Consider the following 71,186-nt stretch of genomic DNA (forward strand, 5'->3'; position numbering starts at 1 on the left):
GGGGCTCCGAGGGTGGGGGGTGGGGAGCAAGAAAGAAAGAAGAGGAAAGAGAGGGAAATAAAACAAATCAATACCCTTCCCTCCAAATGTGGTTTCACCCTAAATTTCCAAAATACATAAAGAAAAACTAATATTGAGAAAGAGTCAACAAAACAAATCCATCATCAACACATTAAAAGACTTCAGCTGCAAGTGGTTTTCAGAACCATCTGTCAAACATCTAAAATAGCTGTATTCAGGATGCTCAAAGAGGCTGGTGAAGGCAAAACTTTTATTTAAAAGGATGAAAACCAACAAGGTATCTTATGAAAAAGTTGCAATTGGAAATATTAGAAAAATTAGAAATTCAAAGTATTAGGAACGGGAGTCAGACGTTCCTAATACTGAATGAAGTATTAGGCAGAGTCAGTATTCAACCTCAGGAGTCAGACGGCAGAGGAGGGCGGGAGTCCCGCTTTGCTCTGACACGGCGTCTGCGCAGAATGGAGCCTGAAGGGTGAAGGAAAACAGAGTTAAGACTCACGAAGGGCAAGTTTGCAGAGCCCAGTGTTCTGATGAGACGTTCAGGAGAAGATGAAGGATAGCAATGGGGAAGCAGACTTTGCAGAGGGAATGGCTGAGCACTTCATGAAATTGAAGATGGGCGTGGCTCTTCAGATGGCGTGTTCCCCGAGTAAGCGTGAGGACAAATAAAGCAGGTGCCCGACCCCCGGGAAGGTGACTCTACAGAGCAGGAGGGAGGCGGACAACCTTAAACGCTGCTGGAGTGGAAAAGGCAGGTGCAGCCTGAGGGGACGGGAGGAGACTGATGGAGCCCCTTTCCACAAGTCACAGAAGACGGGCTGGGGGGCAACGTCTTCTAAGAGTTGGAGGAAGTAACCGTTGCCCTAAGATTTAGACCCACCCAGGTTGTAATTTTTATTTGAGGCAAAACTAGGTCAGTGCTGCTCCTTCAGGACTAAAGAATTTACTGCCTTATAGCTTTATTAAAAGAGCTATCAAAAGATGTTCTTTAAAAGAAACATCACAAAAGTGAATGCAGAAGGAACAGTGTAAATTTTTTTAAAAATCAAGGAAATATAAGGAATAGTGATCAGAAAATACAGAATAAACTCATCAGTATTCACCATGAATATAATCAAACTCTACTGTAAATAGACAGAAGTTACATGATTGAATGTCTTCAAAAGCTTATACAAAGCATGAGCAAAGCAAAACTGCAAACAGCTGAAAAACAAAGAGATTGAAAAAATGTGCCAGGTAAATATTAAAGTAGTAATATTAATATTAGACAAGCCCAAATTTAAGATATATACTAGAGTTAAGAAGGTACATTAGGTAATGAAAAAATGAAGTAAAACATAAGAAGATATAAGAATTGTAAACTCATGTTCACTTAATAAAAGCTTCAAAATATATACAAAACCTAAAAGAATTATAAGAAGAAACAGGTATACCCAGTAAGATAAAAGATGAGTGTAACACACATTAATTTTTTAGGATAAATAAAAATTAATTGTGCCTCTAAAGATTTACCTGACAAAATCAACACATTTGACAAAATATATACTTATCTATATCTATTTTGTGCATATATGTGTGTTTATATATAGGATTATGCCTGCAGAAATAAATAATACACACTGTATATACACATGTATAATTAATGCATAAAATGTATATGAAACATATAAAATTAGCACTGTAATAAATATTAGTGAAGTCTGAATATTTTAATTGACAAAATTTTTCTCTGTTTACTATAAAGAAATAAAACTGAATTCTCAGTTCAGTTCAGTCCCTCAGTCGTGTCCGATTCTTTGCGACCCCATGAATTGCAGCACGCCAGGCCTCCCTGTCCATCCCCAACTCCCGGAGTTCACTCAGACTCACGTCCATCGAGTCAGTGATGCCATCCAGCCATCTCATCCTCTGTCGTCCCCTTCTCCTCCTGCCCCCAATCCCTCCCAGCATCAGGTTCTTGGATGAGTCAACTGTACACATGAGGTGGCCAAAGTACTGGAGTTTCAGCTTTAGCATCATTCCTTCCAAAGAACACCCAGGACTGATCTCCTTTAGGATGGACTGGTTGGATCTCCTCGCAGCAGGAAAGCATAATTTTTGAAACTTAAAAAGGTGCTCCTAAATGCTACAGATGTGATGGGAAGGCACCGCCACTGAGAGACCTGGTGTGATCACCACATCAACACATGTTCCAGCTGAACAAGGCCTCAGGGGGAGTCACGGTCTTACCCGGATTTATTAATGAAAACAAACAAATGTTCAACTCTAGGATAGAGTAAAATGAATATAAATCTAAAGGAAGTGAAAAGAAAGAATAAACACAAGAGAATGAATCAGTATAACACCTTATAAAGAAAAAAATCATGAGGTTCTACAAACGCATTTTTTTAATCCAAGAAAACAAACCTTCTTAATACAACTGATAAGAAGAAACACACTAATAAGAAAAAGTGAATATGACTTAAAAAAAAAACTAGAGATATTTGAAACTCAAAAAGAGTACTGCGATAGACTTTGCTAAGTCACTTCAGTCGTGTCTGACTCTGTGCGACCCCATAGACAGCAGCCCACCAGGCTCCCCCGTCCCTGGGATTCTCCAGGCAAGAACACTGGAGTGGGTTTCCATTTCCTTCTCCAATGCACGAAAGTGAAAAGTGAAAGTGAAGTCGCTCAGTCGAGTCCGACTCTTAGTGACCCCGTGGACTGCAGCCTTCCAGGCTCCTCCATCCATGGGATTTTCCAGGCAAGAGTGCTGGAGTGGGGTGCCATTGCCTTCTCCGGCGATAGACTTTAGGTTGTGAAATAAATATGTTTGTCTCAGAATCAGAAAATAAACTAAGATCAGAAGAGAAAAGTCATTAGCTTCTCAGTACACGCAGGTTAGAAGCGTGTGACAAAAGTCAACACTCACAAGTGGTAACGAAGCTGGGAACAATCAGGCACGTAAGACGTCCCACTTAAAGAAGGGGCTACAGAAGCGTCTCCATTTATGTTAAGAACAACATAAGGCTGCTCGCGATGAGTTCTTGAATTTCACGTGGCAGGGGAGGGCAGGGAGGTCCTGCTGCTGCTGCTGCTGCTAAGTCGCTTCAGTCGTGTCTGCTGTGCGACCCCATAGACGGCAGCCCACCAGGCTCTCCCATCCCTGGGATTCTCCAGGCAAGAACACTGGAGTGGGTCGCCATTTCCTTCTCCAATGCATGAAAGTGAAAACTGAAAGTGAAGTCACTCAGTCGTGTCCGACTCTTCGTGACCCCATGGACTGCAGCCCACCAGGCTCCTCCGTCCATGGGATTCTCCAGGCAGGAGTACTGGAGTGGGAGGCCATTGCATTCTCCGTGGGAGGTCCTAGCTGCAGTAATAAGACAAGAAACACTTTGACTTGAAAAGAAAGCTCTGAATCACCATGTTTGCAGGTAATGAACAATAGAAAATCAGAATCAATAGAGGACCCAGGCCCAGGAACAAACCTACCCCCAAAATGTGTGCAATTTCTATGGAAATAAAAGGAAAATTTATGACAGAAAAGAAGGTCTGAAAACATGGAGACAGAAGCCGTTGGCAGATTAGAAATCTCGATATTTCAAATCTGTAAAATCAAAACACAGTCCCCACAGTGTCTTTCCTGGACTTGAGGATCGTACTCTGAGGTCTAAGAGTGAAAGGCAGGAGTGGACAGAGTCGTGCAGAAGGCGGGGCAGAGGGCTTCTGGACCAGCTGCGTCCAGGGCAGGGTGCAGGCCGCGGTCTGTCTGGGGGCTGAGGGAGGGGGCGCGGGCTGCGGCAAGCAGGGGCCCGGCCCGCGGCGTTTTCTTTCTTCCGAGAGAGGTGCCTGGAGCAAAAGTGGCAGAGCGTTCACGCGGATTAATCTCACTGTGAGTCAGGAATGTCCTCTCGATCTCTGCAACGTGTCCTTCTCTCAATGATACTTTCAGAGACAGACTCTGCTCACCCAGGGCTGTGGACTTCTGCGTCCTTACCTGTCAGCCTCCAGACTCTGGACGCCCCCAGCCCGTATCTGCCCCTCCCCACCCCACATGCTCTGGTCTGCTTCACCTCCTTCCCCCAGCCTTTCGGCTGTGGGAGCTGCCGTGCTTCCCCAGGGCCCCAGAGCGCTTGGGGCCATCCGCACGCCCTGGGCACGCAGCCCTCTGCTGTGCCTTAGAGGCACTGCACCCCCAGCCTCCCGGGGCAGCCTTGAATTCTTCTCCACGGCAGGGCTTTGCGGAGGAGGTCAGTTCAGGAGAAAACTGGTTGCCAGACAGCAAGCGGGCACATTGCTTCACTCACGGAGCAGTCAGCATGGAACACTTGCTGCCCCTGGTTGAAGGCTTCTAAAATCTCCATGGCGACATGAATGGTGCGGTCTCCTTCCAGAAGCTCGCCGCCACCGCCAGGAAGATGCTCTCCTTTACCCTCCCCTGGAGTCTGCAGACAGGAGGGGGTTTTGCATGGTCACAGCACAGCACAAACAACATGGGCGACTTCTGGGACCCCGTGACCATTACTTAAGGTCCAGGGTCACATGGCGAGGACACCCAGCACCCCTCCAGACCCGAGTAAGCCAGGCTTTGGGGCCAGGTCCTGCCTCGTGAGTCACCTGGGCAGATGCCACCAAGAGTGGAGACAAGACGTCCCAGCTGGACCTCAGAACCCTGAGCAAGATGAACGTCACCCCCTGTCCAGGTGTTAAGAGGCAGAGCTTTATCTTAGCCGTACAGATTCAGCTCCTGCGTTTTGGAAAGTCTGCTCCTGCAGAGTACAGGTGCGACACCTGGAGGGGTCGGGGGTCACCCCCGGGTCAGAGGGGCCACACCTGAGAGACCGCCAGGGTGATAACAGCAGAAAGGGCCGAGGCGCTTGTCACTGGCGCCTCTCAGCCCCGGGAGGCTGTCGGTGAGGTCCATGGCCATCCTTCAGCACAGCCGGACCAGCGGCTCACGGCGCCTGCGAGGGGGCGGGCTGCCCGTGGCGGGCAGGCTCAGAGGAGGTTAGTCTCTCGTGGCTGACTCAGCGGGCATGCGGACCCTGCTCTGACGGAGCGCTCGGGTCTTCTTCACGTGCAAGGTGCCCCTTTCTGCTCCCCCGGGTGTGTCGGTAGGAACCCGAGCTTCGTCTAAACAACGCGGCCCCCGGACACCCTTTCATCCCCACGTCAGGGCTGTAGCCCTCGCCCCTCTCTTCCTATAAGGTGACCACATTTATATTTACAGCTTCTCCTTCTGAGCCAACTAATTAGTATACCAAGCCAGTCTCAGGAATAAAATCATCAGGAGAAGATTACATTTGGAAATTTCCCTGAAGACTTAGGGTTCCCTGACACGTGCGTCTGGCACCTCCCTGAGCTCTCCAGGGGCAGGAACTCTAACCCTGCGCTGGGAAAACCTACGCAAATTAGCCGAATAAAGCCCACACCCGGAGCCGAATCCAAACTCCCGGCGAGAAGTGGACGGCCGTCCGAGTGGAGGTGGCGTTTGAACCAGGGTCCGGACTTGGAGCAGGTGAAGTGTCTGGCGATGCCTGACTTCTCGCCACGTGGCAGCCTTGTTGGGGGGCACTCTAGCCTCAAGTCCAGCTGATTTCGGGTGGAAACCAGCTGCTGTGATGTTGGCAGATGAGGCCGCCGAGCATCCCAGCCCCCCACCTTCATGGGGTGAGGACCCCTGTTCTGATCGTCTCCCTGAAACATGAGAGGGAGGCGGGCAGGGACTGGACCCCGGGGAGATGAGGTTGACAGCCGATTATCACACACACTCACAGCCTGCGAGGAGGACTCTGCCCACAGCACGGGGTCACTCGGAGTGAGACGAGGCGGGCTCACCGGATAATTCCAAGGCCAGATGGGGAGCGGGAGCCCTCTGCCCAGGGACAGCACCCCTGGGTCAGGGTGGCCTGGGTGGAGACCTGGTCCCAGGAGCAGAGAGGGGGGCCCTGCGGGTGCGTCGTCCTTTTTGCTGTGAAATCTCCTCACTCTCTGCTCTTCCTGTCCCTGGGAAGCGGGAGCAGGTTCTGGAACAGCCTCGTCTGAGGGCCTTTTGTGCTCACAGGGGAATTCCCACCCCTGCCCCCCCCCACCCCGTCACGGGGACCGCTGGGTGTGTGTGGGTCTGGGGATCCCCTCTGAGGTCTGCGGGTCTGTGCCCAGACAGGACCTGAGCAGAGGCGGGCCGCATCCCAGAAGGGGAGGGATGGGAGTGTCTACCTGGGAATTCGCACGGCACCCCTGCCTGGCGCCTCTGTGTGGGGCCCTGGCAGAGTTTTCCTCTTATAAATGAAGCCAAGTTCCGCGGACACTTCCAGACGGGGCTGTGAGGGGGCAGGCTCTCTGCTGCTCCTGGCTGGGGATGCTGGTCCTGGGGGAGGGGGCGCCCCCAGCTTCAGTGACCACCCTGCCTCCCTTCCCTCTTGCTGTGGGCAGGCGGTCTGGTCAGCCCACGGTCTTGCCAACACCTGGAACTGTCCTTTTTTTAAAATTTTGCTGTTGAACTTGGTGCCCGACGGTCCTTCCCTGGGGTTTGATCTGCAAACCTCTGGGGTCGCATAGAGTCGGACATGACTGAAGCGACTTAGCAGCAGCAGCAACAGTGACTGAAGGTGTGAGCGTCTTTTCACAGGCTTACCGGCAGGTTGTGTATCTTCTTCTGACGAGTTCCTGTGCATTTTGGAACCTTTATATTTCATGGGATTAAAAGGCAGCTTTGTTCGTTTCCCGCGTCTGCCAAGCACAGCCCACAGGCCGGCAGCTTACAGAGCAGACCTTCCCAGACCTTCCCTCTGGAGGCTGGAAGCCCAGACCCAGGTGGACAGGGTGGGCTCCTGCTGCAGGCGCAGCCGCTCCAGGCCGTCCGCACACCGGCCCCCTGTGTTCTGTGTCCCCACCTCCTCTTCTTAGGTCGGACCAGGCCCACCCGTGTGACCTCCCTTGACCACCGTCGCCTCTCCCCAGGCCCTCCCCACCCGGGTCACACTCAGACTCTGGCTACGAGGACTCAGCATGTGAATCTGGGGGCACAGTTCAGCCCACAAACAAGGGGACCCCAAGTCCCAGGCAGGGGAGTCCAGGGTCGCAGACAGTCTCAGGCGTGCTGGCTCTCCTGAAGCTCAGCTCCCAGGGCTCAGGGTACAGGCAAGGGCGTCCCTCTCCCTGCCTGCCCGTGTAGACGGCACCCTTCCCATCACTCGTACCTTCAGGGGCAACAAGGAGCCTCCTGTGAAGGTGAACCGCTCAGGACCACAGTGAAAGCGCCATCTGGGAAACCCGATTTGGGGAGGAATTGAGGGTTTTGGCTGCTGTAAACAGCTCATTTCTGCCCAGGCGATCGGATCAGCTCTCAGGATAATCTAATCGGGGAGGACATTTGTCAGCTGGCTGCTCTGATTCCTGCAGGCCTGGGGGTCCCCAAGGCCTGAGTGCAGGTCCCCTGCTTGGAGCGTTTGGGCAGCAGTGGGGTGGGGGACAGGCACCCTGACCCCTGAGAGGTGATGGTGCCCCCCCAGGTGGTGGGGCAGCACAGATCCACCCCCCGAGGCCTGCAGACCCCACCGCTGACCTGTGGTGAAGATTCGGCTTTGATTTCAAATAATCCAATTAAAAATTCCACCTCTGAAACATGGTAATTGTAATCTGTCTCATCTCTAAGTGTAATTATATTAAACTCCAATTTTCCCTCAAATATGCATTCTAATTCAATTTTCCTTTTTTCCCCCTTCTTAACTAAATCTATTATCATTCCCTCAGTTAAATTATGCTTATTTAATCTTTGATGAGACCTTTTGCCGGCAATCAGCTGTTTTAAATTAATGCCCCCAATCCTGAGGACAGTGGCACTCAGTTCAGGCAGACTCTGGGGAGGTGCAGGGGGGGTGACTCCTGGGTCCCCGCTGAGGGGCTCTGCTGTGCCTCAGCTCCCCCAAACCCACGGAGAGGGCAGCGCCCATGCCCCCACTGTCCCGCTACCCCCGCAGGTGGCAGCCCCTGCGGACTTCAGCAGCGCCCTCACCTCCAGGGAACACGGTTGACCTCGGCCTGATGGGATCTCACAGGCAGATCTTCCTCAGAGGAGCAAATAATTACTGCCAAACGCCAGTGCTGACCTCACTGATGCTCACTGTATGAATTAAGCACAAATCCCACAGGTTTACAGCTTTGATGCAACCATTAAACCAAATTAACATACGAATTAAGTGCAAAAAGTAATCAACAAAACACAGCAGTCCATTGCCATCCCTCGGTTTGGAGACAGGCAATGGTTCAATGACGGGGTCCTGCCGGCTCAGGGCTGCTTCAGGTCCACCTGCCTGGGTAGATGCCCACCTCCCTGGGTTCCCCCACACCTCCCTGATTCCCCCCACCTTCCTGGTTCCCCCCTCCTCCCTGGATTCCTCCCCACCTCCCTGGTTCCTCTGTGTGAGCCTTCCTGCTCCCAGCAGGCTGGACTGGGGGCCCCTGGCCCCATCTCCTGCAGTCACGTGTGGGAGCCAGAGCCGGTGAAGTCACCTGTTGGTCCCCAGGTAACCGAAGCACAGATGAGAGAAGCGTTCATACCCTGGGCCTTCAGGGAGGGAGAATAATTTCACACTGGAGCGGGGAGGGCCTTTGAGCGCCTCAGGCCCTGCTCCTCCGCGGGACAGGCCGATGGGAGGCAGGTCTCAGGTGAGCTTGTGCCCCTTGCCCACGGCCCCCACAGGACTGGGCGCCCTGCTCGTCGCCTGGCATGCACACGGTGGGCACACGGCAAAGCCAGCGGCCCCTCGACCCTGGGCTTGCGCCCCCCGCCGTTGCCCGGCTGTGGTTTCCTTGGTCAGAAGCAGTGCTGTTGGGAGATCGTGTGGGGGGTGAGGCCTCCCTGAGTCCAGGAATGGGGGCTCCCAATAAACCCCCAGCTTCAGCTCCCTGCTCATCTGCACAGAGCGCGGGGCCCAGGGCTCCTCCTGCCCGATACCCCGGCCTCGCGTGACCTGGGCCTCGGTCGTGGAGGCGCAGCAAGTCAGGGGTGGCTGCCCCAACACAGAGGGTGTTAGGCCTGAACACGCTCGGGGAGACCTCCTGCTTGGGGAGCAGCAGGGCCAGGCCCCCACTGGGAAGGAAAGGAGTCAGCCTTGCTGAGAACGGACTCCATCCACAGTCAGTGAAGACGCAGCGGACGTGTCTGAGCCCGAGCAGCGCTCTTTTGCTGCCTCGGTGCTGTGTGTCTGGAACTCGAGGCGTGGAAAGTGCAAACCTTGTAATCGAGTTTTAACGTCCGCATCATGGCAAAGCGCACATGTGGGTATTATTTTTAATTGCACAAACGTACTCACAGGCATGTAATTTTTTCAAATAATTAAAAACGCTTTGTAAACTGTGACATTTCACTGCCTCACTGAGAAAGCTAACTATTTAACTCTTGAGTCTCGTTGTCCTGTGCTTTACAGCCAAGAGATGGCCAGACGTTTTTCAAATGAGTGAAGATGTTCCATAAAGTCACTCATCACGTAAGACTGCGCGTCAGGAAGCTTCTGTCAGAATAGCATCACTCAGATGGAAGAAGCTGGGATAAGACCCCCACGGCCTGATACCACCCGCCTCAGACGTGCACACACTGGCTTTCCTCCGGGGTGGGTGGGCTCCCTTCCCAGGAGCAGAGGACCCCTGGGTCTGCCGGCAGGAAGGCCCTGGACACTTCCCGCTTACCCTTCTGCAGCAGCAGGAGAGACCGAGTAGTTGGTGGGGCCCTGGGAGAGCGGAACATGCAGGGCTCTTGTCCAAAAGCGAGGAAGCATCTGGGGTGCGCCAGTACGCAGCCCACGAGAGCGCGGGCCCCCAAGCTGGGCTGTGAGCCTGTGCGCCGCGGCTCAGTCCTCCTCGACGCCGGCCTGCGGGAGCCTGACCATGTCGCCGTCACCCAGTCTCGCAGCCGCGAGGCTTCACCCCCGTGAGCGCCTAAGTGGACAGTGCGGTTTGTTGCACAGAATTCCTGTGAAGTCCGTCCTTTTGTTTGTCTGCATGCGTGTGTACATATGTCTGTACGTGTGCACACACGTGGGTGCATGTGTGTGCCTGTGTGTGCACAAGTGTGCAGGCACACACATCTGAGTGTGGGCTCACATGAGTGTGTGTTGAGTGTGGGCACGCCCTGAGTGTGCCGACACATGCAGGCTCACGTGAGTATGAATTGAGTGTGGGTACACTCTGAGTGTGCCCACACATCTGGGCTCACATGAGCGTGTGCGTTGAGTGTGTGCATGCTCTGAGTGTGACCACACATGCAGGCTCAACTGAGTGTGAGCTGAGTGTGTGCACGCCTGTTGAAGGAGCCATGTCACCCACACCCCAAGGTCACCTCGCACTGAGGATGTTTCCTTCCAGACAGTGTCCCAGGACCCTGCTGGTCCCACCGGGACCCCAACCCCCCTGATGCAGCCAGCTTTCAGGGGAGCCCCCTCTCTCACTGGGCTTCTTGGCCCCCACTGATTCTTGGGGGCCCCTGGTCCCAGGACTTTACTCTTCGCATGGCTTGTTTCTCAAGAAGGTCGGTGCCTCATTTGAAAAGCAGACCTTCGTGACTACTCCTCACCTGTCTACCTCCTGCGGACCCTGCCAGGACGGAGTTCCCTCTCCAATTTCAGGGTCCGGGGAGGGGGCGGTGGATTCCACAGCCATCCCTGCCTGCTGGGAGGGGAGGGGGCACCTCACCTGGATGAGGGGGGTCCTGTGCATCCCCGCTGGCCACACCCTGACAGATGCTGCTGGAGCCCCACGTGGCGTCAGGAAGGTCAGGGCCGGGAGGGGAAGCAGGGACCGGGCCTGATGCTGACGCAGCCTGGGGACAAGGGCCCGCCTTGGCACGGCTGAGCCTCAGTTTCCAGCCTGGGTGAGGGGCAGGGCTCGCGGTCACCACGCATGGAGGCCCTCTGCCAAGGCTGTGGGTGCGTGGGTTTCATTCTCACTACCCCAAGCCATGAGGGGGTGCAGGGGGGCTCCCTGCCTCCTGTCAGCATCCCAGGACTCCAGACGGTCACCAGGCGCCTCTGTCTGCCTCCAACAATCCCTTTCAAAACAATTACCGTCACGTGAAAGGGAGTGAAATATGCCATCTAATTTATTAAACTTCCACCCAAACTTAGACATCAAATGTTTTATTAATATTTTCTATCATCCTTACAAGTTAAACCAGCCATGAAAATTACCTTCAACAGAAAAAAAAATGTTGAAAATGTATTCATTTATAGGAGACGCCGAGCTGCCCTTCTTGGGTAATTTAATCAGAAATAGCTGAGGTCTGCTCCAATACTCTCTCTGATACAAATATTGAAATATCTAATTAATGTCAATCAGGCCTGGAGGAGTGCTTCATACGCGTTGCAGCAAGAAAGCAAGACACCAAGACAGAGTGAGGCCAACGCCTCGCCCAAGTCCCAGCGGGGAGCCCGCCACGAGGGCCTCCCAGTGCCATGCAAGCCGAGGAGAGGGCTCGGGGTCCCCTCAGTGCAGGGGGGCACTGAGGATGCAACCTGAACCCCTGCCTGCGAGCCCCACCAATCCCTGCTTCCCCTTGCTCTCTCCCCGCCCACTCTCTCTCCCCCCTCACTCTTTGCCCCTCCCCCCACTCTCTGCCCCTCCCCCTCTCCCCCTCCCCCTCACTCTCCCCCTCCCTCTGCCCCTCCCTCTCCCCCTGCCCCTCACTCTCCCCCTCCCCCTCACTGTCTGAGCATTGGCAGGGCAGCCCCTCCAGGCCTCTGCTCTTCATCCCCATAATGGAGCTATGCCTGCATCTCCATCAGGGTCTATAAAGCTCCAAGGACTCCACTGGGCAGCGGCTGTCCCCCACAGCCCCGTGCTGAGCTCAGGGTGCGGGAGCCTTGGGGGTCTCTGTGCTCCTGAGCTGCACCCCTAGGACGAGGCTCACCATGAGGGGCTCCAGGCTCGTTAGACCTATCGGGATCGTCATGGTGGGCCTGGCGGGCAAGGGCTTGTGGGTGACTGGGGGGTAACTGTTACACCCAAGATCTCAGGGCCTAGGAGGCCAGAGCCGCCCCACCTCCAGACCCTGGGAACTTCTCCAAGGGATGTGGACCAGCAGGTGGGAGGCGACCACGGCCTTTGGGCAGAACTGTAAGGGAACGGATCCTGCTCCCGTGTCCCGTGTAGGTCGCACTCCTGTGAGGGCACGGGCGCCCTTGTCAGGGTGGACGTCCAGCCAGGGGAGTGCCATCCTGGACGGGGCTCTGGAGGGCCTGGAGGCCTCGGCCAGGTGGGGGGCGATGCCCAGAGGCTGCGGTGGGCTGTGCCCAGGCCCGCCCTGCAGGCCGGGGTCCAAATGGGCGTCCAGGCCCCCTGCTCCCGGGGCGGGCAAGACGAGTGTGACGAGGATGACACCGAGGCCACCAGGCGGAGGGACTCGGCTGGAGCCAGAGGCCGGTGGCCGCGGCCCCCTGCACACGCTCTTGCACCTCCTTTCCAGGGTCCTAGGGCTCGTCTCACCTTCCTGCCCTCCCCACCCACCCCCGCCTCTGAACGAATTCCTGCCTCTTGCAAGACAACAGAAGTCACACCGTGACGATGTTGCTTCATCCATAAACACGGTGATTTCAGGTCAGCGTACAGCCTTGTGACCATCAAAGCTGAAGCCGGCTCACACCCCAGACCTGGGGCCGCAGTTATGGCAGGAAGGCCCACTGGCCCCGGGCAGGTGCCTCTCCAGGGCCCTGCCACCTGCCGGGCACAGATGCGCCGGGGCTGAGTCTCCCTGTCTGCCCTGCAGCCACTGGCCTCCTGCCTCGGACCATGGAGCCCCGTGTGGCCCTCCTGACTGGTGTGTAACTTGCGAATGTGCATCGGGGGCTGGAGCCCGCCGACAGCCGTCCAGCTCCCCCACGAGCCCGTCCAGACTGGAGCCCCTGGCAGCTGCCATCCATCACGCTTGGCCCGGGCCCCGCTCTCTGGTGACGGCCGTCCGGGCGCGGGGACCAGCAAGGCTGGAGCCCCAGCGAGGGCAGTGATGGATGAGAGCGCCCAGCCGGACTGCGCACTGTAATGGTGATGAATACGGCTTGGACCTTTCTGGCAATAATGGTTGTTTATCCATTTTCAGACCCAGGAACAGCAATCAAGTTCCTTCAGCTGGCTATTAATTACCGCACCGGCCCTGCGGTGGGCGGGTGCGGGCTTTCTTTCCAGGGGTCCCATCTGTCACGGGAAGGCAGTGGGGCAGGCCCGCTCTGCGTCTCTCCTGTGAAGAGAGCTCTTCCAACAAAAGCTCTCCTGCAGCAGATGGGCTGGCGCGTGGGCTCCGAGCTGGACCGCACAGGCCTCTCTGGAGGAAACCAGCTGCGTCCTCCTGATGCTTCCTGCGTCAGGGGCCTCAGCCCCTGGTTTTGAGAGGCAATGGCAAAGAGCCTTGAAACCATAGCACCCCTTTCCCCTTTGGTAACTATGAGTTCGTTTTCTGTGTCTGCGGGTCTGTTTCTGTTTCATATATATAAGTTCATTTGTATCTTTTTTTTTTTTTTAAGTAAATTAGGAGTTTGGGGTTAACATACACATACTACCATATATTAAATGGGCTTCCCTGGTGGTTCAGGCGGTAAAGAATCTCCCTGTAATACAGGAGATGCGGGCTTGATCCCTGGGTCGAGAAGATCCCCTGGAAAAAAGCACGACTACCCGCTCCAGCGTTCTTGCCTGGAGGATCCCATGGACAGAGGAGCCTGGCGGGCTGCAGTCCACGGGGCCACAGAGAGTCAGACACGATGGCGTGACTTTCACACACACACACACACACACACACACATAAAACAGGTCCTACTGAATAACACAGGGAGCTCTGCTCCATATTTTGTGATAATCTATAAGGGAAATGAATCTGAAAAGAGTATCTATCTTTCTGTCTATAAAACTGAATCATTTTGCTGTATGCCTGAAACTAACACAACTTTCCAAATCAACTGTATTTTGATTTAAAAACCACAGTGCATCAAGACTGGATGGGATCTTGGTGGTCTGGAATGTGGGGTGTGGGATCTGAGGTCCTGTGTGGGGCTGTTGAGGGACCTGCCCCGTCTCCCCAGACCTGAGCCTCCCGTCCACTGTCCAGGCTCCATGAGGGATTCTGCTTAGGGCCGCGTTTACCAAAAGCCTGTTTTCAGCTCCTGCAGCTTCTGGAGAGACAAGCAGAGCCTAGTGAAGAGGGTGTCCATGCAAGGGGTCTGTACTAACCCCCCTGAATTACTAGTCTCCTTAAAACCTCTGTTTACAGGTGGGGCTAAGTTCCATGGGCTCCATCGCCCCCTCCCTGTCCGGACACCGCTCCTGACGGGACCCCTGTTTGCCACCTGGGCAGCACGGATGTGGTTGCAGCTTGTGGCCAGCACGGGGTGGTTTGGGGAACGTTTAGGGCTTCCCTGGCTCCCTGTCACTAAGTGACGGGCCTGAGGTCTCCAAGCTCTGTGTGGCCGGACTCAGGGGTCCCACGGGAGGACAGATTTAAAAGGTAAAGCAGGCGGAGACGATCAGCGTGCCGGGGAGTGCTGGTCCCTGCAGTGTTCCTGATACAGTCCTTGTTTGTGGGTCGTGTCCAGGTCATATCAGGAGGGGCACTAGAAGCCCTTGTGGTTGTAAATGGTTCTCCTTCTTCAAAAGATGTATTTCCTTCTTAGAGTATCACCTTTGAGGAGGAGAGGAGGAATAAGGACCATCTACTTATCTCCAAGCCACAGTCCAGGAGCACGTGATGTATGGAAACCTGGGTTTACAAAGGAGATGCATTTAGGGACATTATTTATCTGCAAAGGAGCAGGAAAATCTATAAAATCTATGCTTGAAAGAGGACACGCAGAGGCTTTCTTCAAGTGGCAGCTGTCACGTGCATGCAAGTACTTGCTGACAGTTCATAGATGCCTGGGAGAAGCCGCGAGGGAGGGGCAGATGGGTTTGTGTGGATCCATCGGGGAAGCGTCGATCCATCAGCAGGAGAGTGGAAACTGCATAGAAATTCTCAACCACGCGTGGGGCACATACAGGAAGTCAAACCTGACGGGACCTCGCGGGGCTCAGAGAGCTGCGTGGGGGCCGGGGTGGTTCCTCAGGGAGGGGCCTGGGGTGCGGGAGGCCCCGCGGTCACCCGGGGTCCCGGAGGGCGGAATCAGACACATGGACCTGCCGCCCACCTGCCGTGGCCTGTGGTTTCCAGGGAGCGTGCCGCCCTGCACACTGGGGCCCGGGGGCTCTATGCCCCCTCGTGGACCAGGTGTCGCTGCCCTCTCTGAGCAGCCTTGGACTGTGGAACGAAGGCTTGAGGCCCAGGAGGACCGGCGGGGCTGCTCTGCGACATCTCCAGCCGGTGAGGGAGGGGGCCTGGGGCCGGCAGCACAGGCCGGCGGTTACCCACACTGGGCCGGTGTGTCCATGAGGCGCCTTCAGTCCGTGTTTATCAAGCAAACCGCCAGGTAAGGCGGCTCGTGCCGAGCACTGGGGCAGAGCAGGGGCAGAGTGAGGGGGTCTGTCCATCAGGCGTCCATCCTGGCCCGGGGGGGGCAGAGGACCCAGACACCCACTCAGTGACCCCTGGTGACACCTGTGGGGCCCCAGGCTCGCCCAGGAGGAGTTCTGTCTGCGTGGGGTCAGGGCGGCCTCACTCCGGTAGCAGAGCAGACCATGGGGGTGTGGCGACCCCACAGGGGAGGCCCGGCACAGGACAGCCGTGGGGGGCTGCGCTGGGGGGCTCCCGGCAGGAGGGGTGCCTGTGGTCTGAGGCCTTTAGGGGTCTCCGAGGCTGCTGTGGTGAGGACTGGCCCCAGCAGGTGGGGTCGGGGGGTGCCAGAGGAAGGCTCCCTTCACAGATAGACTGGAGGAGCCTGTGGGCGGAGCTGGAAGAATCCAGGGCAGCCAGGGCTGGAGGGCTTGGAGATGGGCCTTGAGGTGGGAGGTGGGTGTGATGGGCCTTGGATCCAGGGGAAGGAACAGCTCTGTCCTGCCTTCCTGGAAACGTGGGGCAGAGAGAAAGACCAAGAGGTCCAGTCTGGACAGCCCCTGGTCCGCCAAGTGGCAGGCAGATGGGGCCAGGATGTTGCCAGCCACAGACATTCGGTTCCTTGCTCTAGAGGACCTTGCACTGCGGAGGGAAGCGTCTCCAGATTATGGAAGCCCAAGCCATGGGAACAGTTCATGGAGAAATGAGTGGGGGAGACACCCAGCCTGCAGGCTCCCCACGCAGACGTCCCAGAGCCTCTGCTTGGATTGGAAGATCCTTGTCCCTGGAGAGAATGTCCCCCCATCCCCAGCCCCCAGAGCCATCTATGTGTCCCTCTAGAGGAAGCAACTCAGTCGAGCCCTGCAGGGAAGCCCGTGGCTCCTGAACAGGGTGCCAGGGACGTGGGCAGGTCCTGGAGTAACTCCACTGAGCAAGGATGCTTGTGGGGGGCGGTGGGCAGGAGGGGACCGAGGACCTGGACGTGAGGACCCATCGGGGGTGCCTGGCGAGGCGGGGCTGGGGCTGTGCTCCCTGACCCCCACATTACAGAGACCCTGCTTTTCAGAGAACCGTAGTTATTGTTATTTGTTGCATATTTTATTTTTATCAAAATAATGCATATAATTATCTTGAACCTTTCAATAGGCCAGTGCATCCCAGACCCACCCCTCAGAGTAACCTCCTCCGCACTCAGCCAAAGGACCCCATTCATTCTGCCGACATCCTGCGATCACTTCCATCTGTTTAGGGAACAGGTCTGGGCTGATTTCTCATTTACCTGCGCTGACATGGAATATTGACTTTCTGCTACAAAGTAACTCTGCTCACTTACTCCCCTCTCTGTAAGATTAGGTTGCAAGTCTAAACCCCACAGCCATCTGCTTTGTGGACGAATCAGCCTTACGTCCTGATTCGTGGACGCAGATGGACAACCTAACAGCCACCCTCCACCCCTCGACGCCGCTGCCTGGGCCCCGGCCGGCTGGCAGCCCCGCGCCCTCCGTTCTGTGTTGTTAAGCTTTCATCCTCCACCCCTCGATGCCGCTGTGGGGGCCCCGGCCGGCTGGCAGCCCCGCGCCCTCCGTTCTGTGTTGTTAAGCTTGCAGGGGGCGGAGTCAGAACTCAGTGCTTTGCCAGCATCATGGACAAGCCAGCAGATTTCCAGACCTGGAGCCAAGGCCCAAGTTAGACTCACATTGCCTTCCTCACAAGGCTATATTGGGTTTTCTCAGCTGGTCTTCCTCTTTTCCCGCTGTTCTTTCCTTTTATAACACCGGTAAGTGCCTTGGACATCTTAAGCGCTCCTTGCTTCCTCTTGCCCAACAGACCCTGTTCATCCTGCAGATGCCGGTGTCCTGGGACCCTCCTCCACTAGGACCCTCGTGATCCCTCAGGGGACCCCTGCACGTACGTGGACTTAGGACTCTCCCTCGAGGATGGTCAGCGTGCGTCCGCCCCCGCCCCACGCACTCAGCACGCAGAAGTTCAGGGGGCAGGGCGTGCATCTCAGGTTTGGCTCTGGGTGTAGGGATGTGGGGAGGGCCAAGGAGCGGACAGGAAAAGGAGATGAGGGAGGAAGCCCCAAACAGACGGGTGGGAACCTCACGGGTGGGGGCTTCTGAGCCTGGACTCACCCCTGTGGCCCCTGAGGGACTCTGAGGGCAGGAGGCCAGGCCTTTGCTCCCGCCGCCTGGGACTCAGCCGAGCAGGTGGAGCCAGGATGAGCCCGAGGGGGCCTTGCCTGTCCCTGCCCCTGCTGGTGCCTCCGGCACCTCAGCCCTCTCCACACAACCTCCTCTGGAGCCTCCAGGGTCACCCTGGGGACCCCCGGTCCTCGAGCACTGCTCTTTGGGCCTTTCCCTGCCCCACCTCTGCTGGGCGTCTGGTGCCCACAGCCCTGGGCTTACCGCAGAGGCCCTTCTTGTCACTGCGGTCACTCGCCTTGCCCGCAGTCTGGGCAATTGGACAAAGAAATTCATAAAACTTTTAAGCAAATTCTGAGCAGCCCCCCCTCCTTCATTGCCCTGACCCCTCAGGAGTCCACGTCCCCATGGCGGTCTGCCCAAGGATACTCGGCCCCCTCAGCAGGATTCTCTGTGTGTGTACACAAAGGCGTGTATACACGCACACCACGCACACAGCACAGACACGTGTGCACACACGCACGCACCCACGGGGTTCCCACCAGGCCTCCTCTGGTCATCTGATGCTCAGCTGTGCGATGGGCTTTCTCTCCTGGGAGGTGTCTACGGGGCCTTTCAGGACAAACGTTTTTTTCTCTCTGTGTCTTATTTAAACAAGAGCCCAGCAACCCCTGGAAGCGACGTATCCAAGTTTAAGCTCGTTGGGCCGCGTCTTCGCGGAGGGCCGCTGTCGGTTCCCATCAGCTCCCGCGTGCGGCCCGCAGATGTCCCGCCGAGTCCGCAGCTGCACCTCCCACCTCCTAATTCGGTTCTGAGAGGAATTAGGCCTCATGTTGTCGCTTGCTACATCAACACTCACGGTTTCCAAGATGACTTTGCCAATTGCTGCTCACGCCAAATGCTGCTCGCTGCTCGGTTCCCCTGGAAGCTCCCCCGACTTAATGGAGTCGGAAAGCCCCGTGGACATGCGGGCACTCACAACACACTGCTTCACTCAGGGCGGTCGTGGAGCCCCGTGTCTGCGGCCGTGGAGCCCCGTGTCTGCGGCCGTGGAGCCCCGTCTTCTCCACAGACACCTCTGCACGTGGCTGGTCTTCCTCTCGTTGATTTCCAGGAGGCTTTCAAAAAAATTTGTCCTGAATATTAACCTGGCTTCTGTTTTATATCTCAGATGTTTTCCCCCGCAGGTAGCTGTCTTTTCCACTTCATTTATGGACACTCTGTTACGTAGCCGGCATCCTTCTTGTGAATTCCGGGTTTCAGGTTTGTTTTGGTTCAGAAATCTTAGCTTGTTCCACGATTACAGCGTCTCTCAGCATCTCCCGACCTTCATGTGCAATGATTTGTTCCCCTCTGCGGGAACATCGCCGGCCTGAATCGGTGTTGGGGTGTCATCTCCTGACAGCCTCACGTAGGGAGAGGGCAGGTCCCCTCTTCTCTGGATGTGGGGGCTGCAACTCAGAGAATGTTTTCCCTTTTTCCCACCAATGGCTTCGATTGAACAACCAAAAACAGCCGATATGGACTCGTGATGGCGGAGGACTCCGCGCCCAAGCTCTGTAGACTCGTAATAGTGGAGGACTCCGCGCCCGAGCTCTGTAGCCTGAGACGGGGTGGAGGGGTCACGTTGCCCCCATGGCCCCTTCTGCACAGACGTGTCTCTGGGCCCCAGCTCAGGGGGAGAGAGGCCGGCCCACCACCTGGCCCACCCAGAAGCCCCCCCCTCTGTGTGGCTGGGAGGGTGTCACCTGTGGGCCGCGGGGGAATCATCTGCTGTGTTTGCAGCTTCTCAGCCCAGCGTGCCCAGTTCTCCTGACTCTTCACGTCCACCTGAGCGCTGGCCTGGTGGTCAGCCGTGGCCTTGGACCCCCACGTCATCTCAGAGGCCCTTTATGCCTCGTGGCCTCACGGGCCCCGGAGCCAGGACAGGTGTCTGATGTGGGGTCGGGCAGGGAGGTCTGGCTGGTGTCTCGGGGGAGAGAGACCCTCCCTGCAGTGCCCCTACTCTGGACGCGTTCGCTGCCTGCCCATGTCAACCCGCAGCGACGGCTCCTCAACCACATCCGTCGCGACGTGGCACCACACCCGTAGCGACATGGCACCCCATCCGCAGTGTCCTGCCCGGTGATGGTGGGGTTTGTTTTCCCTGCTTACAGCACATCTCTTCCGTCTTCCATGTCAGATGCACAAATGGGCTGTTCTCTGGACTGTCGAGGGGTCCTTAGTACAAACGCTGAGTGATGCAACGTGAGGGGCGTGTGGTCCTTCTCAGAGAGGGGCTGGCGTCCCAGCCAGCAGGCCCCCTGCCCCGAGCAGCCCTGTGGACGCACACAGGTGACAGAGGAGGACGGGCCCGCCCGCCTTTGCCCTGCAGGGATGGGCGTGCTGAGCCCTGTCCCAGGCCGAGCGAGGACGCAGGATAGGTGGAGCCGTGCCCTGCACTTGCGGTCACGAGGCATCTCTGATCACTGCTGCCCACCCCGCTGCTCTGAGGTGCACGTAAACATTTCCTTTTCCCACTGACAGCTCAGGGTCCCCTCTGATACCCAGGGGAGGCTCACACTTCCCGCCTGCTGGGGCCTCCCCGACCCGACCTCCCGCCCCAGCACTGCACGGAGAGTCCTCTGCACACGGTGTACATTCGGGTCTGCAAGACCCACGGCTCGGGAGACAGCGGCCACCGAGAAGATGGCTCAGTGCCCATGGCTCCAGGGAAGGGGCTGCCTTGCCCTGGGGCCACGGAGACGCACAAGTCACCCCAGGCCAAGAGGGAGGCAGCTGCGGGGACGTGTCCATCAAAGCGGCTGGTGGAGGCAGGGAGGGGTGGGCTGTGGGCTCATGGGAGGGGGGTCGGCTATTTCCAGGGCCTGGGTGCTCTGAGAGGGGCCGTCCTCCCTGGTCAGTAAGGCCCGGATCACAGCCTCAGATGCAGAAATGGGCTGTGAGGCTAGCAGGGCGGCGCGGTGGGCCCTCCGCGGCTCCTCTGTCCTGCTTTGCGCCCACGGGAGGCTCCACCCACGCACGTCCAGGGCGCAGCTCTGTCTGTCCCTGCGACCCTCCTCCTGCTGCCGGACGGGGCTCAGGAAGCCCGCACTGGTGGCCGGCCTCTCCTCCCGTCCCTGTCACCCGCGTGCGTCTGCAGAAGCCTGTCCGCTCTGGGGACACAGACCGCAGATGGAGCCGGAGCCCTGCAGGCGCCCGGGGCCCAGACCATGGCCGAGCGGAGCCCACGAGCCTCTGCCCCGACCTGCATGCTGGGGAGCCACCGGCCCTCCACAGAGTCAAACCCGAACGATTTTCATCAGCTCCAGCAGACTGCCTCTCATCTGGACTAATTAGCAAGACTTCCCTGTTTACGGAAGAAAAATTGCCTTTTCCGCCTGGCTGTGTTTCCTTGCCGTTAATTATGTCCAGTGTGTCAGTTCCAGGGCCCCCGGGCACGCTGACCTGGAGGCAAGTGACAGGGACCACCTCCCCCCAGACTACACTCTGTGGCCCCTGAGGAAACACTCGTCCCCTGCGGGGAGGAAGGGCAGGGAGAAGGCCCCAGGGATGCATCTGGCCCGCCACAGATTCCTCAGGAAGACTTGGGGCCAAGGCCGGGCACCCGGCCACCAGGGCTTCTTGGGGACACACGTTCTGCATGAGCGGGGAGTGGCCAGGGGCTTGGGGTCCCGGGCACGAGGGTCTAACGTCCTCAAAGCCGTTCTGGTGTTTTCTGCGAACGAGGCTAGGATACAAGACAACGCAGGAGACACAGGGCCTTTGAATGATTCCGAGGTCCCACTGTCCAGCCACTTCCATGCAGACCGGCCTCCTCCTTGGGGCAGGACTCAGACAGGGAGGAGCTGGGCCCCCAGCACCTTGGACCCCAGGGAGCCCGCACCTCTGCCGTGGGTCCTGGCTCCCCAGGGACCCCCCAGCCAGTCATGGAGAGGCTGCGGGTCAGCCTGGGGACCACTCCCCAGCCTCGGGCGACCTGGGGGAGGGGCTGCTCATTTGAGGAACCTTCTCAGAGGAGTGCTGATTGAGTTAAAATTGGATTTCTGCTCAGATTGATTATCTAATGTGATAGAAAAATATACAGTCTGGGAGCAAATTTAGATTTCAGTAAAAAATTAAACTGTTATACCAAGCTGCCCACTGAAGCGTTAAGCGCATTCTCGCTGTAATTATATCTGCAGACTGCTGCCGCCGGGCCCTGAGGACCGCGTGCCTGCACACTCCCCCTCCGAGGCGTCCGGAAGAGGCCCTAATTGATTTCCTGGGTCTCTGCATTGGCCCGAGGCAGCATCCCCCACTCCCAGATGCTGGACCATGGAGAATGAAGCCACTCAGGCGTCACGGGGGCACCCAGAGAAGAGCTGAGGTGGCAGAGATTCGGCAGCCACGGGTGTCCGGGGGGAACTGCCCGGCATCATTAGTGACCTCAAAGGCTGGGATCGGAGCCCTGCCTGGGCACACCCCCGGCGCCCACCGAAGGCTTATGAAAGTGAACTCATGGTCTGCAGCCCTGCCCCTCCTCGACGTGTCCCTTCAGCCACCCACGGGGCAGTCGTGGGGGTTCTCAGGTCCTGGGGTGTAGGCTCTCACAGCACAGAGAAGCCAGCATCGCTGGACTCTGGGGGGGGGGTTTCCCCCTCCCCCGGTCAGCCCCCTCTGTCTTGGCCGGGTTGGCTCCCTGCCCCCACCCTGGCCTCCCTCCTGACCCTCTCAGGGGCATCACGCCCACTTCATAGATGGCCTTGGGTCCAACATGGCCTTGACAAATGAACACACGGAGACAGGAACGCACAGGACAGTCAAACGCGGCTCACAGCGATTTGGAACCCTGTGCAGAGAACCTCGCGGTGGAGCGGCCGACACAGCCGACCTCGGGCCCCGCTTTGGTCTGCACACAGACCGAGGGCCTCCAGGACGCTCCCTCCGCAGCTGGGACGCAGGGCCTGGCGGCTTCCACGAGGGCTCTCTCTAACCTGTGCAGGGCTCTGCTGCTTGTCACCCTCCAGATGGTCGGATGGTAAAGAATCGGGGGTGCTCATGTCGTGGGACGCAGCGCTCATGTCTCCACGCACCTGCCGTGCTCACACACACGCGCCGTCTGGGGCAGAGCTGTCCCCGCCGGGGACGCCCGCCCCCTCGCAGGTGCCTGCGGGTGTCCCCTGGTTCAGTGTCGCCGGAGCTCCGGGCCTGGGGACGGAGCTGTGACGGGGGCTGTGCTGACCGTCCTGTGAAGGTCAGACACGGTTCACCAGGCCCAGGGGCCCGTCATCCTCGCCTTTGGTTACTCCTCTGCTGGTGTCTGCTGACAATCCTCTCTGCCGGGGGTCACAGGGGTTTGGAGTCTCTGAGCGGCTCTCGGAGTTGGGGCCCCAGTCTGAAGACTTTCCCAAGAGAACTGAGCTTGTAAGAACCCGGGGTCACAGGGAAGCCGCCCAGAGGAATGAAATGTGAGGGCAGCAAAGGCACCTGGCTCTCAGCTCAGGGCTGGAGGACGTGGGGGGACCAGCACAGTGTGGGCCCAGCCTCCCCTGGCCCAGGGAGCGCAGGGCTGGATGCAGGCTTGTGCCCACGCCTGCTGTTGCCCACGACCACAGCCTGGATCCACCGTCTTATCCAGAGGAGGGTCAGTCACGGCGTTAGTCAGGGTTCTCCAGAGAAACGGAACCAATGGGAGATTGATAATAGATAATAGATAGGTGATGATGACAGATAGATAGATAACAGATTGATGATAGATAGATATAGATACATCATAGATCAGGTAATTGATAGATAACAGATAGATGATAGATATGTGATACATAACAGACAGATAGGTATCGGTAGGTAAATAATAAATAGCTGACAGATAGATGATAGATGTGGAGACAGAGACATAGATGCATCAGGAGATTTAAGCAACGGTAACACTCACTCAGAGGAACCAGAGATCAGATTGCCAACATCCACTGGATCACAGAAAAAGGAAAAGAGTTCCAGAAAAACATCTATTTCTGCTTTATTGACTATGCCAAAGCCTTTGACTGTGTGGATCACAATTAACTGTGGAAAATTCTGAAAGAGATGGGAATACCAGATCACCTGACCTGCCTCTTGACAAACCTGTATGCAGATCAGGAAGCAACAGTTAGAACTGGACATGGAACAACAGACTGGTTCCAAAGAGGAAAAGGAGTACGTCAAGGCTGTACATTGTCACCCTGCTTATTTAACTTCTATGCAGAGTACATCATGAAAAACACTGGGCTGGAAGAAGCACAAGCTGGAATCAAGATTGCCGGGAGAAATATCAATAACCTCAGACATGCAGATGACACCACCCTTATGGCAGAAAGTGAAGAGGAACTCAAAAGCCTCTTGATGAAAGTGAAAGTGGAGAGTGAAAAAGTTGGCTTAAAGCTCAACATTTAGAAAATGAAGATCATGGCGTCTGCTCCCATCACTTCATGGGAAATAGATGGGGAAACAGTGGAAACAGTGTCAGACTTTATTCATTTTGGGGGCTCCAAAATCACTGCAGATGGTGACTGCAGCCATGAAATTAAAAGACGCTTACTCCTTGGAAGGAAAGTTATGACCAACCTAGATAGCATATTCAAAAGCAGAGACATTACTTTGTCAACAAAGGTCCGTCTAGTCAAGGCTATGGTTTTTCCAGTGGTCATGTATGGATGTGAGAGTTGGACTGTGAAGAAAGCTGAGCGCCAAAGAATTGATGCTTTTGAACTGTGGTGTTGGAGAAGACTCTTGAGAGTCCCTTGGACTGCAAGGAGATCCAACCAGTCCATCCTAAAGGAGATCAGTCCTGGGTGTTCATCGGAAGGACTGATGCTAAAGCTGAAACTCCAATACTTTGGCCACCTCATGAACAGAGTTGACTCATTGGAAAAGACCCTATTGCTGGGAGGAATTGGGGGCAGGAGGATAAGGGGACGACAGAGGATGAGATGGCTGGATGGCATCACCGACTCAATGGACATGAGTTTGAGTAAACTCCGGGAGTTGGTGATGGACAGGGGGGCCTGGTGTGCTGTGATTCATGGGGTCGCAAAGAGTTGGACATGACTGAGCAACTGAACTGACTGAACTGAACACTCACTCAATACCAGACCACCTCACCTGCCTCCTGAGAAATCTATATGTAGGTCAAGAAGCAACAGTTAGAACCAGACATGGATCAAGGGACTGGTCCCAAATTGGGAAAGGAGTCTGTCAAGGCTGTATATTGTCACCCTGCTTATTTAACTTATATGCAGATCATGTGAAATGCCTGGCTAGATGAAGCACAAGCTAGAAACAAGACTGCAGGGAGAAATATCAGTAACCTCAGATATGCAGATGACACCACCCTTATGGCAGAAAGTGAAGAGTAACTAAAGAACCTCCTGATGAAGGTGAAAGAGGAGAGTGAAAAAGCTGGCTTAAAACTCAACATTAAAAAAAAAAATGAAGATCATGGCATCTGGTCACATTACTTATGGCAAATAGCAGGGAAACAGTGGAAACAGTGTCAGACTTTATTTTTGGGGGCTCCAAAATCACTGCAGATGGTGACTGCAGCCATGAAATTAAAAGACGCTTACTGCTTGGAAGGAAAGTTATGACCAACCTAGACAGCATATTAAAAAGCAGAGACATTACTTTGCCAACAAAGGTCCATCTAGTCAAGGCTATGGTTTTTCCAGTAGTCATATATGGATGTCAGAGTTGGATTATAAAGAAAGCTGAGTGGTGAAGAACTGATGCTTTTGAACTGGGGTGTTGGAGAAGACTCTTGGGAGTCCCCTGGACTGCAATGAGATCCAACCAGTCCATCCTAAAGGAGGTCAGTCCTGAATATTCATTGGAAGGACTGATGCTGAGGCTGAAGCTCCAATACTTTGGCCACCTGATGTGAAGAACTGACTCATTTGAAAAGACCCTGATGCTGGAAAAGATTGAGGGCAAGAGGAGAAGAGGATGAGAGAGGATGAGATGGTTGCATGGCCTCACCGACTCGATGGACATCAGTTTCAGGAAGCTCTGGGAGTTGGTGATGGACAGGAAGGCCTGGTGTGTTGCAGTCCGTGTGGTCATGGAGAGTCAGACATGACTGAGTGACTGAACAACAACAAATAGATTGCTGTGGGGACTTGCTCTCATCACTGCGGAGCCTGAGGAGGTCCACGGTCTGTCATCCTCTAGCTGGAGCCCCGGGACAGCTAGGGGTGCAGCTCCAGCCTGCTTCCAAAGGCCTGAGACTCAGGGGATGCGGAGGTGACCATCCCAGCCTGAGGGCAGTGGACTAAGGTCCCAGCTCAGCAGGGAGGCAGAGACGGTGACCTCCTTTCCTTTCTTAGTTCTGTTCGGACCCTCAGTGGATCAGATGAGGCTCCCCAATATCCTTACTCCATTTACCCTCTCAAATGCTCACCTTGTCCGGACCCCCCCGCCCCCCAGCCACAGACACACCCAGAATCATGCTGAACCCAGACAGGTTGACCCATAAAGTTACCGTCGAGGCCCTGGGTTGAAGGATGAGGGTGGTGATGACGGTGGGCAGTGGCGCTGACACAGAGCCAGCCTGTGACAGCTGGGGGCCACGGCCCCGCCCCCGCCCCGCCCCACGGCCCCGCCCCGCCCCCGCCCCGCCCCACGGCCCCGCCCCGGCCCCGCCCCCGCCCCACGGCCCCGCCCCGCCCCCGCCCCCGCCCCGGCCCCGCCCCACGGCCCCGCCCCGCCCCCGCCCCGCCCCGGCCCCGCCCCGCCCCACGGCCCCGCCCCCGCCCCACGGCCCCGCCCCGGCCCCGCCCCACGGCCCCGCCCCACGGCCCCGCCCCGCCCCCGCCCCCGCCCCACGGCCCCGCCCCCGCCCCCGCCCCACGGCCCCGCCCCACGGCCCCGCCCCGCCCCCGCCCCCGCCCCCGCCCCACGGCCCCGCCCCCGCCCCACGACCCCGCCCCGCCCCCGCCCCCGCCCCCGCCCCACGGCCCCGCCCCCGCCCCACGGCCCCGCCCCCGCCCCACGGCCCCGCCCCGCCCCCGCCCCCGCCCCCGGCCCCGCCCCACGGCCCCGCCCCGCCCCCGCCCCCGCCCCCGCCCCACGGCCCCGCCCCCGCCCCACGGCCCCGCCCCGCCCCCGCCCCCGCCCCACGGCCCCGCCCCACGGCCCCGCCCCCGCCCTACGGCCCCGCCCCGCCCCCGCCCCCGCCCCACGGCCCCGCCCCGCCCCCGCCCCCGCCCCACGGCCCCGCCCCACGGCCGTGGAGCTCCCCCGCCCCCTCCCCGCCCTCTCCAGAGCTGGCCAGCAGCAGATCCTCAGTGTTCCCAATTTATGGCTGGACGGTGGCTTCTGGCCCTGGCAGACCCCACACGGGATCGGCTTGCAGAGTCTGAAGTCTCAACGCTGCCCTTTTCTGAGCAGAAGGAGCACACACAGAGACGTACTGCCAGCAAACACAAGCCTTCCAAAGCCTCAGGGCCACTCCTGAGAACACTTCCAAGACCTGGGGGGCTGGCCTGACGCTCCCTCAACTCCAGGAACTGCTCCCCAGGCCAGCATGAAGTTACCAGTTGCCTGCCTGGCTTCACTGTAACATCCCCAGGCGCTCACCAAGCCTCCCCAGAAGCCCCACCAGAGACTGCATCTCAGGGGCCACAGGACCGACCAAACCAGCAGGAGCAAATAGACTCTGACTCTGCTTCCTGGGACAGACTGACTTACCGGAGACCGCTGGCATCGGCCCCCTACTGAGACGCCCACCATGACTCACGAATAAAGTATGTTCACACATATCCAATTGGTAATAAAATAAAATGGCTACCAATAGTGATTGTTGGAGAGAAGGAGGATTTCTAGGATCTCTCACTTTATCCTTAGAAGCACAAACTTGTGAGAAACATTGGGGAATCTCTTAGGCATCCTTTTCCAGCTTCGAGCATCGCCGGCATGTGACTCGCAGTCACATTTCTAGGTGTTTGTCTGAAGGAGCCTCTTGAACGTGGACCGGAAGATGCGCACACAAGCACCCGCATGTTTGTCACGGCAGCGAAACTTAGGAACAACCTGCGGTTACCTGCAAACTGTGCACAAAAGTAAAGAAACAAGCTGGAAATATTTCAGGATGTTACCAGCAAAATGGAGGAATAGGAGCTTCCAGCCTTCCTTCCCACAGAGACAGACGAATTTTCACAACCAGCCGTGAACAGGACCACCTTCACGGGAAATCAGCGGTACAGCGGAGAGCTTCTGCCAGCCCAGTGAGCAAAACCACCTTAGATATGCTGAAGATAAGAAACCTGATTCATGCCACCGCCTCCCCCGCCCCAGGTGGCAACTCCCCCTGAGAGGCACCCTCAGCCCACACGTTTCTCCCACAGAAGAAAGTGGGTGCATAGTGAGCTCCTGGCTTCCCTGGCCTTGTGGGGTCTGCCAGGCACCCACTTCTGTCTCACTGGTGCCCCCGGAGCACTGAGATAACCAGCATGGGTGAACCATCTGGGGGCAGAGGAGGGGAGGGCTCAGCGGTTCACAGCCCCAGGGTGTGGATCTGAAGCCACGGTGGGTCCTGTTAACCGGGATCAGACGCCACCAAGAACCGCATAAGACACTTGTCTGCTGATCCCCAAACAAGCTGCCATGTACCCCAGACCCCCGTGTTCCCACCCTGTAGCTGGTGCCCTGACCACCCCCACCCCTGCCCCGAGTGGCACACACAAGCTTTACACGCGGCACAGAGATGGCAGCCGCCGGCCTGGAGGTGACACACGGGGAGGAGGTGCAGAACCTGCACACTCAGGGCACGTCCCCTGGGAAAATAAATGAGGCTCTCAGCCTGCAGCCTGGCTTTTTGACCTGCGGAGAAGGAAAACAATCATGACTTCCCCCCAACAGAAAACAAGCAGAAAGCAGCGGGCGCAGCCACCAAAAAGCCCAGAGAGACCCTCAGGGTTTCCAGCCAGACTGACGGGGCTTTCTCTCCCAAAGCCAGTAAGCAACGCACGGAGGGGATAATTGTTTCTTCAATGTGTTGGCAGCAGACACGTCTTTGAGGAACACAAAAAAATTAAGAAAACAGGACACCAAAGAAGAAACAAATCAAGTTCCTGTAGCTGGTGTTTCAAAGAGAAGTCTGACAAAGATTTCAACAGAATCATCTCACAGAAGCTCAGTGAGCTATGAGACAACACATGGAGATAAATAAAGCAAATTAGCAAAACAACCCAAGAACAAAATGAGACGTTCAATAAAGTAACCACAGAAAGGAACCAAACAAGTTTTGAAGCTGAAGACTATGACCGAACTAAAAAAAAAAAAAAAAAACTCAACAGAGAGCTTCAGCATCACGGGTGATCAAGCAGAAAAAAGAATCAGTGAACTTGAAATCAGATCATTTGAAGTTATCTAGTCAGGGGAACAAAGAGAAAAAGCAATGAAGGAGAGTGAAGGAAGCCTCCAGGACTTACAGGCACCACCAAGGAGTCGCTTAAGAATGTGGGAGTCCAGAAATTGCAGAGGAGGAGAAAGAGCTGGAGAAGTTACTCAAAGAAACAATGAGAAAGCTTTCCAAACCGAGGGCAGAAAACGAATAACCGGATCCACGAAGCCCAAATAACTCCAGCTAGATTGAATATGGAGAGGTCTTTAGCGAGATATATTTTATTTATGTTGCCAAAAGTCAGTAACAGAGACAATTTTGAAAGCATGAAGAGAAGAAGGGTTTGTCACATACACAAGACTATCAGTGTATTTCTCAGAAGTCTTGTGGGACCTGAGAGAGTGCGATGATGTGCTCCAAGTACTAAAGCAACAACAGCAGCTAAATGAACAAATAATACAAAGTAAAGCACCCAGGCCACCCGAGAACGCTCTGCTCAGCAAAGCTGTACTTCAGAAATGAAAAGGAGATAAAGACTTTCAGAACAACAAAAGCTGTGGGAGTTCATTGCCACTAGACCTGCCTTACAGGAAACTCTAAGGGAGTTCTTCAAATTGAAACAGAAGGATATTAGACAACAACACGAAAGCACGTGAAAGTCTATCTCCCATTGGTAAAGGGAAATATAAAGGAAATATTTCTCAAAAGAGGGCATACAGATGGCCGACACGTACATGTTCAACACCACTAATCCTCAGGGAAAAACAAATCAAAACCACAGTGATAAAGCACCCCACTTGCAGAAGGTGATGGCGCCCCACCCCAGCACTCTTGCCTGGAGAATCCCATGGACGGAGGAGCCTGGTGGGCTGCAGTCCATGGGGTCGCGAAGAGTCAGACACGACTGAGCGACCTCACTTTCACTTTTCTGTTAGGAGGCCTATTATTATTTGTAAAACAAGATAGCAAGTGTTGATAAGGATGTAGAGAACAAGGAACTCTAGTGCGCTATCCGTGGGAACGCAAGCCGGAGCAGCTACCGTGGAAAAGCGTCTGGAGGCTCCTCAAAACGCAGAGAGGCACTGCCGAAAGATCCAGCTACCCGCTCCCGGGCGTTTCTCCCGAGGAAATGCAACGAAGCTCTCAAAGCGATCTCTGCACCCCGTGCTCCTTGCACCATCATTCACGATATCCAAGTTATGGAAATAACCTGAACGTCCCTTGATAGAAGAATGGATAAAGAAAATGTGATGTGTACACACAGCGGAATATTACCCAGACATAAACAAAAATGAAATGCCGACATTCGCAGCAGCGTGGGTGGACGTGAGGGCATTATGCTAAGAGAGATAAATCAGACACAGAAAGGCAAGTACTGTATAGATAGTGTTATATACATACTGTACATTGAACATATTATATACATATGGTATAGACATATACGTATTGTAAAGACAGATATTGTATAGATATTGCATATACATATTGAATACTGTACATATTATATAGACATACGCATATTGTACAGACAAATGATGTATAATCTCACTTACATGTGGAATCTAAAATGGTCAAATTCACAGAAGCAGAGAGTAGAACGTTCTTTGCTGTGGGGGGTGGGGGGTGTGTTGCTGAGGGTCAAAGGGTGCAAAGTTTCAGTCGTACAAGCTGAGTACACCCCACCGGCAGCAGGGCACCTGTAGCTCACAACATTGCCTTGTATACTCAGCATTTGCTAACTTGTGTTAGGTGTTCTTAGCCCGTGCACACACACAGATGATGATAATGTGAATAATCTTAGTGGTGGGAGGAAACCTCCAAGGATGGTGGAATATCTACACCCTTGACGTTGGCGATGGTCTCATGGCTGTACACTTACCCCCAGACGTGTGGGATCCTCAGCCTTAAATATGTGCAGTTTTTTACATGCCAATCCTATCTCAATAACATGGTTAACAAAAGGAAATGCAGTCGTAAAATCTCTTCAGGCTTTGCAGACCATGGGACTCTGCACGGACACCCCAGTCTGCCCCAGTATCACCGAAGGGGCCACGGACAACACGTGAGGGAGCCGGCGTGACCGTGTCCCAGTCAAACCTCATCTCCAAACGCAGGAGGCAGGGGAACCGGCCCTGGGACAGGAGGACTCGGCTGTCAAGACAAATGAACTGATGGACGGGAGGCCTCTGAGTGAAGAAGTCAGATTCCCACCGCGCGCTATTGTCCTGAAAGCTGAGAGCAGCACACGCCCAGCAGCATGACACACGTAAGCACGCTTCACAGTACACTTAAATGTGGCAAAATGCACGTGACGGAGTGGAAGTGTGACAGGGCAGAGCGTATCTGACTCCGTCTCAGAGCTGATCCTCTTCCTGGGCTGAGGCCTGCCGGCTCCGCACCTTTTGTGACACCGCGCTGCGGGCAGCCTGAAGCGTGCAGGGGCGCCCCTTCTCAGGGCTCTGAGCCGCGGGAGTCGTTTGTATGGAGACTGAAGTTTGCGGAACAGAGAGTGGCTTGTGTCTTCTTGTTGGACATTTGTAGGAACATTGTGACCTGACCTACATGGGCAGCTACAAAAATAAAGGATTCTGACCCCAAGGAGTTTGCAACACCCATCCACACCGCTCCCTCACCTGGCCTGTAAAAGTGCTTTGCTGAAACCCCTGGGGGAGTTTGGGGTGTTCTGGGCACCAGCCGTCCATCTCCTTGCATGGCCTGCAATACGCCTTTCTCTGCTCCAAGCGCTGACGTTTGGGTTCCTTTGGCATCAGCGTGCATCAGCCACGGGAACTTGCATTTGGTGACAGAAAGAGTGGTGAACCCTGGATCCGGGACTCCGCTCGCCTCAGGTGGGTGGAGGCGCCCAGGGCAGGGCTGGACAGACCCTGTTTTCAGACATGGGCTGTGATGGAGGACCTGAGAGCCAGCTGGGGCGGTGGGACCACGACACCCTCCCGGACAACTGAAAAGTGAGGGGTCGGTTCTTTGCACCTGAGAGGCGCGGAAAGGAAAGGGAGGGAGGGGAATGAGGACGCGAGGAGAGGGAAAGAGGAGAGAGGGAGGGAGGAGGAGAAGAGAGGAGGAGGAGGGACGGAGGAAGGGGACTCTTCAGGACCACAGGGAGGCCTGGCGCCTCAGCAGCAGGGAGCCCGGCACGCCTTCCTCGTGCTAGGTTTGGAGCGGCCCCTCTGTTTTGCCTTGAGCTCCTGTCCATCCCGGCCTCTCCACTTGGAGCACGAAAGGAAGAGGGGAAGCACTGAGAATTGCAGCCCCATGAGGCATGGCCTGGCGGGTGGCAGAGCTGAGCGCAGCGTGGACGGACGGAGTCCTGCATGCTGAGTGGCAGGAGCTCTCGCCAGACACTGTTTAAATGGGATGTGCTCTTCAGAGAGCATGGCTTTTATTTATTAGAGAGGTTTTATCTGTTAAGTGCTTTTCAAGTGTTTGAAACACTCTGAGAGCCTTCAAAGGTGGTGGGAGGAACGCCTGCTCGCCTTCTCGTTTGTCAGCCGCCCAGGGCACCGGTGGCAGGGAGGGCATCCGCTCCCGGCGACCCCGGCCCATCGCTGTGCCCCACTCCAGCCTCCTCGCCACCAAAGCTCCCCCACCAGAAAGATGAATTAACACAAGTGCATGACTTGGGCTTCTGTGTTGAGTCATAGAACCAGCCGTACATAGTAAGGATGGTTCCTCCTTATGTTAGGAAAATGCTTTAGATTTTTTTGAAAACTCCTGCATTTAACATTTTCTTCTTTCATCCTAACAAAATCCAGGGAGGCGAAACAGTGGGCTTCTGGACGTGGCTCCTGGGAATGCCTCAGTGCTGACTGTGGACTTCCCAGGAATTCTGTGAGCTCGACGTTTTAAGCCTTCAATTATATTCATTGATAATTAAAGACATTATAGTAATAACAAAAGCAATGGGATATATAAAGAAGTCCTATAACTTGACAACAAAGAACAGTGAAATTCACAAATGAGCAAAGGACTGGAATTGACACTTTTCCAAAGAAGATACTCGGATTGCCAACAACCACGTGAAAACATGTTCAGTGTCCTTAGCCATCGTGGAAGCGCAAACCAATCTCAGTGAAATAGCACCTCACATCCGTGAGGGTGGCTGTGACCGAAAAACGGACAGCAGCAAGCGTTGACAAGGACGCGGACAAGTCCGAGCGTTCGCACATCTCTGGTAGGAACACCACGTGCAGAGAGCACTGTGCGGAATGGTCTGGTTGCTTGCTCACTCAGCCGCTCCATCGCGTCCGACTCTCTGGGGCCCTGTAGACTGCAGCCCGCCAGGCTCCTCTGTCCATGGGCCTCTCCAGGCAAGAACAATGGAGCGGGTTGCCATGCCCTCCTCCAGGGGGATCTTCCCGACCCAGGGACTGAACCCCCATCTCCTGTGTCTTCTGCATCGCAGGCGTTTTCTTTACTGCTGAGCCACTGGGGAAACCCTGGAGAATAGATTAGAGGCTCCTCAGAAAGGTAATCAAGTATCACACAACCCAGCAAGGCCACTCCGAGGCGTGTACTCAGACAAAACAGGGGCTCAAAGAGACTCTTGTGCACTCAATTCATAGCCAGCAACCAAAGCGGACATGACCCAGCTGCCCATCTGTGGATGGATGGAGAGTAAAATAGGATCCACCCATGCGAGGGAATATTCTCCAGCCTTAAAAAGGAAGGAAATTCTGGCACAGTCAGTGAGATAAGCGAGTTACAAGAGGGCAAGCACTGTGTGACCCCACTCATATGAGGTCCCCATAGAAGTGAAGTTCAGAGACAGAAAGCAGAAGGGTGCTTGCCGGGGCAGGGGAGGGCAGGGCAGGGGAGGGGAAGGCAGGGCAGGGGAGGGGAGGGGAGGGGAGGGGAGGGCAGGGGAGGGAAGGGGAGGGGAGGGCAGGGCCAGGGAGGGGGACGGAGGGCCGGGAAGGGGAAGGGAGGGGAGGGCAGGGGAGGGCAGGGCAGGGCAGAGGAGGGAAGGGGAGGGGAGGGCAGGGCTGGGGAAGGGGAAGGGAGTGGAGGGCAGGGGAGGGCAGGGCAGGGCAGGGGAGGGTAGGGGAAGTCAGTGTTTAAGGGGGGCAGGGTCTCAGTTGGGAAGATGAGAAAGCTCTGGAGATGGATTGTGGGGATGGTTGTACAATGATGTGAACGTACTTAATGTCCCTAAATTGTGCACTTAAATGACTAAACTGATATTGTATTTCATATTACACATGTGTGTGTTACCCTGAAGCTGAAGCTCCAGTACTTTGGCCACCTGATGCGAACAGCTGACTCATTGGAAATGACCCTGATGCTGGGAAAGACTGAAGGCAGGAGGAGAAGGGGACGACAGAGGATGAGATGGCTGGATGGCATCACTGACTCGATGGACATGAATTTGAGTAAACTCCGGGAGTTGGTGATGGACAGGGAGGCCTGGCGTGCTGCAGTCCATAGAGTTGCAGAGTCAGACACGACTGAGAGACTGATTAACAACAACAAATGTAACCCTAATACAATAAATTTAAGAGGAAGTAAATCAAGCCCATCACTTCCTAATTTCTCCAGTGCTTTTCCCTGTAATCTGTGTTCTTAGGTGATTTGCACTGGCCAGTCCTGCGGGTCACCCGTGGTATCGCTACTGGGTCCTTGTGAAAAGAGTTGTCCTCACTAGCCGCACAGAGAAGCCATAGCTGGACTCAGGGACCCAGCCCGGTCAGAACCCTCCTTGCACAGGCCACATGTGCTTTAAGGAACTGTTGCAAAGTCAGCAGGAGTCAGCTCAGAGCAGAGGGGAGGCCTGCCCAGATCCCTGTCTTCAGACCAGCTCTGTGGAGGGCCCTCTGCCCTGAGGGCTCTCACACAGCTTTGGAGCCATGGAAGGTTTCCTGCGAAACTTCCCAACCCGCCCCCACCCCGGCCGCCTACCTCCACCCCGCTCACCCGCCCCCGCCCCGGCTGCCCACCCGCAGGGACGACAGGGTGGGTCTGGGTGACGAGCGTGTCATCTCATGTGTCCACTTTGGGGCTGGACCACTTGCTAGTGCCCTCATCTGACCTTGACTGATCTTCTCAGGTGGTGTTTTCAGAGAGTGCATCCCCCACAGGGATTTATGTGTGTAAGTCACTTCAGTCCGACTCTTTGTGACCCCATGGACTGCAGCCCGCCAGGCTCCTCTGTCCACGGGATTCTCCAGGCAAGAACACTGGAGGCAGTTGCCCTGCCCTCCTCCAGGGGACCCTCCTGACCCAGGGATTGAACCCAAGTCTCCTGTGACTCCTGCACGGGCAGCAGGTTCTTTACAAGTAGTGCCCCCTGGGAAGCCCATTTTAAAGAAGTGGATAGGGATAGGTTCCCAGTTGGAGAAGAATCACATATTTATTCTAGAAAAGCTTTGAAATGCAGAACTGTACACAAAATGAACACAAACCAATTGTAACTCGCAGTTTCTTAATACCTCGTACAATATTCTCTGAGGCTCTTCTATGACAATACACCATTTCCCCTGAAATTGGGATTACACTGTCTATGTTGTTTACAAACTGATTTTATTGAATTTAAAGAAATTAATAAATAATAAACAACCTGACTCTTTACAAAATGTGTCAGTCATGGTTCTGTGTGTGTGTGTGTGTGTGTGCGCGTGTGTGCATGTGTGTGTTGGAGATTTACCATCTGGAATTGGCTCACGTGATTACTAGGGTTGAGAGCTGGACAGCTGAGCTGATGCTGTGACTGTCCACTCCCAGTCCGGAGGCTGGAGGAGACCTGGGTCCCCTTGGAGGACAGTCAGGCAGAGAGAAAACTCTCTTACTCACCTTGCATTCCGTGCAGGAATCTGGAGGGATTGGACGAGGCCCCCACCCTGCGGAGGGCATTTTCATCAGGAGCCCAACACTCCAAATACTAACCTCACCAAGAAACACCAGGATAAAATCAGACCTCAGCTATCTGGACACCCCATAGCCAGTCAGGTTGACACATAACTTAACCATCACACAGATTATGTATTTCTTGGGAGAATATGGAAAAATTAAATGAAATATGATTCTCAAGATTATTTGAAAGAATGTATGTGGAAGGAAATTTGGGGGGCAAAACAGTGAGTAATTAGATGGTCTGAAGGTTAGATGTAAAAACTATAAATAGAAACTCACAGAGAACATGAATGTATACACACGCAGCCTCAGGAGGCATTTTATTCCAGGAGAAGAAGGAATTCCATGCCCTGTCCTGAAGTGAGGGCACTGATTTCAGTCACTAACTCAGAGCTCACACCCATGTGAGTTTCATACAGATTCAATGTCTAAATATGAAAGGCAAATCCACATGTTTCTGAAGGATGTGTAGGCAAGAATTCTTACAATCATGGGGAGCAGCGGAGAAGACTTACAAGAAGAAGTAATTGATAGAAATATTAGAAGAGATACACAGGTAAGAAAGTAGACACACTTGGCCCCAAAGTGCTGCCCCAGCGCCTGTCAAGATGACCATGATGTCAAAGCTCCATTTGGTAGCGGTGGGATATTTTTAATATGCTCTACAACTTCTATTATTATGTATGAAGTATTCACATCTGTGTTCATAAATGACGGTGCCTGTTCTTTTATTTTACTGTCCTTTGCTGATTTCGGAATAACACCTGTCTATGCTTTCTACCTTAATCTACGCTTTCAGACAAGTATACAAGACAATGCATTGCTTGAAAATGAAATCTTTTTTTTCTGTAAGGTTTTAATGTTTTTAAGGTAGAAATGCCATGATTTCATCCCTCATTTCCTCCTTCCTATTTGCCTGGCCAGAGTATCCTGATTTGGGTTATTTTGTATTTGTGTGTGTGTGTGTGTGTGTGTGTGCGTGTGTGTGTTCAGAGAAAGAGAAGTGGAAAGAGCAGATAAACCAAGACAGAGACTGGGTGAGCCTGTGAAATCAGTCAGTCCATGAGAGACCCATTTTTCTTGGAAACTTAGAATATTCCTTTCTGTCTTTAACATCTCTGTGCTATTTTTCCTTAGTCCTTTCATTTTGCCTCATATAGATTTGAATTTGCAAGAAATCTGTTTATTTTAATTTTATTTTTTCTCAGAAAGAATTAATTTTTCTAATGTCTTTAGAAATTAAAGGTGTTTTTATTCATTTTCCAATTTTCATGTGTTGAATATTTAGTTCGCTTCTTTTCTTCGTGTCCTTTATGTGAAAAAAAGCAATTAACCTCTAGATACAACTTTGGCCACCTCAGCTGTAGCTTGTGTGTATACCATTCTTTTTATTATTTTACAAATATGATTATTATTCTAATGTTTCCTTTATCTGCAATGACTCTTGCTTGTGATTTAAACTTTATTGTATCTTGGAAAATGAATGTTGTTTGTGTAACTTCTGTTTTTATAATTTACTGAAGTTTCCTTGAACATTTTTTAACACTGAAAAAGAATAGGCACTGATTCCTTCTATGATTTGACAAATATTAACCAGGCACTTGCTGGGTGCTTGTGGGAAGCCCTCTCTTTAGAGCCCAAGCTGCTCTCTCCAAGATGTCACAGCAGTGGTCCCCAGCTGAGGCCGTTTTGTCCCCAGGGCACACGGGGAAAGGAAGGGGCCATTTCCTGCACAACAGGGACATGCTGCTGGAATCAGTGGGCGGAGGCCAGAGGGGCCCCCACACAGCCCTCTAGAGCTGGGCGCAGCCGCCCACCCCAGCCCTGTCACTGACTCTGCAATCAGGAAGGTTCCACACCAAGACCCCAGTGTCCTTGACATCATTTTCATTTTTGGTCTATACGATCCAACATCAATTATTATGATGATAATGCGTTAGCATCTTTCCTCACCATTTCCACACGTGTTTAAAATAGAACTTGATTGGGGGAGGGGGGACTGGACAATGTGTTAATTGCAGCAGAGGAAACTCGTACATAAAGTCCTTGGTCTGGGAGCATGTCATGAGCCAGCTCTGGCGCCTCTCTTTGCATGAGTGCTCAGTCGCTTCGGTCGTGTCTGACTCTTTGTGACCCCATGGGCTGGAGCCCGCCAGGCTCCTCTGTCCACGGGATTCTCCAGGCTAGAATACCGGAGTGGCTTACGTGCCCTCCTCCAGGGGACACTCCTGACCCCGGGACTGAACCCATTCCTCTTGCGCCTCCTGCCTTGCGCTTGGGTTCTTTCCCACTGCTGCCACCTGGGAAGCCGCGGTGGTTTTGTTTAACGCAAGATGATACTGACTCTCACGCCTGTCATGAGTGTGCACGTTATCACTCTCCATCTTTCTTATTTCCAACATGTGTCGTTTAGCCTAATTCTCTATTTTCTAAACAGTGACCCACTTGGAATCGGTCTGAGCCTGTATTTATCAGCTAGTGGGTGTGAAGAACCTGTACTTGGGGTGCAGCTGCTGTGCGTTATTTCTGTGACACTTGCCCTCACGTCTTTGTTTCTCTAACCTTCCTTTTGTTTTCCATACGTGATACACAGCAGCGCTTTGCTTTCAACCTTTGCCTCCGGGCCCCTGTCCTGGGCTCCCTTCCTGGGCTCCCCTCGAAAGTCCCGTGTCCGTGGCCACGCCCCCCTCCAGCTCCATCGCCCTCCCTCCCATGCTCATCCTGTTTCGTCTGTGTTTTATGGCGATGCTCACATCATCTGCTGCACACGTGCGTGTGCCTGTTTAGCGCTCGTTTCCATCGCCTCCGCAGGGCAAGGTTTCAGACTTAACCTGAAAACCTGCCTCTGCTCTGGGGCAGGCTCTGCACTATGGGATTGACCTAAATACTGCCACCACTTCAGGAACTCGGTGCCTTTATGATCCCGACTCTCTTCTGGGGAAACCGAGGCAAGGGCAGTTTCAGGAGCAGGCAGTGTGGTCAGGAAGTCGGGAATCCAGGCGGTTTCCCCTTGGAGCCACAGCACAGCCCCTTCCCCACTGTTCCATGTGCTGGGTTCGGTTCACTCCTGGGGAAGGGGCTGCTTTACACCTCCTCACGTTTTTGTCTCTGTCCTTGGGGACCAGATGCTCATCTGTCCACCCAGGAGGCTGTGCGGGGTCTCCGCACGCCCCCCAAGCTTCCCACAGTGGAAGATTTATTTGTCTCCTGATCCAAGCCTGGGACTCACTGCCCTGACCCTCTGAGCTGGGGTCCTCGGAGCTGGTGGATCTGTGAGCCTCATCTCCTGCGTGGAGACCCGGTCCCTACGCCTGCACCGATGTGCAAAGCGGTGCCTGGACTAGAGAGGAAGCAGCAGGTCCTCCCAGAGCCGAGCTGAGCCCCCAGCACCGGGTTTGGAGGCGAGGACAAGGCACCGGATGTTGACTCCAGCTCATCGTTGTTCCTCATGCACATGATCCCCAGACACGAGGTGCAGAAGGAGCAGACAGCGTTCATGCAACCCAGGCGACTCCTCCACCAAGAAACCCAGATGGAGGACCTGTCCCACCCCCATGCTCCCCAGCATGTCCTTCCTAGACACTCCTTCCAGCCTCCTTTAACCTCAAACTGTCAGGAAAAATGTCTAAGCTTTGGAAAAGGGCAACCCGGGGCCTGGGCACCCTTTCATCGGGGTGTGGACCTTGTCCAGAGGGCCTTCTGGGAGCAACAGGTTTCACTGGGTGTCTCCACTCAGCCCGAGTCCAGGGACCTTTCAGCACTTCTGCCTCAGCACAGACTCAGGGCTTCGCTCCTGGAGGCAAAGAATGTGCTGCTGATAAATTAAAGGAATTAAAGATAAAAATGTCGGAAGTTTGTTTTTTTTTTTTTTTACAGTAGTCTTACATTCAACTTTCCTTTAAGACATAGGACGCGCATGCGGAGCCCTGGAACCTAGTGTTGAGCACATGTGCTCCGTCCCCAAGCCGCATAGGACTGTCTCACAGCCCAGCGGACAGAAGACCGCCAGGCTCCTCTGCACGCGGCTTCCCCAGGCTAGTGTGCAGGAGCGGGCGGCCATTTCCTCCTCCAGGGGATCTTGCCAACCCCAGATCAAGCCTGTGTCTCCTGCACTGGCAGGCCTGTTCTTTTCCATTAGCCCCCAGAATCTATTAATCGTATTACCATGCTCTTAAATAAAATTTAAAATTAACTAAGACAAATCATCAAATTTTCCCTTTCTTTTTATTTTATGTTGCGTCTATCCATACATCTCCAATCAATTACTTGAGGAGGAAAAACCCTCCAAAACAAAATGTACTGAAGGTTTTCTTGTTACTGGAGTCATTTATCCAAAACCATTAAAATCACTGAGTTTGCAATCGCTGCCTCCTAATGGGTATTGAGCCTGATTCTGCCCTGGAGCGATTTAACGCACAGGGAACTCGCTGTCCTCCTCCAGCCTCACTGAAGCCCAAGGTCATGCTAGTTGGCTTCCTCTTAGGGCAGGAGCCATATCCAAACTGGCCTCGAGCTTAGACTCGGACAACGAATGGCCTAATTAATAGAAATCATTATTGAGACACACAATTAACACCTTAGAGCAAAACGACCTTCGCACAAAACTCCTGATACGCCAGGGGGTAGATTTGGCGAGCATTTGTTGAGTTTCCACTGTGCGTTTGCTCCTTCCATCCAGATAAGCACTCACTCCAAACCACCCCAGGCGTCCCTGGTGGCTCAATGGGTGAATCTGCCTGCAGTGCAGGAGACCCAGGTTCAGTCCCTGGGTCAGGACGAGCCCCTGGAGGAGGGCAAAGCAACCCACTCCAGTGTTCTTGCCAGAGAATCCCATGCACAGAGGAATCTGGCGGCCTACAGTCCATAGGGTCACGGAGAGTCGGACACGACTGAGTGGCTAACACTTTCACACTTTCATAAACCACCTTTGTCTCCAAAGGGGTAACTAAGCATATCCTTAAGAAAAGGGATCAGTAATTCACATGAGGAGAAATATAAGTGAAAATATGCACGTTAAGTATGTCCCTGTGTCAAAGCCACATGCAAAAGCTACCGTCTCCAACATAAGGTCATCGATGATGCCATGCATGGTCCCCAAGCAGGGGACTGCCCCCCACGCTGCTCCTGGTGGCTCTGGGCCTGAGCCTGGCCAGCTCCCCTGAGCACCTCTGGAGACACAGTATCCGGTGCCCACTCAGTCACTTATCCCGGGGAAGCAATCAGATAAGGGTAAAGACATGTGTTTACAAGGGTATGTTTCCTCAGTGAAGACTTAGAAAACAAGGACATAGCCAGCAATAGGGGAGTGGTTACCTGAATGATGGAGCACCTGCATAATCCAGTCCTACGTGGGTATTAAAAACGGTGGGTCAGGGTAGGCACTGATACCAACGTGTGTTTCTGTAAGTGAAGTGAAAGTCACTCAGTCGTGTCTGACTCTTTGCGACGCCATGGACTATTTACAGTCCATGGAATTCTCCAGGCCAGAATACTGGAGTGCGTACCTTATCCCTTCTCCGGCGGATCTTCCAGACCCAGGAATCGAATCCAGGTCTCCTGCATTGCAGGTAGATTCTTTACCAGCTAAGCCACAAGAGAAGCCCAAGAATACTGGAGTGGGTAGCCTATCCCTTCTCCAGCAGATCTTCCCAGCCCAGAAATTGAACCGGGGCCTCCTGCATTGCACATGGATTCTTTACCAACTGAGCCACCAAGGAAGCCCATGTTTCTGAAATAGCCAATGAAAGTGAAAATGATCTTGAAGACTGGGTTCAGAATATAGTCAACGTCTCCCAGAAACTCTCCCTGAGTGGACACCAGTGTACATCCACAAACCCTGTCTGAGGTTTATGTAGCAAAGAAATGACCTTCTCGGATCTATTTTAGAGCAGAGAGGTGGAGGTAAGTGGACAAAGAATAAATTCCACAAGGCAAGTACTAGAGGGTGGAGGAGGGGAGGAGTGGAGACCCCACAACCTGGACGCCCCCCACACAGGCGAGGGAGCAAGTCAAAAACGAGGGAGCCCTTCTGAAACCATACACCTGCTCTCTTACCAGGGGGTAAGCGCTGTCCATCTCCACGGTGCTGAATCCAACTCCAGTGTCCTGTTCCCCCTTCCACCCATTTCACGCCAAGGGCATCACCATCTCCATACAGCATTCAAGGCTAGAGGGCAAGAGGCACCCAGGTACCTGGAGCCAAGTCCAGGGCATCCTCCCCCAGGGTCTCCACCAGGTCCTTCATTGCTACTCTGAATAAAGCCAGTCTCGCCGCTGCTTTACATCTGGTTGTATCTCCTGGAAATTCTCTTATTTATTTTTCTGTTGCTACACATATGATGGGGAAAGTTTTGGGAAAGATGGAATTAAACTTTACCCCCTGCCAAGAGGTCGTTGCGCAGTGTCCTCAGTCCTCAGAGGACTAAGCCCACTCTTCACTGCAGGGACTTCTCACCGCAGCTGCGTGCAAGATTCCTAAGGAAGGTCTGCCCTCCCCGAGCACGGCAAGGAGTGAGGAGGGAGCTGCAATCAATTCAATTGTTTGTTCTGTCTGAAACAACTAAGTTTTCAACAATTTCAGCTGCTCCTTCTGTGACCATTTCTGCACTATTGAAACACACATGCCAGGCCAGCTGAGTTCTTTTATCCCAGCCGTAAGGTCAGTGGAACAGGCCCTCCCAGGAGTGTGCTCTCTGCCCAGGAAGTGCCCGCAGTGGGTCTCTCTCTGTGGGCATCTTTGCTTTGTGGAAGACAGAGTCCTTCCCAGAACTCACAGGCAGACACCTCGGTTAGGACGCAGGCCTCCCTTCGATGCTTGCGCCTTCCAAACACTCGGACTGTCACCCCCATCCTACATCCTGAAATCCTGCCCATCCGTCTGGCCGCAGGGAGTCCAGCAAATGCTGTTAGTGGTGGTCACGTGATTCCCTGAATACAGTCATGTCTAAAGTCTTTCCAGAAGTTTCTCAAGGTCACTGCCGTCTATCACAGAGCTGCGGTTCACAGGCTCTCAGGAAACGTGCCGTAAACTGTGCATGTAAATCATCCTATGATGTGGCCTCTGCCCCCGTTTCACGACGTCCCTGCTCAGCTCAGGGACCTTCTGCTGTTTCTCCTCTGGCCCTGCTGCGTCCGGCCTTCAGGAGAGATGGAAGGTTGATTAGTCATTGGCCCCTAAGTATGAGTTTAGGAAAATGTCTCAGCCTTTTAATTTACTGCTCATTGTGTATTTCAGCACAACGGAAACACTGCTCCTCAGTTCTGAGAATCTTAGTATAAAAGCATCAAAATCTAGATGCGTTTTGGTGGATCGTGGCCACAGATGTTCCCTCTCTTCAGACGTTCTCACTGGTTTTAAAATCATGACTTGATCCCAGAAAAGCTGAATTGTTTTTTAAAACAGGATCTGAAATTGAGGATGCCTGGAAAGGAGAGGCATTTCCACAGGTAATTCCTGTGTGAAGCCTTGTGTTGAATCTCACAGATGCCGGCACATTGAGTGACCACACAGACCCCGGGGGTGGGTGCTGTTTTCTCTGAGGGGGGCTCAGAAGCCTCACATTCGTCCTTCCTAACGTCTGATGCGATATAAGACAGTAAGAGGGACTGGGATCCCCCTTTGAACGCCTGCCCAGATGGACATAAGCACTCACCCTTAGCCACGTCCTCCCAGTGTGTGATGGAGACATCGGGTGGCCACCTGGCCCAACTTCTAAGCCGAGCATGGGCTCATGCCAGCAGCACTCACCCAGGGACTGTGTCTTGAGCATCTTACACCTGAAGTGTCCTGGGCCAGACCCCGAGGAGCCCTGTCCTCATGGCTCTTAGGGAGGACCACCCAGGGCCACGTGCTCGGGGCTGCCACCCTGCCCTCGACCACATCTGTGCCGAGTAATCTGGGCTTTGATCTCATTCCTCTGCCAGGTTCCTGAGTCTTCTTCCCAAAGAGAACGAATCTCTTGAGAAGGTCTGGTGCTCGAGCCCCAGACTGCCCAGAGGAAGGAGGCGCAGAGGATGGAGTAGATGAGACTCAGCTGGAAGAGGACAGCGCGCCCAGGGCTGGCTTCTCCGAAATCCCAAGGACGGATATGGGCCCAGGGCTCTGACTTAACCCTCAGGATGAGTCAGGCCCAAGCGTCCTGTGTGCTCAGGAAATTCTCTTCCATGATGAGAAATTCCCCTTCCAAGCAGCAGGGAGGGATTCGGAAGCCGCTTAACGCTCAGTGAGACTCAGGACAATGATAGGAAAAGCGTTTCCTCTGGAGGCTTCCTGGGCTCAGGGGAAGCCCCCATCCCACTCCCCCATGGCACCCGGCTGCCTCCCGCCAAAGAGACGCTGTGCCTGCTCCGTTGCTGGGGAGTCTCCCCCAGACCCGGCAGCTCCGGGATGGGCAGGGACACTGCCTGACCCTGGTCACAACCCCCCGTGTCCACCCTGGGGCCCTCACAGAGCTGCCCCATCAGGGTCCACAGCTTTCCTGCGAGAGAACTGAAGCTCACAGCCCAGAGACCCTTCGCTGAACAAGCAGTCATCGGAATGCACCACCATGAGGGGCGTTTCCCCCGGCAGGAGACCGGAGCCCTGCGCTGGCCCATTGCAGACTGAACCCCTGGCCCTGCTCTCTCGCCAACTGGACAGGAGGCCCGGCTGTTCCAGGCAGGGAGGCGGGTTCAGTGAGGTGTCGATGGGAATTCATATCTCAGGGGATGAACTTCTGAGTTAGCGAATGCATGTGTCTGCCCAGGCTCCACCCCCGGGGACTGCCAGGATCCTCAGGCTCCAGCACCGAGCTGGGCAGCAGGTCTGGACGGGGCAGTCTCTCCTCTCCCACAGAATTCACGTTCCCTCAGAAGATAGAAAAGGGATTTGCTGCTTGGGCGTTAGATTATCATTGCTTCTAGGATAGAGCTGACTTTGGGAGAAGCTGCTTTGAGGACACAGTCCCTTGGTCCATCTGTAGGTCAGCTCCCTGCCTTCCGCCCCGACCGAGACCGTGGGGGACACTGCAGGCCTGCGTGTGTGGCTCCCACCCCCAAACTTGCTCTCTCCCGAGGAGCGAAGCAGAGCACAAGCCAACTTGAGGAAAACCATAAATATTCTGTGGCAGGACAATCAAACTAGACAGAAAGAGAAACGCAGAAGACAAACGACATGCCTCTTAGTGGCTGGCCCTGCCCACCTGCATCTAGACTCTTCACGGAGCCTCGGAACACCACAGCGCCAGCCTGGGAGGAGAGGGTGGCCCCTCTCTTTGGACACCAGCATTATAACATTATTCTATGATCCACGCACTTCTTTTTCATCTCTTACAAGGATACAAGAGGTCACATCAACCAAAGGCTTGTCTGTACATGCCTAATTGAAAAGAAAGAAAAAAACAGAAAAAACTCTGCCGATAGAACTATGGATATGCTGCTAACCTGCCGATTTGGTACATAAACTCTTTGTCTCAAAAATGTATAAAACTACCTCTCTAATTCCCGATCAATGGCTCAGTTCTCAGAGCTTCTGAGAATCTGTTTCTCAGGTTATAATCCCCAGTTTGGCTCAGATAAAATTCCCTTTTCTTTCTCCTTGGCTTGATTACTGTTTGCATCCACACAGCCGTCACTAACGTGGAAGCAGAGCAGGAGGCTGGGCTGCACGAGCCGAGCGCCGCTCCAAGGAGAAAGGGCATCAGGAGCGATGCGGCCCCCCCACCCCCACCTGGGTCACGCCGGCCCTCCAGACGCGTGCTGGTTGGCCTGAATCAGGCAGAATGTGGCAGGATGTGGGGGCCGGCAGAGGGTGAGACTTGGAGAGGAGTCCACAGTCTCCCACTTTCCCTCCTTAGTCCTTATGTGAGACCCCGGGAGACCGTTCAGCCAGCCAGCCCCAGCCACTCCCTGTGCCCAGTGGGCAGGTCCCAGGCAGGCAGCGATCCAGGACAAGTCCCCGTTACTCACAATGCACACCCCAGGTCCCCACCCGCAGGAAAGGGCCACAGCTATGGAGTCAAGGAAGCTGGCTTGCAGAACCATGGCTCTTAAGAGGCATCTCCAGTGCAGGAGATGCAGGTTTAATCCCTGGTTTGGGAAGACTCCCTGGAGGAGGAAATGGCAACCCACTCCAGTATTCTTGCCTGGAGAATCCCATGGACAGAGGAGCCTCAGGGGCTACAGTCCATGGGGTCGCCAAGAGTCAGACACGACTGAGTGAGCAGGCACGCTCTTATTTACGGGTGGCTTGTTTAAAGCGTCACACAGGCCTCCGAGCCATCTAGAGAAATGCCCGCTCTGTGCGCTAAAGGCAAGTGCCACCTCACTGTTTGGGGTCAGAGGACATAATCAGCCGCTGGCCCAGGGCAGCTGCAGGGACACTGGGTCCAGGCGCTGGCCAGCCCGGCCTCCCACCTGCCCGGCCCCTCCTTGGCTCCATGGCCAGTGTCCTTCTGATTCAGACAAGGGGTGGCTGCCATTTCCTAGGTTTACATCTTTAGTTTCAGCTGCTAGAACAGTAATGTTCATTCCAAGCCCCAAACAAGCGAGTTGGATGCTAGCGCTGGGCAAGCGATGGTTGGCGGGACAGGCATTCCCAGGGACTCTCAGCCGGCCCCCAGAGCAGGATCCAGGAGCGCAGAGCCCCCAGCGAGCCCCCGGAGGCCGCCTTCCAGCCCTTCACTCTGACCCCGCGTGGTTCCGGCGGCTGCACTTTTGCTCCCAGGAGAGGACAGGGAGCAGAGGGCTGAGGCCAACTGCCAACTTTTAAAAACCATTGTGAAGGGTCATAAAAGAAAAGCGCGCTCGAGTTACGTGTCCTTGGGAGGGACTCACACACTCATGCCCCGTGGGGTCACCTCCTCAGCACGGGGCTGGTCGCATGGGGTCCCCGAGGGTCCCCGAGGTCCTGGCTGACCATGTAGAGTAGAAAGAGCTGCAACCCACAGTGTACGGACGGGAAGGCGAACCACCCAGCGTCACCCCGCCCCCCCGATATTCTATCCGGATCTGGAGATGGAGCTGCATCAGGCGAGGGGCGGGGAGAGGAAGGGGACACTCCACAGCCACACTTCGTGCCCGACGCAAGCTGCCCAGCCTGGCCCGTCTGTCTGAGCGGAGCTCAGGGATGCGGTGACGCTCTCCCTACCTTTGCTTCAGGAGAGCTTCAGGTTACACATCGTCACCCTGATTGATGGTATCGCCCTGCCATCCATGAAATCCAATCAGCGGGAATCTGCTTCCTGCACGTCCTGCGTATGTTCCGTCTCTCAGTCGGGAGAGCCCACGCTGGCAGCGGCCCCGAGCACCCACGCCCTCTGCCCAGGTGATGAGACCGAGAAGCCCTGAATACTGCAGACGCCACCGCTGCTCCGGGGGCAAGGGGTCCTGGGGACAGGCTCCCGCAGGCTGAGCGGCCCAGCAGCACGCGAGGCAGCCCCTGTTTGGATGCTTCTATCTGGAGAGCTGCAGGGTCCATCGGAAGGTGGACACAGCATCCCTGTAACCAGGCTCCCAGGAGAGAGGACGGGGCCTCCTTCTCACCACCCTGTCCTGAGCACCCAGGGGATGCACTGAGCAAAGCAGACATTTACTAAAAGAAGAGGGAGCTTAATAAAGAGAGCAGGGAGGGTGCTTTCCGTGAGCCCTTCTCAATCCTCTAACACTCACCCACCCCTCACCTCAGTCCTTTAACCTTCTCCAAACCCACTGTAATCTCTCCAGAGAGGCCCCCAAGCTTTCTCTTAATATACTTAATTTCATCTCACTTTGCAGTTGGTTCAGCTCTTACTTGGGGTAGAGGGGATTATTTACTGGGTTTCCGTGAGACCTCCGCAAGCAGATCTTGTGAAATGGGGAAAGAGACTGCAGGAGCTGACATCTTGTACAGTTCTTCTTGTTTTAGAAGATGTTAAAGATCCTCAGTGCATTTATACAACGTTAGCTTTAGTGCAGAGGCGACTCAACTTAGATATAATGCTTTGAAGAAAAGAAATGATGCGTTATATTTAAGCCAGTAAAAAGATCAAATCTATCGAATGAGAGAGAAGAAGAGGGTGAGGGGTGAGAAGGTAGTTAATGCAAAACCCCCAAACAGGTGATCCAGCTGATCATTTACTGTATCATGCATTAAAATACAGGTAAGTAAACACACTTGCTAGAGAAAATCTCCCTCAGTATATAGATGGATAAATAGATAGAATGATAGACAGTTGACAGATGCATCGATTGACAATAGATGGGCAGATAATAAATAGGTACTATAAGCAGTGACAGATTTTATTTTCTTGGGCTCCAAGGTCACTGCAGGTGGTGACTGGAGCCACGAAATTAAAAGACATTTGTTCCTTGGAATGATAGGTATGACAAACCTATAGAGCATGTTAGAAAGCAGAGACATCACTTGGCTGACAAAGGTCCGGATAGTCGAAGATACGGTTTTTCCAGAGGTTATGTGCAGATGTGAGAGTTGGACCATAAAGAAGGCTGAGCACTGAAGAATTGATGCCTTCGAACTGTATTGCTGGAGAAGACTCTTGAGAGTCCCTTGGATTGCAGGGAGATCAAACTGTCAATCCTAAAGAAAATCAACCCTGAATATTCATTGGAAGGACTGATGCTGAGATTGAAACTCCAATACTTTGATCAGCTGATGCAAAGAGCTGACTCATTGGAAAAGACCCTGATGCTGGGAAAGATTGAGGGCCGGAGGAGAAGGGGACGACAGAGGATGAGATGGTTGGATGGCATCACCGACTCAATGGACATGGGTTTGAACAAACTCCAGGAGATGGTGAAGAACAGGGAAGCCTGGTGTGCTGCAGTCCATGAGGTCACAAAGAGTTGGACATGACTGAGTGACTGAACAATAACAACAGATAGAATGATAGATGATAGATAATAGACAATAGATAGATGGACGGATAGCCAGAGACACAAAACAAGTGCTGTTGACAAGAGACATCTCAAAAAGAGTGTCACTTAGACAGAAGGCAAGATACAGCAGGTACCAGAGACCAACTGATGCATTATGACTGGCTTAGCCAATTATGTCAGAGTAGTACCCATTAACCAGACACATTATGGAGAAAGATAAAGGTCACCTCATTAGAAAAGGAGTTGTTTTTGAGAAATCTTGAGGCGAAATGGACAAATACACGAACACAGTGAGTAACTTTGCACAACATTCAATAGCTGAGAGGCTTTAGAGACAAAAACTAGTGGCAGAGGCTTTTGACAACATAATTAATAAGCTGGATATAGTAACGATCTAGCAACTGCACCCCTAAAATTTCAAGACTACATTAGCGTTCATGGGATATCAGATAAATTTCAACAATTACTAATGAATCAGTATTTACAGAATACTTTCTCCAAAAGTCACACATCAAAATTAGCCATAATTGAAGAAGAGCCCCATAAACATGGAACTACCAAAACCTTTTTCGAGAGGAATTTTAAATAAGATGACAGCGTAAATGCTCTACATCAAGACTGTGGTTGGAAGACAAGGCAATGAGCTTTCTGCAGGGGGTCGGATGGACCTCGTCTCGATGTTCTGGGCTGGTCTCTGCCACTGTGCAGGCAAGGCATCCATGGGCCGTACCTGAGTGGACAGGTGTGTCTGTGCTCCAGTGAGACCTGGTCTGTGAAACCAGGTGTGAGCTGGGGCTGGCCCACGGGCTGTCGTCTTCAGAAAGGCTTCCCTTACAGGAAAATCCCTGCATACATACAGCATATATATAAAGTAAAGCAAATAAAGATTCAACTGAAATGTTTGAGAATTACAAAGTAAACTCAGAGAAACTAGTAAAGTAACATATACAGTTCTGTGCTTAAACTAATAAAACGGGAAACAGAGGCACAGAAAGGGTCATGAATTCTGAAAGCTACTTTATCAAGACAACAGAACAGATGCTGCTCTGGCAAGAGCGATGAGAGGAGGCGCAGACAGATGTTATTAAAAGGGAAACTCAGCCCAACCGTGAAACAAACACAAGCCTAAAAAGAATGTAACACTACGAACAACTGTAACTCAATAATTTAAAACATATAATCTGAGTGGATAATACAGAATACAGTGCTCCAAAACCATTTCAAACAGATATTAAGGGCATAGATTTATCATCATTAAACAGAGGTAAAAAGTGATTTAAAATTAACCAACATTTCTGCCTCTCAATTAAAAAAAAACCCTCAAGTTTATTGTCAAGGATCAGAAAATTCCTTTCTTATATCAATTCCTGTCTTATTACTTTTCAAGAAAATAGGGAAGAAAGGAAATACTATGAACTCTCTTTATGAGGCTACAGTATCCAGTCAAAATCAGATGTCAATTATATTTAACTTATATGCAGAGCACATTATGTGAAATCCTGGGTTGGATGAAACACAAGGTGGATTCAAGATTGAAGGGAGAAATATCAATAACCTCAGATATGCAGATGACACCACCCTTATGGCAGAAAGTGAAGAGGAACTAAAGAGCCTCTTGATGAAAGTGAAAGAGGAGAGTGAAAAAACTGGCTTAAAACTCGACATTCAAAAAACTAAGATCATGGCGTCCGGTCCCATTGCTTCTTAGAAAAAATATGGGGAAACAATGGAAACAGTGACAGACTTTATTTTCTTGGGCTTCAAAATCACTATGGAGAGTAGCTGCAGCCATGAAATAAAAAGACACGTGCTGCACTCACTATGCCAGCAAATTTGGAAAACTCAGCAGTGGCCACAGGACTGGAAAAGGTCAGTTTTCATTCCAATCCCAAAGAAAGGCAATGCCAAAGAATGCTCAAACTACCACACAATTGCACTCATCTCACACGCTAGTAAAGTAATGCTCAAAATTCTCCAAGCCAGGCTTCAGCAGTATGTGAACCGTGAACTTCCAGATGTTCAAGCTGGTTTTAGAAAAGGCAGAGGAACCAGAGATCAAATTGCCAACATCCGCTGGATCATGGAAAAAGCAAGAGAGTTCCAGAAAAACATCTATTTCTGCTTTATTGACTATGCCAAAGCCTTTGACTGTGTGGATCACAATAAACTGTGGAAAATTCTGAAAGAGCTGGGAATACCAGACCACCTGACCGGGCTCTTGAGAAACCTGTATGCAGGTCAGGAAGCAACAGTTAGAACTGGACATGGAACAACAGACTGGTTCCAAATAGGAAAAGGAGTTCGTCAAGGCTGTATATTGTCACCCTGTTTATTTAACTTATATGCAGAGTACATCATGAGAAACGCTGGACTGGAAGAAACACAAGCTGGAATCAAGTTGCCGGGAGAAATATCAATAACCTCAGATATGCAGATGACACCACCCTTATAGCAGAAAATGAAGAGCAACTAAAGAGCCTCTTGATGAAAGTGAAAGAGGAGAGTGAAAAAGTTGGCTTAAAGCTCAACATTCAGAAAACGAAGATCATGGCATTTGGTCCCATCACTTCATGGCAAATAGATGGGGAAACAGTGGAAACAGTGTCAGACTTTATTTTTTGGGGCTCCAAAATCACTGCAGATGGTGACTGCAGCCATGAAATTAAAAGACGCTTACTCCTTGGAAGGAAAGTTATGACCAACCTAGATAGCATATTCAAAAGCAGAGACATTACTTTGCCAACAAAGGTCCATCTAGTCAAGGCTATGGTATTTCCAGTGGTCATGTATGGATGTGAGAGTTGGACTGTGAAGAAAGCTGAGAGCCGAGGAATTGGTGCTTTTGAACTGGGGTGTTGGAGAAGACTCTTGAGAGTCCCTTGGACTGCAAGGAGATCCAACAAGTCCATTCTGAAGGAGATCAGGCCTGGGATTTCTTTGGAAGGAATGATGCTAAAGCTGAAACTCCAGTACTTTGGCCACCTCATTCAAAGAGTTGACTCATTGGAAAAGACTCTGATGCTGGGAGGCATTGGGGGCAGGAGGAGAAGGGGACGACAGAGGATGAGATGGCTGGATGGCATCACCGACTCGATGGACATGAGTCTGAGTGAACTCCGGGAGTTGGTGATGGACAGGGAGGCCTGGCGTGCTGCGATTCATGGGTTGCAAAGAGTTGGACATGAGTGAGCTACTGAACTGAGGGATGGGAGAAAAGCTATGACCAACCTAGACAGCATATTGAAAAGCAGAGACATTACTTTGCCAACAAAGGTCCGTATAGTCAAAGCTATGGTTTTTCCAGTAGTCATGTATGGATGTGAGAATTGGACCATAAAGAAGGCTGAGCACCAAAGAATTGATGCTTTTGAACTGTGGTGTTGGAGAAGACTCTTGAGAGTCCCTTCAACTGCAAGGAGATCAAACCAGTCCATCCAAAAGGAAATCAACCCTGAATATTCACTGGGAGGTCTGATGCTAAAGCTGAAACTCCAGTACTTTGGCCACCTGAGGTGAAGAACTGACTCATTGGGAAAGACCCTGATGCTGGGAGGGATTGGGGGCAGGAGGAGAAGGGGACGACAGAGGATGAGATAGTTGGATGGCATCACCAACTCAATGAACATGAGTTTGAGCAAGCTTCAGGAGTTGGTGAAGGAAAGGGAAGCCTGGCATTCTGCAGTCCATGGGGTCACGAAGGGTCAAACATGACTGAGCAACTGAACTGATACATGGCAAAGAAACAGTTTAGTTTACTTATGAACATGAATTCAAAATTCATTAGTAACATATCAGCAAACCAAATGTACCATACTCAGAAAAGCTTAATGCCAGGAATGCAGAGATGGTTTAATTTTACCTCTTTACCTTATTAGTAACAAGAGTGAATATTTACATGGTGTTTACCCTGGACTTGGGCTGGGCTGCCTGCTTCACGGCTCAAAGCTTCTGATGCCCTCAGTTGCTGCACCACTTCTTCTTTAAGGGATGAAATTAGTAGTCACGTGATTGACCTTGTCCATGCAGGGAACTACTGGAGTGAGTTTATCCTAATATCATGATAATGGGAAAGGAAAGAGGATCCTTGGCCAACTTGCTTAGAAAACGCTCCCTTGGCTGAAGAGCGGGTGGACACTCAGCTTTAGCTAACGTGCTGTTGTTGCTCAGTCGGTCAGTTGTGTCCAACACTCTGCGACCCCATGGACTGCAGCGCGGCATGCTTCCCTGTCCATCACCATCTCCCGGAGCTTGCTCAAACTCATGTCCGTTGAGTTGGTTATATCATCCAACCATATCATCCTCTGTCGACCCCTTCTTCTCCTGCCTTTGATCTTTCCCAGCATTGGGGTCTTTTCTAATAAGTTAACTCTTCCCATCAGGTGGCCAGAGTATTGGAGTTTCAGCTTCAGCATCAGACCTTCCAATGAATATTCAAGGTTGATTTCCTTTAGGATTGATTTGTCTGATCTCCTTGCAGTTGAAGGGACTCTCAAGAGTCTTCTCCAACACCACGGTTCAAAAGCTTCAATTCTTTGGTGCTCAGCCTTCTTTATGGTCCAACTCTCACATCCATACATGACTACTGGAAAAACCATAGCTTTGGCTATTCGGACCTTTGTTGGCAAAATAACGTCTCTGCTTTTTAATATGCTGTCTAGGTTGGTCATAGCTTTTCTTCCAAGGAGAAAACAGCATTTAATTTCATGGCTGCAGTCACCATCTGCAGTGATTTTGGAGCCAAAAAATAGTCGGTCACTGTTTCCACTATTTCCCCATATTTTTTCCATGAAGCGACAGGAGTGGATGCCATGATCTTCATTTTTTGAATGTTGAAATGTTGAGCTTTAAGCCAGCTTTTTCACTCTCCTATTTCACCTTCAGGCTCAAGAGGCTCTTTAGTTCCTCTTCACTTTCTGCCATAAGGGTGGTATCACCTGCATATCTGAGGTTATTGATATTTCTCCCTGCAATCTTGATTTCAGCTTGTGCTTCATCCCACCCAGCATTTCTCATGATGTACTCTGCATGTAAGTTAAATAAGCAGGATGACAATATACAGCCTTGATGTACTCCCTTCCCAATTTGGAATGTTGTTTAATGTCTGGTTTTAACTGTTGCTTCTTGATCTGTATAAGGCAGGTAAGGTGGTCTGGTATTCCCATCTCTTGAAGAGTTTGTTGTGATCCACATCCACACAGTCAGTCTTTGGCATAGTCAATGAAGCAGAAGTAGATGGCTTTTTCTGGAACTCTCTTGCTTTTTCGATGATCCAGAGGATGTTGGCAATTTGATCTCTGGTTCCTCTGCCTTTTCTAATCCAGCTTGAACATCTGGAAGTTCATAGTTCATGTACTGTTGAAGCCTGGCTTGGAGAATTTTGAGCATTATTTTGCTAACATGTGAGGTGAGTGCAATCATGTGGTAGTTTGAACATACTCTGACATTGCCTTTCTTTGGGATTAGAAAGAAAACTGGCCTTTTCCAGTCCTGTGGCCACTGCTGAGTTTTCCAAATTTGCTGGCATATTGAATGCAACACTTTCACAGCATCATCTTTCAGGATTTGAAATAGCTCAACTGAAATTCCATCACCTCCACTAGCTTTGTTTGTAGTGATGCTTCCCAAGGCCCACTTGACTTCACACTCCAGGATGTCTGACTCTAGGTGAGTGATGACACCATTGTGGTTATCTGCGTCATTAAGATATCTTTTGTATAGTTCCTCTGTGTATTCTTGCCACCTCTTAATATCTTCTGCTTCTGTTAGATCCATACCATTTCTGTCCTTTATTGTGCCCATCCTTGCATGAAATATTCCCTTGGTATGTCTGATTTTCTTGAAGAAATCGCTAGTCTTTCCCATTCTATTGTTTTCCTCTATTTCTTTGCCTCGATCACTTAGAAAGGCTTTCTTGTCTCTCCTTGCTCTTCTTTGGAACTCTGCATTCATATGGATGTATCTTTCCTTTTCTCCTGTGCCTTTCTCTTCTCGTCCTTCCTCAGCTATTTTTAAGGCTTCCTCAGAGGTCCATTTTGCCTTTTTGCATTTCTTTTTCTTGGGAATGGTCTTGATCGCTGCCTCCTGTACAATGTTATGAACCTCCATCCATATTTCTTCAGGCACTCTGTCTCAGATCTAATCCCTTAAATCTATTTGATGATGTGTTAGAAACATTTTAATTAAATACAAAAAATGGATATAGACAAAAGCCATTTTTTGGTCTAAACTCTCCTAAAAATAGTAGCCAACACATTAAGACAAGTAGAATAAACAGTATGCAGAGCTTTGTAAAGTCACTGAAGGCAGCCTAGTGACCTGCTTAGAGGTCCAAAAGCATCCATGGAAAAATGATCAAAATGAATGTAGCAGGCTGACGCATGTATTAGTTTTCCCAGAGTCCTTCCACTGGGAAGTGAGCAGCATGCATCTACTCCCTTTGGCTCACAGATGTCTCTCCAGAACCTGTGAGAATGCCTGACACGTGGTGGTACTCAGTGAGTATTTGTTGAATAAATAATGAGCAAATTCTCAACTGCGCAAGATATAGATTAATAGACAGAAACCAATGATGTCTCTATAAACAAACCACAAAAATGGAACATGTAACTTTGGACGGGCATCATTTATCACAAGAGGAAAATCTCTAATTCATGACAGAGATTTATACCCAACGAAAGGAGCAGAGAAGTTTGCAAAAACTGTCAGAAAATGAACCAAAATAAATAGACCATAGATTGGATGAATCCACACTGAACGCTCTACATTTCTCCCCCAAATGAATCTGTGAGCAGACAATGTTGAACATCTGAGTAGGGCTTTTCATGAAATTTGGGAAAGAGATATTGCATTTAAGTTAGAACAACGAGGGGAAAGAATCATGATGAAAAGACACAGCAGATGGTAGGACTGTTATAAGCTTTTTCCTGCTGAGTGGTGAGTGGTGGGTGATGGGGGCAGAAGAGAGGCCCCCCTGTGGCGGGGGGAGCTGGTACCCGGGGCTCGGAGCAGGCAGGTGCATGCCTGAGTCAGCTTTCCTGAGGAAAGTGGATTTTCCTTGAGTGCGTGTGTGCCTGTGTGTGTGAAGGAGGGGTTGTGTGGTGTGAGGGGTGTGTTACGTGTGGTCTGTGTGTGGTGTGTGCCTGTAAGTGTGGAAAGGATACTGTGAACATGTGGCCTCTCTCAGCACGCACATTGAGAAGAGAACAATGTTATTATCACAGTCGTTTCAAGCCTCCTAATGACACAGTGCACAGATGTACAATTTAGGTAGATGAGAATAAAGATCTAAGTGGGCAAGCGAACATAATTATAATTTTAGAGAAAATATCTAGGAGACTCTTTTTAAGATGGTGGGGAGGTAAACGTTTTTTCGGCAAGGCACAGTAAGCGTTAACCAAAAGGAAATAATTGTGAATTTGGAATTTACACCTTTTGAAGGGCAAGACCCCACAAACAGGGCAGACACAGGGACGAACGGCGTCAGACTGAGAAGTGAAGCCTCATAAACTGTGGAAGAAACCAGAGACCATCTTCGTGACTGAGACTGTGGGGAAGTTTTCCTACAGAAAGTCTGAGAAATGAAAATGACCACCTTATAAAAAAACTCCCCTGCCGCCTGCATGCACGAGTTTGTGCTCTGTTGCTCAGTCACATCTGACTCTTGGCGACTCTGTGGACTGTAGCCTGCCAGGCCCCTCGGTCCATGGGATTTCCCAGGCAAGAATCCTGGAGTGGGTGGCCATTTCATTCTCCAGGGGATCTTCCAGACCCAGGGATCGGACACTCATCTCTTGCATCTCTTGCATTGCAGGCAAATTCTTAACCACTGAGCCACTGGGGAAACCCCCCTGAGCCAGACAATATGCAAATGAAAATATAGGCTGCAGATAGAGAGATGTTGGCAGCACATTCCGTAACAATCAAACTTATTCTAAACATGCAGAGGACGCCTATAAATTATTAAGCAAAAGCCAGCCATCCCAACAGGTACCCGAGGAAAGGGTAAGCGTCGATCCTTATGAGCGCGGGAGTTTGCAGATCTAGCACAGAGAACACTCGTTCATCTAGAAAGGTGAAACTGTGAGATGAGCCGCTCAGCTGGAATCAGCAGAGCGCGCGTCTCTGCGCCCAGTGCTGGCCGAGTCCAGGGACGCAGGCGGCCCCCAGCGGAGTGAGCCTCCTGGAAGACGTGGGCGGCATCTCCTCACGAGGGCGGAGTGACCGGCTGGTGGATGCTCCTGCAGGATCGGTTGTCATAAAGCAAACAGAGACTGATCTGAGTGCAGTTTATTCCTCAAATGGAAAGATACACAGAAGTTAAAATCAATGAACTGCAAATATGGATATAACGACTGTGATAAATCTCAAAGGCAGGGTGGTATTTTTTAAAAAGCAATGTATACAATAAATGTATAAAATGAAACCATTTATCTGGTTTGTAAAACACAAAAACCCTATCTCCACCTGGTGTAGAGACACAAGAATATATCAACACGACACAGGGATGTGGAGAGGTGAGGCCACGCTTACTTCGGGACAGTCTTGGTCCCTGGGGTCTCTGGGCTCCAGGCAGGGGTCACGGAGGCAGCCAGGGACTCCGGACAAGTCCCCCCTTGCTGTAAAATTTTACTTCTTAGGAAAATATTTAAAGCAAATATTTCAAAAATGACTAAATAGGAATGACAGGAAAGGGCTGTTTGCTGTATCATTGACTTTTCTCCAGGCTTGAAGTACTTCATTTTTAAAAGAGTCAAATGAGATAGAGTTTCTATACTGAGTAAAGGCTGACCGCCTCCTCTTTCAGCACAGAGCGGGGTCCTCACTCCCACCCGGCACAGCTGGGGCAACGGGGTGGGGTCCACATTCTTCCTCGGTTCTCACTTTATCTCATATGCGTGTGTATGGGTGTGTGTATGTGTGCGTGCACCTGCATGTGTGTGTGTGCCTGTGTGCACATGTGTGTGCATATGTGTCGGTGCATGCCTGTGTGTGCACGTGTGCCTGTGTGTGCCTGTGTGCGTATGTGTGGGTGTGTCCCTGTGTGTGTGCATGCTCATGTATGTGTGTGTGCACGTGTGCGCACCTGCACGCGTGTATGTGTGCATGTGTGTGCACGTGTGTGCATGTGTGTGTGCGCGTGCCTGTGTGTGTGCATGCCTGTGTGTGCATGTGTGTGTGTGTGCGCGTGCCTGTGTGTGTGCATGCCTGTGTGTGCATGTGTGTGTGTGTGCGTGCCTGTGTGTGCACGTGTGTGTGTGTGTGTGTGTGTGTGTGTGTTCGGTTTACGTGTCCACCTGAAGGGGCACAGGTAGTTATACAGCTTTGTCCCCGAGGCCCTCAGTATGCTCACGGGTCCCCGCCCTCCTCCCCTCTGGCCTGAGACCCGCAGGAAGAGGGCTGTCTGTGGCTGGTGCTCGCTGCTGACTCCCAGGGCCAGGAACACGCCTGATACCCAGGAGCCGAGAGACCTGTGTGCGAATCCGCACGTGTTCGCCCTGCTCTGCGGGCCGGCTTGCTCGGGTCTCCGCGGCCAGGCTTTCCAGTCTATCTTGTGACTGGGTTTCCAGGAGACTTGCCCATGATCATGCAACCCTCCTGACGTGGTGTGCCTGGCCACCAGGCATGTCCCCATGGTGTGCTCTCTGCTGGCCTGGGGCTCCGGGGACACTCCAGGGTCCCCAGCCGCTTTCAAATGCCTGCTGCGCACCTGTGGGTCCTGTGACACGGCTCCAGGCTGCTGCTAGGGCTGGCGGGTCTGCCAAGGCTCCGCTCCAGACAGGGCGGCCACAGAGCAAAGGAGTGTCACCCAGGGGGGAGGCGGGGAGGGGTCTGCAGGAACAGGAAGTGGGGCGGCATGGCCAGCTCTCCTGCTTGAGCTTCTTAAACCCCAAATAAATCAGTGATGTTTATATTCTAGAATCTTAGGCTGAACCAGGTCTAAGGGCCGGGTGACTTCAGGATGAATTAGACACACAATGAGACGCTGGCTAAGGCTCGCTGGGCCAACGGGCACGTGCAGAGGTGGGGAGACTGAGGCTGGAAACACCACCTAGAGGCCTGGGGCAGGGGGAGCAGGTCTGACAGGACACGGCCGCAGGTGCCAGTGTCCTGAGGGGAGGGGCGTGGGCACTGCCCGGGTGCACGGAAGGCAATGGGGAGCCCCGGGGGCGCAGGAGGGGTCCCACCCTGAGACGGCTCAAGAGAGCAGATCAGCGAGGCTGGGGAGAAGGAGTCAAGGAAACCAGGAGCCAAGGAGACAGACGTGAGCTTCTAGAGACACTCGACCGTCCCTGAAAGGATGCTCCACCCGGCGAGGCCATCACTGTGGAACGGGGAGCTGTCTGAACGGGAATCGGACGGGGCTGAAAGGAACCCACGCAGGCTGGGTGGGAGTAGCCTGCCCGTCCTCCCCCGCTCCACACCACCCTCTCCTGCCCACGCTGCTCTTGGTTCACCAGGAGGCCCCGGGCAGGCGCGGGGATGCTCAAACCTGGAGATGCAGCAACTAAGACGGCGATGAGGTTTTCAGGGAGGCTGGTGCAAACCACAGCGAGTAACAGCTTCAGGCAAAGGGCTGCGGACTCAGCTGGCTGTGCTTCCACTGAAGCCGCAGGAAATCTACCCAGGACGCCTGGGATGTCCCGTGTGGACTCCTGTCCACCAGGATGGTAGTGGCAGTTCAGACGTGTTCCCCAGAACAGGCTCCCGCGGCATACGCTGGGCACTGGCTGTCCACGTGTGTGCACCTTGCCCCCAAGGCCACCCCACGAGGACGCCAGGTCTGGATAAGCTGGTTCCACCAGCACCAGGGGAGGCTTTGTGTTACTGAATTGAGGGTACTTCAATATTTAACTTGGTAAGTCTATGCATGGGTGCTCAGGATGAAAATGACTTGAGTTTTGCCCATTCCGTTAAAAATGTATGTGCTGTCCATCACCTTGGGCCATTGCCACAGACGGAATGTCTTTACTTCCCCCAGAATGAGTGCATTGGAACCTAATCCCCATGCTATGGTCTTAGGAAGGAGGGCTGAGGGGTCGTGAGGGTGGGCCCCCTTGGGTGGGATTCGTGGGCGGGCAGGCAGGAAGAAGCCAGAGTGTGAACCACCAGCCACGACAGAAAGGACCAGGCGGCTGGGGGCAGTGGGGGTGGACGCCAGCTGCTGTCTGAGGGGGTCCGGGGGGGGGCAGCTCTGGTTTCTGCCTGGGCCCCTGTGGGGAGGGGGTGCATTTCTCTGAGGGAGAGGGCGGCATGTGGAAGGCGGCACACCCCAGAAGGGGTGAGAGCTTACCCCCGAGCAGCCCGACTGAGGGGGGACCTCGTCTGCACCCCCAGAGCCTCCTCATTGCCTTCCGGACACCCTGGCCCTGTCCGAGCACCCGGGCAGCCCCCCCAAGGGGTCTCCCGGGCAGTGTACACGCCCCTTGCCTCAAGACATTGGCACCGGCCGCCGTGTCCTCTGTCAGACCCGTGCAGACGTCTGCTCTCGGCTGAGAGGCACAGGGCCCGACGGGGCCCTGGATGGTGCTCTGCGTGCCCAGGACGGGCTCTGCGTGCCCAGGACGGTGCTCTGCGTGTCCCCCTCTTGGCTCTCCTGACTCGCGGGGCAACCAGCCGAGCGCCTGGCCTGCTGGTCTGCCGTGTCCCCACGCTGAACCTGCTGGTGCCCGTCCTGCTGCAGGGCCAAGCAGCCCAGCTGCACACAGTCATGTCTGCTTCTCTAAGTGGGGGGCAAGGCTTCCTGAGCCCCCAGCGGACAGCTGCCCACCTGGCCGCCCCATCTCTGGGCTGTCCGCCTCTCTAAGCTCGTTCAAAGATCCACTGTCCAGGCAGTCTGTCCAGGCTGGGCCCTGGGAAGCCTTGGGCAGACCCTGCGTTGCTGGACTCCACGGTACAATCTTCCTCTCCACCCTCAGGCCCGGGGGTGCACCAGGGGCCTGCGGTCAGTGTCCGGCTCCCAGACGGCAAGGCCTCTTCCTCCCTCCCAGTGTGTGTGGGCTTCCAGGAAATGGAAACTAGAGCAGAGAGTTTTTAGAGGAGTTATTTTTATAGCACTTCAATTTATTTATATTTATCAAATATGTCCCCATCGCTAAAATCTCTTTGGAGGGTTTTCAAAAATTAAAGGATTGCATCTAAAAATACTGACCCTGATATGCAGTGTGCACGGCTAAGTCCCGGCCCCAGAGACGTCAGGACGGAGCAGTGACAGTGTGTGCTGCGGGCGGGGACCGCGGAAGAGGCGCCGCTTCCTCCCTCAGGGAAGAGCGGTCGGGATGCTAATGTGCCGGAGTCTGAGATCCATTCCTTCCCCTCCACATTCTCATCTGTCTCTCTGTTCATTCAGCACACCCTGAAAGAGTGTCTGCTGATTCACCCACTTCTGGGGGGGCAGCCGCCCCCTGGATCTGGCAGGCTCTGGGGCTGGACAGCGGCCCCCACCTGCACTCGGCCCTGGGCACATCACCCTGTGTTCTGAGCAGATGACTGGGCTTCCCGGAGGCCGGCGCCCTTGTCCCCAGTAAAGCCAGAGGCCTTGTGCTCAGAAGCACCACCCCTGGGCAGAGAGCAGGGAAGCCGGATGCTGGCCTGGACCCAGGAGTCCTCAGGGCTGGTGGTGGCCTGCTGGGGAGGCCAGCGTCTCAGCTCAGGGAGGCCACGGGGTCCCCACGGCCGAGGGAGGCCACGGGGTTCCCACGGCCGAGTGCGGCCCCTGAAGAGCTGCCGGGTCTCCACTGGCCCAGGGTCGTGGCCGGGTCTCCACCGGCCCACTTCATGGCCAAGTCTCCACCGGCCCAGCTCACGGCCGGGTCTCCACCTGCCCAGGGTCGTGGCCGGGTCTCTGCCAGCCCAGGGTCGTGGCTGGGTCTCCGCCGGCCCAGCTCACGGCTAGGGCAGGGGTCCCTGCAGGTGCTGAGGAGGCTCTGAAGGACATGCGCCCCCAGGAGCCCACCCTGAATGCAGCAACCGGCGCGGTCACCGAGAGGGCCTGTCCTTCCTGGCGGGGCTGCTGCAGATGGGGGGAGTTGGTTCATCCCTCCTTCACCCCTCCCCCAAGGGTCTGGGAGTTCAGGCGGGGTAGCTTCTCTGCTTTCCGAGTGGCGGGGGTCCTGGGGGCCCAGGAGGGGACTGTGCACCCCCTAGGCATCCAGTGCAGGACCAGGGACCAGCAAGGGGTGGAAAGCAGCTGAGCCCCTCAGGTCAACCGATGTTGCTCACAGGAGTTCCCCAGGGAGATGGCCAACCGGGGCAGACCTGACAACAGAAAGAGGAGCTTGAGCGAGAGAAGTCCTACATCAGGCTTAGATTCGTCCCAGGTCAGACGAGCATGGCCTGCTGGCACGGGGCACAGGTCCTCCTGGGAGGTGCCCAGTGTCTGAAGGCAGGAGCAGGGCGCTGACACAGGGCTGTCCCCGAGCCCTCCTCACAGACGTGTCCCCCCGTGGGGCTAGCCCTGAGCGCCTGTTTGCGCTTCCTACCCAGCCCTAAGGGCCCCGAGGGCAGCTCTCCTGTGTCCCCCTGGTGCCCTTACCGGAGCAAAAAGCAGATGCCTGAGCCTAGGAAGCCCCAGGTGAGCAGAGGAGGCAGGCCACGGCCTGCGGTTCCCTGGGCCCCGCAGAGCAGAGACCGGCCCTTGGGAGGGGGTCTCAGGAGGCCTCTGGGCTCTCCCCAGCCCTCACCTCCCTGGGCCCTTTCCCTGTGCATGCAGAGGGCAGAGGGTCCCCAAATCTGGGCAGAGCCCTGGAATCTGGACGGAACCTCCGGGGAGGCAGGGGGCAGGCCGGGACCGCTCGGCTATCATGGGGTGACGGTCCCACCGGCCCCCCCAGCCTGTGGTGTTCCTGTCGCTCGGTCCTCGGGGAGCCCCGATGGGATGAGCCTCAGCGCCAGCAGCCGCGCCTGCTCATCCGAGGACACAGGGTGCCCTGTGGTGAGGGCTCCTGGGTGTCCTCTGGGACCGCTGGTTCCCCAGGGAGAGGGAGACAGAGGGCCTCTGCAGCTCTGCTCTACTCGCTCCTGAAATCCGCAAGTCTCGGAGCGTGTGTGCCTGTGGTCCTCAGCACCCTCCGTCCTGCCCTCTCTCCCCGGGGGTCTCTCTCTCTCCCTGGGGTCTCTCTCCCTGGGGTCTCTCTCTCCCTGGGGGTCTCTCTCTCCCTGAGGGTCTGTCTCTCTCCCTGGGGTCTCTCTCCCTGGGGTCTCTCTCTCTGGGGGTCTCTCTCCCCCTGGGGTCTCTCCCCCTGGGGGTCTCTCTCTCTCCCTGGAGTCTCTCTCTCTCCCTGGGGTCTCTCTCCCTGGGGGTCTCTCTCCCTGGGGTCTCTCTCACTGGGGGTCTCTCTTCCCCTGGGGGTCTCTCCCTCCCTGAGGGTCTCTCTCTCCCTGGGGGTCTCTCTCTCCCTGGGGGTCTCTCTCTCTCCCTGGGGTCTCTCTCCCCAGGGGTCTCTCTCTCCCTGGGGGTCTCTCTCCCTGGGGGTCTCTCTCCCCATCCTCTAGGTCGTCACACGGGCATCTGCAGAGCCCAGTCCAGATGCTGTTCTCATCTCACCGTCATCCCCCTCCTCTCCTTTGCTCCAAGGCTTCGCGCCAGGGCATCCCACGCCTCCATCCCCCAGACTCTCTTTATGTCTTTTGCATCCAAGCTGCAGAATCAAGAGCTGCATTTACTTTTTAGGAGCATCTTCCGTGACTTGGGCTCTGATCCCGCCTCCCTCACCAGGTCCCCGGGGCCCCCTCCCCACCATCTCAGAGGCAGCGCTCACCCCCAGGCACCTCCGCGGTGAAGGGGGTTTTGCCATGTCTCTTGCTTTTCTGAAGACAGAAGGCTCTGTAGATAATATTCTTCTTAAATATTCAGCAATTATGTATTTAGTTGCTACCAACCACAGAGAAAAATACGCACATTAAAGCATCCATAATTACATAATAAGCACTTACTGTCAACTGCATTTTGCTGCCGTGTACCCTCTGTCCCCTTTATCTTAAAAAAATTTCAGAGACCATTACCATAAATGCTAAATAAATCAGGTGCTGGGCAGCAGGCTAACGAATGTGAAATGAGGGGTTTGTCTGTGGGGAGGTGTCGACTCAAATAGTGCAGGTCTGGTCACACAGGGCGCCTGGCTCCACCATGGACGGTGACGCTCTTGGGGGGAAGGTCGGGGGCAGAGGCTGCAGAAAGAGGCATCTGGGAAGGCCCGCTGGCCAGGCCTGTCCCTCGCTCCTGGCCCTTCTGGGTTCGCAGGTCCCCTGACAGCTTCTCAGACTTAGTAGAACCCCAGTTCCCGATTCTCAGTGTCCCTGGCCCAAGGAAGGTGGCGGGGGTCCCCAGAGGCACTGGGGGTGCCAGCATCTCAGTTCGTCTGCCCACAGCCCCTCACTCAGCCCCTGCTGGGGCTCCCATGACCTGACCTCCGACCATGGCCAGCACCTAGCCAGGGTCTTTGTTGAGTGGACAGATGAGTCAATAACCAATAAACAACAAATATTACAATCAAACTCAGGTTGCTTAAAATCCAAGCAGAGAACAAACGTGATTTCTTAAAAGAATCTGAGAACCAAAGCCAGGACCAGCAAATCAATAAACAAACAAATAAATCTGCCTTTTGCTTTCTCTTCTCTGGAGGCAGTGAGCTGGGTCTTCTGCTAGTCTTCCTGCGCTGCTGAGAGGCTCCGGCCGCAGCGACGGGCCCAGGCCTGCATCCCTGACCCCGCTCCGACTCTGGCAGTGGGCATCCTGAGCGTGTGTGTGCCCTGAGCATCTGACATCTCCCCACGAACAGGCGCTTCTGTCCACGGTGCTCACTGGACTGCGTTAGAATTCCACGTTCATGGCGCAGCGAGTGTGACCTTGCAACAAGCTCTCTTCCTCTGGACTTTTCTCTGCGTGTGGTCTGAGATTCGTTGGAATTGGTGCATGCAGCTCACGTTCATTCTTTTTAACTGACAAAGTTACTCTGCGTGCTAACGGGCCGCGGGGCAAGAGACGTATGTGCTGCACAGAGTGGGGTCTGGGCCCCAGCCGGGGGGCAGTTCCCACCTTGGAGGTGGACCTGGGGCTGCGGGGCGGGAGCCCTTGGCCCTGTGACACCTCATCATTCCCCTCCTGAGTTCCTATGGCAACTGTTGGAGTGGGGCACGGCTGCTCTCTTTTCCTGTGTCTCTCCGTCTCCCCTTTGCTTCTCTGAGCAGATCGTGTGCGGCCTTGCGGATTTCATGTTTCTCTGCGGGAATTCTCCTCATACGCTGGGTTTCCCTCTGTGTTCACGTCTCCGAGCCTTGTCCCTGCCCTTGGTCCTGCACCATGTCATCGCACTCTTACTGCCTGAATCTCTCGTCAGAGAAAAAACAACCATTCACTGCCGTTCGGACAACTCCGCTATTTGCCTTGTTGCGGACATTTTATTTCTTCACTTGAGTGTCGCTTCCCGTTTTCCTATTATCTCCCGTCTTCTTCTGGACTATCCCCGTTCCCTTTGGCCCCTGCGATGATCTAACCATCCTGCATCCTCTCGAATCCACCACCGTGGCCTTCCCACGTGCAGAGACACCCTCGCAGGCCCAGTTTCTCACTGTCGATGGGAGCGCGTCACAGCCTCTGTCTCGGGTCCCGGGGAGACGAGAGGTGGGAGCCTTTATCTCCCTCCTCCGCTTCATTTCTCAGTTCTGTCAAAATCGTTAGGGATTGTACAGCTATTGTTTACTTTTCAAAAGGGCCATTCTCTCGAGTCTGGAAAATCAGTCCCTTCCAGCTGGGCTGATGGCTTTCCGCACAAACAGCCAGGCTTGTCTGCAAGAAATCCGAGGCCATTTGTTTAGCGTGATTACATACAGGTGTCTGGCAAGAGGAAGATTTATTGAATTTTTAACTGTCAGTTAAAATAGAGAGTATTGAACTTTCTATTTTGGTACCTTTCCGAGCAAGGTCAATACCGAGACGTCTGTCACCTGTCACCCCCGAGCTGATATTCATAATCCAAACAATTCTCTGCCTGTCGGGGAGCCAGAGAAACAAGTGCGCTCTGCCTCCCTGTCAGCGAGGCCGGCGGGACACACACCCGGACTTCTGGAGGAAGCAAAGGGCGGCCGTCCAGCCAGGCTTTCCCTCCCTGTCCTGGAGCCGGGACCCCAGGCCAGCCTGCAGGGCCAGCTGCACACGACACCCCGTCCCTCCCCCCGCAGCATCCCTGTGCGGCCGACCCATCAGAGCCAGGTACTGAGCAGGCCTGCTAGCTGGACCGACCCGGTGTGGGGCCCCCTGCCTCCACCCCAGCGGGTTCAGACAAGCGCGTGACTCCCTGGCATTGGCTGCCTTGTTGGAGATGTAGGAATCATAGTAATAACAACAGCAACGGATGCGTTGCACAGCGTGGGCTAAAGAAGCGCCGACCCTTCAAAACCTGTCACGTATCCAAGGCGGGCGGCTTGGCACCCGGCTTCTGCATCCGGGAAGGCTCACAGGAGGAGGTGTCCGAACAGGACACCCACATGCAATTCCAGGAGGCTGGGGTGGAGAATGCCGGAAAGCCTGTCTGCCCCGTCCCAGCTGCTTGGTGATTGGCCAGTGGGGTTGGTGCAAAGGATCTCTCGTTTAGGGGAACACGGAGGGCGGATCCGCATCTGGGGAGCAGGGGAGCGTGGCCTCGGGCATCAGACACAGGTGGACTTGAGTCTGGGAACAGGGCTGCCCTTGAGTGTCCTGCTCGGGGCGCCAGGTGGGCAGGGAGGTCTGGCTGCCCGGAGGTCTCCCTGGATCCTGGGAGGGTTCCGTGGAGTCCGTGTAGGAGTGATGTCCGCCTGCCTGGCCCCAGAGTCCCGGGCTAGTCTCCATTCTCCCTCTTGAGCAGCCATCCTCATGGCCAAGAAATTAAGTTTCCAGAGGAGCTGAGGGGGGCCCTAGGGGGCTGGCTCAGAATGGTGTAATTACCATTCTGGCCTCCTCAGCATCTGGAGTTGGGCTGCCATCCGCCTAGGACCACGGGCAGCGGGCGCTGTTGTTGCCCACAGGCTGAGGGAGGGGGCTGCGGGCCTCACCCCCCCAGCACCAGGCCCCCCGGGACGGTGCGTGCCCGGCTCTGGCTCTGCCTCGCCCCCACCTCCGTGGAATCCGGGTTGGTCGTAAGGGGAGCAGGGGGAGCCGGGACCCCTGACTTGTCTCCCTTCTGGTTTAAATTACACTTCGAGCTGTTAATCCCAGGCTTGAGTCACGGTGGTTCCCCAGCCATAGCCCTGCCGCACTCTGCCCACAAACCGCAGGGCCCTGGCCTGGCTCATGGGCGGCTGCTCAGAGGGGCAGGCGCAGATGCTGGAAACAGGCCACGGCAGAGGAGCCACCCGGAACCTTCCGCTTTAATGTTTCATTAACTTTTGAGTCAAATTGAGCCGAATGACAACACAGGCCTGAGCTCCCATCAGGAGGCCACCGACGGGGCCTTGCTGGGCCAGGACTCCGCCCTGAGGACGGTGCGGGCTCACCCCCCGGAGACGGACAAAGCTCCAGTGGTGGGCAGGACACGTGGACGCCGGCCAGGGCTCACCCACCCAGCACCTTCCCACGACGTAGAGGCGCTGGAGACCAGGGCCGTGGACTCCCGGGGTGTGGGCTCCAGGCAGACGGCCCCTGGTGGCCGCTCCAGAGCCTCCTGAGGCCCCTCAGCGGCTCACCTCCCCAGCTCTGAGCCTGCAGCTCAGCCAGAGGGAGGAAGCCTCGGGACCAAGAGCAGGAATCAGGTGGGCCCCGTGGGCCGGGTGAGGTGGCCCCGCCTTGCCCCACTCCGTGTGGAGCGCGTCCATGCAGTCCTGGGCTGGCCCCCAGCCCTGGGCCCCAGGGACGGGGTAGTCAGGCCGGGGGCACCCGGGACCTGAGTTGGGAAGCAGCACCTGCCTGTCACCACCTGGATGTGGGAGAGGGGCACGCAGAGGACATCCTGGGGAGCCGGAGCAGGTGGGTGACTGTCATCGACACGGGCGCCCCCGGCACCCTGAGGCACCTTCGTGTGGGTGTCATGTCACAAAAGACAAAGCAGAGGCCCGGGGAGGCCCACAGGATCCCGAGGCTGCCAAGGCGGGACTGACACCTCCTCAGGGGGGGCCCCGCCCTGACCCTCCAGCCCCTGCCTCCTTCCTCCTGCCCCGGGCCGTCTCTTCAGCTGGAAGTTCTCCTCCTCCCACCCCCAAGCTGACCCTCTCCGGTAGTCCCTCCCCAGGGCCGCCCACCGCCGCCGCCCCGGGGCTGGCTCGGCCTCTCTTCACAAAGGCCTTTCTTCCGCCTCCGCAGGTGAGACTGAGCTTCAGCCCGTTTCTGGAGCCCCCGGGACGGCCTCTTGGACGCACCAGTGTCCCAGGCCCGCCCGGCTGGTCGGCACTGCAGTGACCAGCGTGTCAGGTCCCTGGAAGAGGATTTGGGAGGAGAGGCCTTTGTTCGCGAAAGGTCACGAGGCCGCTGACCTTCACAGCGCGGAGAAGACATGGTCTGTGCCCTGAGCCCTGTCCACAGCCTCCCGTCTCTCCGGCCAGCAGCTGGCACGGAGCCTCGGAAGTGCAGACCCACAGCTCCAGACTGCTTCTGACAGTCACTCTAGAGGACACTCTCAGGGCTTCCACTGAGGCCATCCCCCGCAGCCTGGCTTGAAAAACCCCGACCAGGACAGGCAGTGGGTCGAGGTGCCGTCTCCTGCAATGCTGGACTGCTGGGCACGGGGCAGGGCACCAGGGGGGTCGTGCAGGGGCGGCCCCCAAGCCTTCCGTCCAGCCTCCTCCAGGCTCAGCTCAGCCCTGCCCTGCAAGCGCTCGAGCTCCCACTGCAGCCTCTCAGGCCCCTGCCCGGAGAGCCCCACTGCTTGGAGCCCCAGCCTCTGCCCTGCCCTCTGCGTGCGGCCCCACACCCTCATGGCTCGGCCCAGGGTGGAGTCCCGGGGGAGTCCTCCTGACGCTGCTGCCCGCTCCTCTGTCTCTGCAGAGCCGCTCTACCCGCCCGGGCTGCGTGCATCTCCTCCCCTCCCCTCCAGGTCCTCGTCCGCCCCGGCTCCACCCAGGAGTCAGCACAAGACCCGAGACCCAGGATGCCTGATGGATGGACACCGGGCGGGGCCCCTGCGCTCGGCCCAGGGTGGCAGCCTCGGGGTTTCCCGCTCAAGGGAAATGTGTCTTCTTGATTGTAACAAACTGATTGCTCCCCAAAATGTCACTGTGATTCTCATTTTCGCCATCAGCGTTAGGAGCGTCTGGCACCTCGCATCCCCACTGACAATTATTTTAAATGTTGCTGTCAAATAGCTGCAAAAGAATAAAACAATCAGTGATATAATTATGAGTAAAATAAAGTGAATTTGAGCATGTCTCAGCGTTTCTTCTCCCTTAATTTCCTATTTATTTACACCCTGCATCAATGTCACGCTTTGCTGTTATTATGTGCCCTACTCACGCGTTACGCTGTGGATATTTGACTCTGGGGTTGCTGATCCCAGGCCCTTTCTGCAGCTGAACTCAGACGGACCATCTCTGCAAACGGCTTCTGGATATACAGGGTATTTGGAACTGGATAATCTGTTTACCCCAGGGGTATCTGAGGGCTGGTTTTGTGCACGCGCACACACACACAGACACACACATGCACACACACATTCCTCACACACACACATTCCAGACCAGAGGTTCTGGAAAAAATTGACATCGTTGAAAACCACGTGTAGAACCAGAGACACAGACACATCAGAAAAGTCTGTTTCAATTGGCTTGTTTTGGTAGAAAGAAAAGAAAGTGTAAGTGGCTCGTTCATGTCCGACTCTTTGAGACCCCATGGACTGTAGACCGCCAGCCTCCTCTGTCCACGGAGCTCTTCAGGCAAGAGCGCTGCAGTGGGTAGCCATTCCCTTCTCCAGAGGCTCTTCCTGACCCAGGGATCAAACCCAGGTTTCCCACAATGGCAGGCAGGTTCTTTACCGTCTGAGCCACTTACTATTTTTTAAAACTCTAGTTTTCAAAGATATACCACCCCACACCAAACCATCCTAGCCAGGATTCAAAGATGAGCGCCCTCATCAACTCAGGAGATTCTGAAATTTTTTCCTCCTTATCCCACTTGTAATTGTGCAGAATAAACATACTATTGTAAGAAAATGTGATGTTTCGCCTGGCTGGATATGAAATAAATAAACAAAAGTGAATAGCCCTTTTCTACCCCAGCAGCAAGCCCTTAGAGATGGAAACGGAAAACAACGTGCTTCAGAGTGCTCACATCAACCCCACGGGGCTCACCACAGCCGGACAAGAGCTCAGACTAACGTAAAGAGAGACGTAAACCTGCCCTGAAGAGACCAAGAGACAGACGCGGGCCAAGAAAAAGGCGCTTTTGCTCAACTAGGAAAACTGAAGAAATAAAATGGGATTTCTTGGTATTTTATCATTCATTTAGAACACAAAAAGGAAGCCAGCCCCAACAGAGTCAACCCGGAACTGTCTTTGACACTGCACAAATACTGTGAAATTCACACAGGAGAACTCTCTGTATCTGAGGATATTCTGAGAAAGACGAGCAGTGAGCACACACGCACCTCGCCCGACATCACGGCTCAGCATGGCTCAGCTGGAGTCACACCTCTGTGTCTCTGGGCCAGCTCAGAAAACAGAAGACGGAACGAAACAGTGTCTAGACGCAGCCCATCCTGTCATGGGAACCCGGCCAATTGTGGGCTCTCACTTTCGTGGAGAAGGGATAGTTTATTTCACTAGTAGTAACACACGAGGCGGTCCATTGTCAATAAGAGGCATTCCTACCTCGCACCTAATTATGATAAACTCAAGATAGATCAGTTCTTTAAAAGGAAAATATAGAAAAAATTTAGAGCAAGATTTAGACTAACATTTTTAGCCTTCAGTTCAGTTCAGTTCAGCTCAGTCGCTCAGTCGTGTCCGACTCTTTGCGACCCCATGAATCGCAGCACACCAGGCCTCCCTGTCCATCACCAACTCCCGGAGTTCATTCAGACTCATGTCCATCGACTCAGGGATGCCATCCAGCCATCTCATCTTCTGTCGTCCCCTTCTCCTTCTGCCCCCAATCCCTCCCAGCATCAGACTCTTTTCCAATGAGTCAACTCTTCACATGAGGTGGCCAAAGTACTGGAGTTTCAGCTTTAGCATCATTCCTTCCAAAGAAATCCCAGGCCTGATCTCCTTCACAATGGACTGGTTGGATCTCCTTGTAGTCCAAGGGACTCTCAAGAGTCTTCTCCAACACCACAGTTCAAAAGCATCAATTCTTCGGCACTCAGCCTTCTTCACAGTCCAACTCTCACATCCATACATGACCACTGGAAAAACCATAGCCTTGACTAGACGGACCTTTGTTAGCAAAGCAATGTCTCTGCTTTTGAATATGCTATCTAGATTGGTCATAACTTTCCTTCCAAGGAGTAAACATATTTTAGTTTCATGGCTGCAGTCACCATCTGCAGTGATTTTGGAGCCCAGAAAAAGAAAGTCTGACACTGTTTCCACT

General features: G+C 54.0%; 1 long non-coding RNA gene across 1 annotated transcript; it reads right to left on the reverse strand.

Moving 5' to 3' along the window:
* Nucleotides 1–3,891: 3,891 nt before the first annotated feature.
* LOC129641282 (uncharacterized) lies at nucleotides 3,892–7,283 on the reverse strand. Its single transcript, XR_008709287.1, has 3 exons — nucleotides 7,209–7,283; nucleotides 6,644–6,691; nucleotides 3,892–4,451 (listed from the first exon to the last, which is right to left on the reverse strand). It is a non-coding gene; the product is annotated as an uncharacterized LOC129641282 (long non-coding RNA).
* Between the last annotated feature and the right edge of the window lie 63,903 nt (nucleotides 7,284–71,186).

The sequence above is a fragment of the Bubalus kerabau genome, chromosome 1 (genome assembly GCF_029407905.1).
Source record: "Bubalus kerabau isolate K-KA32 ecotype Philippines breed swamp buffalo chromosome 1, PCC_UOA_SB_1v2, whole genome shotgun sequence".
Lineage (NCBI taxonomy): Eukaryota > Metazoa > Chordata > Mammalia > Artiodactyla > Bovidae > Bubalus > Bubalus kerabau.